The 60,948-nt window shown below is 42.1% G+C and overlaps 3 protein-coding genes across 5 annotated transcripts in view; 2 read left to right on the top strand and 1 right to left on the bottom strand.

Annotated features, from left to right (window-relative positions):
* The first annotated feature begins 4,113 nt into the window (after positions 1-4,113).
* yeats2 (YEATS domain containing 2) lies at positions 4,114-29,461 on the top strand. 2 transcript variants are annotated; one of them, XM_034104614.1, is made up of 30 exons: positions 4,114-4,325; positions 4,840-4,945; positions 5,046-5,143; positions 5,307-5,399; positions 5,489-5,722; positions 5,850-5,968; positions 6,845-7,006; positions 8,431-8,542; positions 8,909-8,953; positions 9,038-9,206; positions 11,509-11,751; positions 12,271-12,438; positions 13,317-13,408; positions 14,084-14,263; positions 14,370-14,598; positions 15,161-15,319; positions 16,715-16,845; positions 17,720-17,866; positions 18,295-18,480; positions 19,697-20,081; positions 20,602-20,736; positions 21,634-21,753; positions 22,399-22,534; positions 23,574-23,650; positions 23,764-23,843; positions 25,063-25,267; positions 26,452-26,687; positions 26,822-26,896; positions 27,352-27,425; positions 28,044-29,461. In XM_034104614.1, exons 2-30 carry the CDS (start codon positions 4,846-4,848, stop codon positions 28,150-28,152), a joined length of 4,299 nt encoding a protein of 1,432 aa, XP_033960505.1. In that variant the 5' UTR covers positions 4,114-4,325; positions 4,840-4,845; the 3' UTR covers positions 28,153-29,461. The 2 variants fall into 2 exon arrangements, with proteins under 2 accessions (XP_033960505.1, XP_033960506.1); XM_034104615.1 differs by lacking the exon at positions 21,634-21,753.
* A 43-nt stretch (positions 29,462-29,504) lies between these two features.
* map6d1 (MAP6 domain containing 1) lies at positions 29,505-36,422 on the bottom strand. Its single transcript, XM_034104616.1, has 3 exons — positions 35,484-36,422; positions 34,369-34,657; positions 29,505-30,426 (listed from the first exon to the last, which is right to left on the bottom strand). Exons 1-3 carry the CDS (start codon positions 36,011-36,013, stop codon positions 30,349-30,351), a joined length of 897 nt encoding a protein of 298 aa, XP_033960507.1. The 5' UTR covers positions 36,014-36,422; the 3' UTR covers positions 29,505-30,348.
* Positions 36,423-40,071: 3,649 nt separating this feature from the next.
* ece2a (endothelin converting enzyme 2a) overlaps positions 40,072-60,948 on the top strand; it is a 76,333-nt gene continuing 55,456 nt past the window's right edge. The window contains exons 1-3 of one of the 2 annotated variants that reach the window (XM_034103720.2): positions 40,111-40,150; positions 41,328-41,411; positions 41,495-41,659. In XM_034103720.2, coding sequence (XP_033959611.1) covers positions 41,500-41,659 — 160 coding nt within the window. In that variant the 5' untranslated portion in view covers positions 40,111-40,150; positions 41,328-41,411; positions 41,495-41,499. Of the gene's footprint in view, positions 40,151-41,327; positions 41,412-41,494; positions 41,660-60,948 lie in introns of both variants that reach the window. The other variant, XM_034103719.2, reaches the window with a different exon arrangement.

Raw genomic sequence — 60,948 nt, 5'->3', positions numbered from 1 at the left:
CTTGAAAGGATATGGCGTTCCACTAAACTTGAAGAATCTCGTTTAATTTGGCATATTACTCTCAATGAATATAAGAAAGCACTGCGTAAAGCGAGAGCAGCCTACTACTCTTCATTAATAGATGAGAATAAGAATAATGCAAGATTTCTTTTCAGCACTGTAGCCAGGCTGACAGAGAGCCACAGCTCCATTGAGCCTTCTATTCCCTTAGCACTCAGTAGTAATGATTTTATGTGCTTTTTTAATGATAAAATTGTTACTCTTAGAAACAAAATTAATGACCTCTTGCCTTCGACCAGTATAGTGTTATCAACAGCTCCCGGAATCGTAAGTTCTAATATTACACTAGATAGTAAACTAGAATGCTTTTCAGCCATTAACCTTGAACAATTACATTCAATGATTCTCTCTTCTAAACCATCAACGTGCATGTTAGACCCAATTCCAACTAAGCTGTTGAAGGAAGTTTTTCCATTAATTAGCACTTCTTTATTAAATATTATGAATATGTCTTTATTATCAGGCTATGTTCCACAATCATTCAAAGTAGCAGTGATAAAACCGCTTCTTAAAAAGCACAACCTCGATCCAGAGGTTTTAGCCAACTATAGACCTATTTCTAATCTTCCGTTCCTCTCAAAAATTCTTGAGAAAGCGGTCGCAAAACAGTTGTGTGATTACTTAAAAAACAATGATTTATTTGAAGATTTTCAGTCTGGCTTTAGAACACATCATAGCACAGAGACAGCTCTGGTTAAAGTCACAAATGATATTCTAATAGCCTCAGACAAGGGACTTGTCTCTATTCTTGTTTTGCTCGATCTTAGTGCTGCATTTGATACTATCGACCATGATATCCTATTGCAAAGACTAGAGCACTTAGTTGGCATACAGGGAACTGCTTTAGGCTGGTTTAGGTCCTATCTATCTGAACGCTCTCAGTTTGTACGTGTTAACGATGAATCTTCCACGCAAACCAAAGTTAGCCATGGAGTGCCACAGGGCTCAGTGCTCGGACCTATTTTGTTCACATTATATATGCTTCCGTTAGGCAATATTATAAGGAATCATTCTGTAAACTTTCATTGTTATGCGGATGATACTCAACTATATTTATCAATCAAGCCTGATGAAATTAATCATCTAAATAAAATTCAAGACTGCCTTAAGGACTTAAAAACGTGGATGACCTTAAACTTTTTGATGTTAAACACGACCAAAACTGAAGTTATTGTACTTGGCCCGAAGAATCTACGAAACAAATTATCTAAAGACATACTAACTATGGATGGCATTAATTTGGCCTCCAGTGAGACTGTAAGGAATCTTGGTGTTATATTTGATCAGGATTTATCCTTTAACGCCCACATAAAATCAATTTCAAGGACCGCCTACTTCCATCTACGTAACATTGCAAAAATCAGGCATATCTTGCCTCAAAACGATGCAGAGAAACTAGTCCATGCATTTGTTACTTCTAGGCTGGATTATTGTAACTCTTTATTATCAGGGAGTACTAAGAAGTCAATCAAGTCGCTTCAGCTGATTCAAAATGCTGCGGCTTGTGTACTAACCAGAGTTAGGAAAAGGGACCACATTACTCCTGTTCTGGCTGCCTTACACTGGCTCCCTATCGAACACAGGATAGAATTTAAAATTCTTCTTCTCGCCTACAAAGCCCTTAATGGGCAGGCGCCATCTTACCTTAAAGAACTCATTATACCCTACTGTCCTACTAGGGCATTGCGTTCCAAGAATGCAGGGTTGTTGGTTGTTCCTAGAATCTTTAAAAGTACAATGGGAGCCAGAGCCTTTTCTTATCAAGCTCCACATTTGTGGAATCAGCTTCCAGTTTGTGTTCGGGCGGCAGACACCCTATCCGTTTTTAAGAGTGCGCTTAAGACCTTCCTTTTTGATAAAGCTTATAGTTAGGGCTGATTAGATTCAGCCCCTAGTTTTGCTGATATAGGCTTAGTTTGTCGGGGGACATCTTACTTCTTCCTTCTCTCTGTCTATACCCGTGTACACTCATGTTCCGATTAACCCAGCTTCCCCAAATGTCTTTCTTTTTGGTGTCTATATACGCTGGGATCCGGAGTCATGGATGATCCTGCGGTCCTGTGTCCTGGATCGCGAGCGCTGGATCTTGAGTCGTGGCTGTGGTCCTGGATCATAGGTCCTCGATGGATATCCTCGTGGATTCATCTTCCTATTATACACACATGCATTTCCAAACATTTGGACTACCTATGTTGCAAATGTATTATCTTTTCAATTTACACACGGCATCTATTGCACGTCTGTCCGTCCTGGGAGAGGGATCCCTCCTCTGTTGCTCTCCCTGAGGTTTCTCCCATTTTTCCCTTTAAACTGGGTTTTCTTTGGAAGTTTTTCCTTGTACGATGTGAGGGTCTAAGGACAGAGGGTGTCGTATTGTCATACTGATATTCTGTACACACTGTGAAGACCACTGAGACAAATGTAACATTTGTGATATTGGGCTATATAAATAAACATTGATTGATTGATTGATTGACATATAGGGTCAATAGTCATTACCTACTCTCCTGGCGTAAAAGCAAGTATATGTTTGTAGACATATGCAGTGGCGTTTCTATATGTACAAAAGTGGTGGGGCACAAACAACTCAGATGTCTATATATAAGCTTCTGCAGAGAGGTTCATGGCTGGTGAGGCACTGGCACTGACTCTTCAGGTTTACAAATATATTAAATCAAAATATAATATTATTTTCAAAAGCTTTTTTTGTCTGATGCTTCAATTACTTTTAAACAGACAGTTCAACAGAAGGATACCCAAAAAAATGTAATTTTATCATTTAAATATTGAATTGTTCTCTCTTAGTAAGATCCCATTTTCAATAAAATTGCAGTCTTACCTTGACTTGAAGATGAAGTCCATTTGCCTATCCTTCTGGACAAACATCTCTATTACTTTTTTGTAAAAGTCCTCCTTATCTTCTTGTAGTTTCAAAAGTCTATCATAAATCTAATCTAATCAATAGATTTTTGATTCGAAAATGATAAAAGTAGGGTAGACATGTGGATATTATCCGGCTGAACAAAACGTACATTTATCTAACAGCTACGTTTCCCACAGATCTTATTTTGAGCTATTTTCTAAAATCCTATGGAGAAATCTCGTTGCTTTTTTGTGGCGGGAAGCCATGCGCAGCTTACTTCCTGGTTTTAGGACGCCTCACTGCAGCTCTCTCTCCTCCTCTTCACACACCACACTTTTCGCGGCACACGTACTTACAGCCAATCAGCTCTGAATTATGTGAGATGACGTATGGTGGGAATGGCAGCACTTTGCCCCTATGGTCATTATTTTTTGCCACACACATTAAATAGGAAAATACTCTGAGCATGCGCAGTGTAGTTTTTGCAGTCACCGTTCACTTAGACAGTCAGAGGGAGGGGCAGGATCAGGTTTTGTCCCACATGGCTCTAAACAGCTCAATAGGCACACACTGTAGACACTAATTAGAAGAACACATACTAAAACAGCAATATTCAGATGAATCAGATGATTAAACATGATCTTAAAATATATTTTATATATTTTTTAATTTATTTTTGCATTTTGTTGTAATCATTATTTTAATACTTTCTGCTGACACTAGGTGGGGCTGTGCCCCACCTGCCCCTAATGACCAGTCGCCACTGGACATATGTTGGCCATAGTCATGTGATTCCTTTTTGTATTTTCCATTGAATCAATCATGAAATAAAAAGATTACGATAGAGAAGTTCAATAATTATAGAGTTTATTGTGTATTGTTACATCTTGTAAAAAATTAAATTGAACAATTCTTTTCAACTAAATAACACAACCACCTAATAAATAGGGAGTTATGCATAGTTAAAAGAATCATGCAAACTATCAGATAAAAGCTTTAAAATATTCATGGGGGTGTAAGACTACTACCACTAGTGCAAATATAAGAGTGAATTAAGACTTCAATCCAGAAGTGCTAGGATTATTTAATAAATGTTTTAATATATAATAATATAGTGAAAAAACTAAAGAGAGATTACAATGCATAATGTTTACATTGAGTGTGTTCCGACGTTCCGACCTTAGTGTCATCTGTTCTGTAGAATACTGGTCCCTGGTGGCTGTTTTGATGAAGTGCAAAGCTAACTGTCCACCACTTAGTTAGCTTACTTGTCCACCTCGAGATTTAGCAATTTACTAAACACAAGTGTGGAAATTGATATAGAATAACAAAGGATATGTTCCCACTGAATTAAAACACACGCCTCACACAGAGACGTTGCTCTGCAACACAGGGTGCTCCAGTAAGTTTGCATTTCAAATTGATTCAATCGGTGTCTACAAATGTGTGCTAACGTTAGCTAAATTAGCAAACAAAGATAGCGTTTGTTTAACGTAACGGGGCTACCGGCTACACGAAAGACAAGCACGGATTTATGCAAATACACAGTTTGTTAGACAGACTGGTGGCCTGACGTTTAATGTGTTCGTTAAGATAACTTGGTTCATTGAAGGCTATGGTTGCGCTGCTAATGTTAGCTGTGTGCATTAGCCTCACTGCTAGCCGGCTAATTTGATGCTAACTACCATCACAAATCCAAATCTTAAAGATTGTATTGTCATATACACAGCTACAGTGTAGTTATGCAATGGAAGTCTTGGGTCACTGGTTCCTCAAACAATGCACTTTACATATATACAAGAGTAACAAGACAAAAAACAAAGTACCATCACAACTGGCTGTGATATAATATTGATGTGACTAGCTTGCATTAGCTGTTTATATATGCATGTTTGCTAATATATTCTTCTTTGCAGGCAGCAATGTCGGGGATTAAAAGGAAAATAGAAGACAATGACCCCGATTATGATGACATTTCGCTGTTCCAAAACAGTAAGAGAAACAAAGCAGTTGAACATAATGGTAAGTTCATGATCTGAACCCTATCACAGTACATGTTGTGACAGCTTACAAGTTACTGTACTTATTGATCCCGGCTCTTTAATTTGTGTTACTCCTTCAGCCCGAGAAGCAGCGGTACAGAAGATTGAAACCATCATCAGAGAGCAGTTTTCTTTAGAGATGAAGAACAAAGAGCATGAGATAGATGTGATAAGCCAGGTATCTGAATGACTGGAAAAGTATCTTTTATTATTTTCATTATACTATAATGTACTTGTTTGTATCAGTGATGAGGACATACAGATGGTCACTTACATTTTGAGTTGTATGCTCACAGTTTAAAGAAGAGCATTTTGGTTATTTGCTTTTCACTATGTTGCAGCGACTCAATGAAGCCAGGAGGATGATGGACAAGCTAAGGGCATGCATAGTGGCCAATTACTATGCCAGCGCTGGAATAATAAAGCACCCAGAGGTAAGTTAAGATATGTTCATATATTGACAGCTGCTCTAAGCCAGTGGTATAGAACAGTGGCAGCAACCACCATTTCTTCTCTGTCCTAGCATGCTTCTAAGAGTGACCCTGCCATGCTGAACCATCCAGCCATCCGCCGGTTCCTAGAGTCCCCATCCCGGTCCTCTTCCCCTCTCAATCAGGGCTCTGAGACTCAGTCTCTGGCCCAGTCAGAGTCCGAGTCCCTCTCACAACAAGGAGAGGGAGCTGAGAGGGAAGGAGAGGGAGCATGGAGAGAGGACGGCAGCAGGCAGGACCGCAGACCAGGGCGCAATACCGGCAAGGTGAGTTCAACCGATCAAGCAGACCGCGTTATTGGTTATGTGATAAAGAGAAAAAATGGTAACAGCATTAATCTTGCATTTGTATTATCCTTCATAAATCCTTAATGTTCTCCATTTGTTGTTGTAGGACACATTTGGTGTGCCATTGTCTTCAGGTGCTGAGCAGAGGGTTACATACCACCCTACCGGAAATGAAGCCTCAAGACTGTATGCAAAAAAGACAATTGTTGTGGGGAATGTTTCCAGGTATGTAACTAAACTATAAGCACATATTTGACTCACTTAGTTTCTCAGGAAGTTGTCAAACTGTTTATATGATGAAAAGACACATTGGTAAATCCTTAAACTCTAACCTTTGTTTCTTTAATAAGGTAATAGTTTTCAGATCATAAAAAACTGTTCTGGATGCTCACATTTGTAAACTAGTCAATTCCAGGTGAATGCAAGATCCTCTCGGAGTCAAATGGGTCAACCATAAAAAAAAGAAAGCCGAGTCAAAGATAAAGCTAAAATGGCTTTTGTTTCTGTAGTCAGCAAAGTGGCTTGTCTTAGCCTTTTTGGAGGGATGTGTAAAGTAAAACCTATACATAATTTAAAAGGCATACATTGACTTAAGATTTTAGCAGGTATCTTTGACAACAACAAATGTACAACCTATAACTGTTTTTGTAAATGGGTGATGCAACTGCCATATATTTTAAAATCACATAAAAAAAGAAATGGAAAAACAGGCATCACAGGAAGCAACTCTGCATGGTGGTAGGAACCAATTTTTACATCAAATTGACCAGACTACAGGTGAACTGTGCACTAGAGGGGTTGTTATTTCAAATGAGTAATTTAAACGTGAGTCTTTAAACGTGAGTCTTTAAACGTGCATGTATCTCCATCACAAGCACGTTTAAAGACTATTTGTTGAATTTGAATCTGTTACAGTGAATAGTTAAGTTAGAAAAATGTAACCTGTTAAAGACAGTTAATAACAAATAAATGCGATTACATTTGTTTGAATGTACCTCTAATGTCAACTTATTAACCATTTAATGTATTTCATTCCCTGGCAGGTTCTATTTGGATCCGCTTCGATTCCACAATTCATTGATTGTTGTCTTTCATTCTCAGGTACATTCCACCAGATAAGCGGGAAGAAAATGACCAGTCGACCCACAAGTGGATGGTGTACGTCAGAGGCTCCAGGAGGGAACCCAGCATCGACCACTTTGTAAAGAAAGTCTGGTTCTTCTTGCATCCCAGCTACAAACCCAACGACCTAGTGGAAGTCAGGTTTGTGTGTGTTTGTTTTTCTACATATTTGAGACAAAGTGAGTAAGCACTCCTCAGTCATGTGCACATTTTCTGATAAAGGCAGGGCTCCTCTGTTGTTACACAAATTAGCACTTGGGTGCTGTTTCATGTGGACAAAAGACAATTTAAGTCAGAGAGATTTAAATAAGATTCACATGTTTTGTTGCCCACAGAGACAGTGTTTACTTCTAAATGCATATTAATATTTTAGGTTTGTAGTTTTCCTCATCTCTTTTGCCGAACGAAGAAATGAAACTCTTCTGAATAATAGCACCTTGATGCAACATTCAATTAAATACAGGAGTGCATAAACAGTCAACTGTTGTTCATTCACAGTGTGTGACTCTGACTCAGTAGTAAACAGACTGTTGTTTGAATCCTTTGATAAACAGCGTCCCCTTGTGGAAATGTAATGAAGCAGCCAGGTTAGTCCCTGTCAATCCTAGCTGAAGTGAAACATAATGTTTGTGTATTTTAGTGATATTTATTGCTAAATATTGCCAGCGGTTAGTATTTATGCAAACTCAGAAAAGAAATAATCATGCAGATTATACACACATCATTAGGTGGTGTCGATTACGTTATTTAGCACACCATGAGTCAGACTAGAAGTCAACACTGAGATGACTCAGAATGGTCACACCTACACAATTTAGTAAGAACAACATGCGTGTTAAGGTGTATACTTTAGCCCAAAGCACTTTGGTGTGTAGATTATTATGGCACGCACAGTTCATTTAGGAGTCATGTAGAAAAACGGATTTCCCCTCAGGGATTAATAAAGGTGTTCTGAGTCTTCATCTTAAAGGAACAGAAGAACAGCTTTCTTTTTGGTTAAGCTGTCTCATTTCAGTATTCATCCTCTAAAAGTGGCAAATGATTTAAGTTTGCCTGTGGCTTTTGAAAAAATGGTCTCTTTCATCAGTCAGCAATCCTCACCCTGAGCCGTAGCCTCCTGGCTGTTTCAGCTGACAAGGCAATCACGTTGCCGTGGCAGCCGCTCATAAACCCCCCCTGACTGACTCAAGTCTTCATTTACATTGAATCCCACACGGGCCCTGTGCCTTCTGCTGACTCTATACTGTGAACATGAAGGGATGAATCAAAGTAAAAAAAAAATCATTCCCCATAGTGTATTCTTGAATAGACACAACAATATACATGCACATACACATGCCCTTGTTAATGCAGGCAGTCTGTTCGGGGATGAAAACCTCAAGCTTCAAAGGAGAGAAGATGAGAGACCTTCAAGGCATTGATTTTAAGAGATATTAAGAGTCAGAAACCATGATGGGAGCTTGTTTTTAGTTTTTGTTCTCATCGGGCTGAATCCTTCACATTTCTTTTCCCCAAAGCTGATTTTCACAACTTTACATGAGCCTTTTTTGAAACTGTGTTCTCAGTGAGGCTCCCTTTCATTTAACACGTCGCGGCTGGGGGGAGTTTCCTGTGAGGATCCAGATCCACTTCAATGACCCGCGCAACAAACGTATCGACATCATCCACCAGCTAAAGGTCAGACCACATCACGAACCACATCGCTTTTTCAGGCTGAGACACCGTATTAATACACATGCCGTTTCAACTGAGATACTTCCCTGGTTGATTATTAGTGATCAATGTTTAGTCAAGGTGGCCTTCTTGACCTGTTTTATTAGTGCTGACTCAGAACTTGGCATGCACTTGTATGATATATGGGACGTACAACTTTGGGATTCTTAGTCTTTGATTGACGTCATTATAATCAGAAAGCTTCTTCATTGTATTGTACTTTACAGCTAAAAATAAAGATTAACTCCATTACTCAAGTATCTACCTCTACTTTACACTTTAACTCCATAAAAGTTTGTACTTCCAACAATCTTTTTCTATTTCCTGCAGCTGGACAGAACATACACTGGGCTGCAGACACTCGGAGCAGAGACTGTAAGTTATTCATATTTACTCTGTTCCCTGCAGTGACTTCTTTTCTCTGAGCTTCCCTCTGACAGTGAGCTATATTTATTGCAGGTGGTTGATGTGGAGCTCCATAGGAACTCTCTTGGGGAGGACTTCATCCCTCAGCCCTCTTCCTCCAAGGTGACTCACAGAGCAGCCAGCCCCCCAATGGGCGCCTCCCTGCCCCAGAGTTATGGACGCTCCAGTTCTCCAGTCCCACACGATGCCAGTGTGGATAAAGGTACGCACACAGAAACATTGAAGAAAAGTGAAGGGGCCCTTTTGACTTCTTGACCCCTAGTAACACTGGGGAGCAATATTTCACAAGTGTGTCCCATTTTGTTTTTGTCTCGCATGAAAACCCACATAGACAAGCAGTCCTGATGCTGCTTTGAAGCGGCTTTGTTGTGGTACAAAAAGAAACATACCTTTGCAAAAGTAAAGGCATTAAGAACATGACTGCTGGCTAGCAGTTCTAGATTCAAGCAATGCTGGATTTTAAATCGGCTTTGCGAATGTTTTACGAGCAATATCTTTAATGCATTATTGAACATGTTTGTTCAAGGTAAGTTTGAGAAACCGGCTCGAGATACACTTTTTGTTATATTCCATGGAATGCTCTTAACATCCGATAGCAATGAATATCTGAAGTGCTTTGACAAAAAACCATACAAAAATGTCCTCTGTGGAAGCCGTAGTACTATAAAAAGCACGACCAATCATCTGAGCCGGCCCGGCTAAAATGATTGGATGGCCTACCTGCCTGTCAGCCTTCCATCTGTGCACAAACTTATCTCGTGCCCTCATTGGTCATGTGCGCGTTCGTGTGTGTTGGAGGAGGGGCTCTGTGAGGAAGTGGCAGATTTTTTCCGGTTGTGTATTTTCAAATTCTAGCGCACTCGAGCTGATTTCTCCAAAATGACCTACCCCACCTTTAAGCCTCAAGGATACACATACATCGATTTGGTGAGAAACTGAATGTGAACATAACAAATGTTATCTACAAACTCCACAGACTAACTTTATCATCTCCATCTGCCTGTTGGTGGGTATTGGACTCCACACCCACTCTCTATAGCAGGGGTGCCCAACCTTTTTTGAACCGAGAGCTACTTTTAAAGTTGCCAGTCTGCCGAGATCTACCAGTCCAAATAGAGAGGCGTAACCATTACTGACAGCCTACTACCAGGTAAATACACACTTCTACTTGTATAAAACTGACCTTCGTACGATTAATACTTCATAAAATACTGCAGATCCTTTATCTTTCCTCTTTCTAATCTACACACATACAAGTATTTAACTGAAGTTACACAACAGTGTTGTTGATACAGAGTTGGAGTTTATGCACACGTCACTACAGTGGGTAATGTTTTCAAGAAACATTGAACAGTGCTGCCACATATGACACAGGAAAAAAGAAAAGACTCTGAACCCTTTCTTTGCCATTATATAAAAATAGTGTTGCTACAAAAGTATAAATTAGGCTTACTAATAAGACAACTCAGATCTGAAGCTACACAGGAATCTGCTGCCAAAATGCAATAAAAGAGACAACATTAATAGAATCAAACCCTTTTTTTGTATACAAATAAATGCCTTTAAAATAGGATGCAAGCAACACTAGTTTCTTAACCTGAATTGATGATAGACTATAATCAATTTAAGTTTGCATTCTTATACTATTTTGTACAATAATTATAATGAATAAGTTCAAACAAACTAAAACTTACTGCTGATTAATAACGGTATCTAACTTGAGTTTTTATTTTATCAAAAACCTGTTAAAATGCTACTGTTATTTTTACTGTCCCCCAAAAGTGCGTCGCAGCCTCCAGGAAAGCTTCTTTCACAACTTCGCCGTCTTTGAAAGACTTCATGTGTTTCGCAAGAACGTGACGGACACGATAAGATGCTCTGGTAGCAGCCTTGCTCTTGTTGTTGGGCCTGGTGGAAATGGACTGCTGTACATTTAGCTGTCCTTTCAGGCCCCTCCCCTTTTGGGAGCGTAGGGCGGAATTAGGAGGAAATTCCGTCTCGTAGCGTTTGTGCACTGTTTTGAAATGCCGCTCCTAAATGACCCTTCTTCGATAAAGCCACGCTCGCATTGCAGATGAGACAGATGGACTTTGAATTGGAATAGATACAAAAATAATCATCCTCCCACTCGGAGTAAAAATTATATAGTTTGGGCTTTTTTGCTTCTGCCATAATTGCGGTCTTGTGTGTGTGCGGACTGTCACTCCTGTTGACACGGACAACATCAGCAAAATAGTGCCCACTGCCCACCAGCCACGCCCCGACACATGGGGTCACGCTGGCCAAACTACAAAGCTTTGATGCGTTCAAGTGCATTATTCTGGCACAGGAAGATTATGTTACAGGACATTAACGATAAAACAGAATATTGTTGTTCTATTTTTAGACACATCTCGCGATCAACTGCGATCGACTGGTTGGGCACCCCTGCTCTATAGGTTGCATATCTTAACTCCAGTTGGGATTGGAATGGACTATAAATAAAAAAAAAACCTCTCTTCTAGGTTTCATCAAAGCGGAGATGGGCAGGTCTGCAGGCGGCCATAGCTCCGGCCTCACCGCTGGTGAACGCACCCCAACCCGACCCAAAGTTGCAGACAGGATCACACTGGGTACCCATGGCAACTCTGCCTTCCAGCCCATCACTGCCAGCTGTAAGATTGTCCCTCAAGGACAGACGCCAAGCCCTGCTGAGTCTCCGGGGAAATCGTTCCAACCAATCACCATGAGCTGTAAAATAGTTTCAGGTAAATGTCTCCACCCAGTGGCCATATGACAAAGTTAATTAAGATATTTGTCCAGCCTAACATGTCGCATAACAACCTAATTTCAGTTTTTATGCTAGGAAAGTACCAATACCATCAGGAGACACTGACAGCAAACACTTCACTGTCTTGATATTAGGCTTGTTAGAGTAACCATATTCACACGACTGATCCGTCTCATGTATTTCGCACAATTTGCTCCTGGCATTGATGCTTATTCTTCACTCGGTGGATTTATTTCAAATGAAACTCTTGAGAGATCAAGACTTCTCATGAGTTCCACTAGTTCCAAATTTGCTGTTCAATCTGTATCCTTAAATCAAAACCAGTTTAACTTTAACAAAATGAATTGGGTCACCGTCCAGCAGTGACGCAAGGATCCTCACCAGTGGCACACATGTCACCAAGAGGAAATTAATAGGCATCATTTCCATGTTCATTTGATTTGTTACTAACATCCCAAATATTCATCTCATAGCCTGTGAACTCTCTCTCCCACAGGTTCTCCCATCTCCACCCCGAGCCACTCCCCACTGCCTCGCACCCCCATCACCTCCACCCCTGTCCACAGCAAGCAGGGCTCTTCATCAGTCCTCAATAACCCTTACATCATTGTTGACAAGCCCGGCCAGGTGATCGGCATGGCTTCCTCATCTGCCGCCTCCACAGGTACACACCTCCCACTCGCTGCCGCTTGAAATTGGAAGTGGATCTGCAGCGAAATAGTGGAGCGGTGTCTGAGCGGCACACAGGATATCAAGATGTACTTTAGAGCAGAACACATGAAGAACCCTCATGGCTCTCCCTTACTCTGTGTGTTTCTCTCTTTATTTCTTGCTTGTCCTCTTTCCTTTTATGTCTTTCTCTTTTTCTGTGTCTCTCTCTCTTGTTCTCGTTTTGCACTCAAACTATGACGTGTGGTGAGCCAGCAGGAGGGTTGCTGGATGAGAGGTTACCATGGCGACTGGGCTGATGGGTTTCATGGCCAGATTTTAAGGATGAGACCCATCGCTCACGTCAAGTTCAGTATGTGTTTGTGTATCTGTATTTCCGCATAAACAAGATGATGCAAAGTGCAATTTGTCCGATGAGTGCCATTGTGCTCTCTATTCGTGTTTCACCCCATTACGGAGTTACATCCTCAAGGCTTTTGCATTTCCTGCACTTCCTCTCATCAGAAACTCCGTTCATATGCTACTTAGAAGCTCTTTACCCCAGATTGCTCACTCTTTCTCGCCCACTCAGCCAATCCCACTCCTTATCCACAAATGCACAGTGCCAATAAGAAATGTTTTATCAAGCTGGATGATGTGGGTGTTGTGGCTGATTCACCAATCCTGGGAGAAAACAGATTTAATGCAGTAGGCATGAGACACAACTTGGCTGGTCGGTTTCAACACCCCCGCTGAGTAACCCTGACAGGGAACTGTCACCTCGCCACACGAGGGCCGTGATATCTGTGGAAAGGATGGCAGGAACTGCAGTGAACCATCACCTGTGCACTCATCTCCTCCATGACTTATTCTGTGTGTTAATGTGTTCTGCAGGAAGCCCCTCAGCCAAACAGTCTGTGGCCCAAGGCGCTCGCTCTCCAGCCCCCAAACTTCACTCCGGCACCTTCCTCTCATCAGGGGTGAAGGTGAGTTGGTCAATGGTGTCACGCTTTAACAAAGCTAAAACGTCTCTGTTCCAAAAAATGTGCCGGTCTGTCCCTGTGGTATCTCTTTCTTTAAGGGAGGTATTAATAGTAGGACAGAGCTATCTTCGGCAGATGCGAGTGCCTTGGCAAGCTATTTAAATGGGACATCACTCTAAAGATAGGAGGGGGTGTGGGGAGCTTTGCAGGGAGAATTGCCTGGTTCTGTTTCGCTCGCTGTCAATACCCCGCTGTAAAATCCTCCCACTCCCACATGCTCATTATCCCGTCACAACCTTTAAAGAATTAAATATAATTTCCCTTAAAAATTCATTTTGATCACAGAGATTGCTCAGAAATGACATTCCTCTCTGTCATAGGCTCCTGCTGTGGTACTAAAGGCCAGGGCAGATGGGAACAGATGGAGAATACAACAATTTTTTCTTGATGAATAAATGATGATGCTGATTTTCAAAAATATGTTTTAGGAAACATATCTCCACACTGCTCTGCGTCTGTTGCCTTTAGGAAAAGAATAAGGGGTCGTGATTTTACAAATGGTTTCATGAATCACTAAATGATCCTTTTTGGTTAGATAACAGCTACTACATCTATAACTGGTTTTGGTTTTAGGGCTGTTTTATTCCTTTGCTTCATGTTCACTCACTGTTTTTGCAGGTTATTATTAAGCAGGAGCCAGGGGAAGTTTCGACGCAGCAGATGGTTTCCACAGTAACCAGCCAGCAGCAGCCTGCCGCTACAGCAGCACACCAGTTTGTCGCAGTGAAGGGAGGTCACATGATCTCCATGTCGGCCCAGAAACAAACAGGAGGGGCCACGGGGACCACAACTGGCAAGGTCGGACCCTTGCATATACGCACACACGATCACATGTCAATCATTTCTATATTAATAGTGATATGCAACAGTAACATTGTCTTCAAAACTTTTCTTTTGTTTCTAGATGTTAGGCATCCCAGTTAGCTCTACGCTCCAGTCTGCAGTCAAACAGGTAGCTATCAGCAGTGGACAAATTCTGGTCGCCAAGGGCAACCCTTCTGTATCCAAGGTGATGGGTGGGAAGCAGGTTTTGGCTCAGGGTCTCGCTAAAGCCATCGTCAGCGGAGCCAGTGGCCTCTCTGGACAGCAGGCGGCTGCCAAGGCGACCGGGGGGTCAAGTGGCAAGAGTGGAGGTCAGAGTTCACACACACACAGAGCAGGTCTATGTGACACTAAATCCTTGAAACAGTTCGATTTAAAGTCCCTGGATATCGAATGAACTGCTTGAAATAGTAATTAATAATAAGTAATACATCTCTATCTGACTGAATAGATTGCTCTTTAGATAAAGAAATAAAACAAGTCTGATTATGGCTTTTGCTTTTCAGACAACGTTGGTCTTAAGAAGCACAATTAATGTACAATTATCATAACAATAAAAAGAAAATGGCATATACACATTTAATTGAGTTTGAAATGAAGTCACTATTGCGCAGCGAATTATAATTACAATTTTTGGGGGCATACACAACTAAATAATAAAAAAAATATGATGAAATAACAAACAAAAAGTCAAATTTGAAAAACTAAAAAAAGAAAGAATTATGAGGTGAAATAATTTTTGTCTCAATGGTACTGCGTCTGTAGTGAACATACACTTTTCTTGGACAGAAGTCACATTTATGTTTAGCCAAAGACATTTTATTCATATTTTTACATGTGCAATATTGTTTTCTTTTTCTCTGCTGTCCTTAGTGATGGCTACTCTTCAGCTGCCAGCCAACAACCTGGCTAATCTGGCCAACCTGCCTCCAGGCACCAAGCTCTACCTGACCACCAACAGTAAGAACCCGTCGGGGAAGGGGAAGCTGCTCCTCATCCCACAGGGAGCCATCCTGCGAGCCTCCAGCGCAGGTGAGACACGCTATAATGACCCTTGAAATGCAGACATTTGGCTAAAGAACTCTGTTAATAGTTATTTACCAACGCCCTCTGCTGCTGCTGCTCGATTCTAGTTTTCAGTCACTTACTTATTAACACACTCCTGTCCAGCTCTTGGGAGCTGTTCAGGACCAGGGAAATATTCTCTTTCACTTTTAGTAGAATGTCTTTTTGAAGTTGCCACCTTCTAAAATACAAATCTGTGACACGCAGCAAAATGCATAACATAACCAAGCAGATATTGTGTTATTTAGAAATAATACCACCTCCACTTTAAAAAGTTGGGGCTTAGGTTATATAGTAAGGAATTTCCTAAGGAGTTAAGAAAGCCTGAACATAGTTGCTATTTCAGCTGTTGTTTTGCACAACTCATTACTTCTTATAATATATTGCTCTCCTTCTGTGTCTTTTACATGGAAGTTTGAAATTGGTAGCTTTGGGAATTTTCTGGATTGAATTAGTATCTGGGGTTAACATCCGGACTAAATGACTTAAGCCCTGACTTTTCCTCTGTGCCTTCATTTGTAGAAAGCTGTCATAAAAAGGTTACTGGTGTCAGTTATTATCAGGGTTCATACGGTCATTAAAAACCTGGAAAAGTCATGGAAAGTCAAAATGCTAATTCCAGGCCCTGGAAAAGTTATGGAAAACAATATTTTTGGAAAAGTCATGAAAATGTAACTAAACTTGCATCAAATATAATTTATATTTTATCTAATTGCCGAAATAGTAATACTATAATGATAATAAATAGTGTAAGTTATTTGTTTTACAACATGTTTCATATGCAGACTTTATTTTCCTGTTCCATGTTATAATAAACCATTTTCAGTGGTACCGCTAGGAAAGAGTCCTTTTTTTTGGTCATGGAAAATTAAGTAAAGGTCATGGAAAAGTCATTGAAAATCTTTGGTGAAAAAGTGTATGAACCCTGTATTATACATTTTGGGAAAAGTAAGAAACCCACTTCTCTAAGATGTGAAGCATGCTGGTGGCAGTTACAGAGTGTGGCTGCGACACTTCCTTCTGGACAGTGAGTCAGCCCTAGTCATCTTTTTCTCTCTGCTGTTTATTGAATGCATTCTGCGAGCCACAATCCCTCACACGGCACACTTTCTGTCAAATCGCAATGAGATTAAAGAGATTAAGCAGCGCCCTGTATGCCATTAAAAAAAAGAAAAAAGAATGTCACAGTACACCAACGTTACTCTGTACAGCTCTGCTCAGAATCATCTGTCCCAGTACAATAATACTTTTTGTAAATAACACAAATGATCGAATAGAGGATGAGCTGTAGTTATGGATGAAGAATAACGGGATTGTTCATCAGATGTTGGGCTGATGTGTATGTGGCTGAATGTAATTTAGGTCAGCAGTCCCAGAGCAGCTCATCGACAGGCGCTGGGGGCTCTCAGACCTCCTCCTCCTCCTCTTCATCATCCAGCAGTCTGCCTTCCAACCTCTCCTACACGTCCTACATCCTCAAACAGACCCCACAGGTGGGTGGAAATGCTCTAAAACAAACCTTAGAGAGATGCTTACTGTGGCATAAACAACATCTATTTTGATGTCTTTTCTTTTGTTGTGGATTCTTAATTATCTTTTTTTGTATTTATGTTCTGGCATATTTTGAGCAGAGTTTGAACTGCTTCATTAAAATCTGAAGGAAACTGAAGTTGATTTGCACATTCAGTATTCATCACCACAGATCTTATATTTGATGTCTTTATGGCACGGCAGGACTTGCATGCACAGTCTGCAGAGAGCTTTCTTTCCCTCGGTGAATCCTGATTTTTGTATTCTAGTATGGAATAGGTTGAGTCTGATGTGTTCCTAATGAGAGACATTCATTATAGCAGCATTGATCCTGCAGTCCGCTTTAGAACACTTAGCCAGCAGAATAAAATGAAGTTGCCAGAAAAGGTTTCCACTTACATTTAAAGTAACAAATCTGGATTATGTTTCCTAATAATGATCAATCTTCAGGGTTAAAAGTGTTTTCTAGGTGTGATATCTACAAGTGTTCAGATACACACAAACACACACACACTCCAGTTAAGAGCTAAAAGGATAATGCATTGATTTTTAGGAAGGCTAATTTAATTTTCTGTAAGCTTTTAGGGTAGTTGATGTCATAGATGCATTTTAGATGCTAGGAATCGTCATCCCCTGCACATTATGAAAATGTACCCTTATTGACTGCACAGTATAAATGGGGTTACATGTTTATCTTAGCTTTAAGACTGGTTCATAAAAGACTAAAAGTGTGTTAGTGCCGAGTGGGTCACATGAACACCATGAAAATGCCTTGACTTTGAATGCAAAGTGATATGATGTTGGATTTCTACCCATTCCCTAACTGCGTATCCACAGGGCACGTTTCTGGTGGGCCAGCCAGCACAGGGTTCAGGGAAGCAGGGGGGTTCCAGTTCAGCAGGCCATGCAGCATCATCTCCAGCAAATGTTACCCAGCAGGCCATCCGGGTGACAGCGGGACAGAAGGCTGCTATCCTGGCTCAGGTCAGTAAGGTTAATGAAACTGAGCGCAGCACTGATCCTCCACAATGTCTGATCCTAAGGGAAGCTGCTGTACTCACTACTTATTCACAATTCTTATAATAAGACCATTATAATTTGATTACTTTTAAAAAAACATTTTATTCTGTATGATTTGAGTTTTTTTATGAATTGTCTTAAACGTGCATTAACCCTATCACACACTGTAGGATATTAACATGCACATTTTATCTGACCCTTTTATGGATGACTTTACATTATTAAATTATGCCACGGCTGGTTCCAGAATTGGTATTAGAAGTAGCACTCCCACTGTGCTAATTCATCTTTTGCCACTTTACTTGCTTCCTCTCCATTTAATTATGTTCACTGTTGTGCATTGTAATTGAATGGCAGCTCCTGTTCAACATTGTGATTGTAATGATTGACAGGTGGTGGGCGGCTCCCAGGGTGCCCAGGTGAAGTTGTCCGACGGCTCTGTTAAGACGGTCACCGCGGCAGCAGCAGGCCACTTGTCCAAGCCCGGGACGACCACACTGAGGATGACAGGCGGAGTCATCACTGCCGCCTCCTCCACCCCCGGCCCCGTCAGCGCCGCAGCAGCCGGTCAACAACAGGCTAGTTCCCCAGTCGTCATATTCTTCCATTTTATTCTGTCTGACAGTTGCTTCTTTTTCAAAGTCATTGCAAACCAAAGGGCTGTTACCTTCAAAATGTTAGACTTTTTTTTGTTTATGCTGGCAAACTGGTTGTTTATGTTTCCAATAACTTAGATATTGGTACATTTCCACCAAATCCAGTTTGATTTAAAACATTTGATTTCATATTTCCCACAAAAATAATCGAACAGGGAATTTATTTCATTGTGATGAAGGATGCTATTGCAGATGAATAGTCTGAGTTCATACAATGTACTTTTTATGCTTTTACACAAGTGAGAGATACATGTTCTAGTGGTTTTCCACTGCAATTGAAATAGATGGATAACAGGAGGGACACAGTGTGAGTGCAGTAGCAAGGTGAGTGTTGTATTTGTCAGTTAGTTGAGATGTGTGAAGAGCCCTGCACGGTACATCAGCATTGGTGTGTTTGGGTGATTATGACTTCAGAGTCTGTGGCCAGGCCTCATTAACTCGGGGAATGGAAAGACACAAATACTTCTTAGAGGCTCCAACAAGCAAAATAAAATATGTAACAGTATGATACAGAGAAAAACACTAAATGTCCAGAAGATGTTGACGCAAATACAAAAGAGGGATACATCACTGCTGTTCCTGTTTTGGAAAAACTGCCCTTTCAGGACCGTTAATTGAATCATGAGGATTCTTCGTCAGAGAAATTGACTCTTTTGTCTCTGCGAATACCATAAAACCAGTGACCTGATCGGCACATCTCACTCCGAGAGCTGCACTGTAGCCAAAGTCCTGCCACAGTCAAATACGTTTCCCAGCACGTCTCATCTGCCCTTCTAAAAACCAATGTGTATTTTCAAACTGCTCACACAATAACAACTATCATACATATCTACACATTCTCTGTGATGTAACTGCAGAAGCGATGAGACGTGTCACCCCATAAAGTGTTTATTCAATGCCTAAAGCAAGTGTTTTGAAATGAAATGTGTCTCCAAAGAAACGTTTTTATTTTATTTTGTATAATAAATCATTTAAATGTACCTCTGTATCATTAAGTTAAAACTCCTTAACTGTCTTTTCAAACGTAGCTTCCCTCAGGGTTAGCTTAACTCACACACACATCGATAGAGGTCAAAATGACAGAAAACAAGTGTTTGTGTTTACTTCCGGGCTGACAGCTGTGTTTCTGTGTGTGCAGGCTGCCGATGGCGGGAAACCTGCCTCTCAGCATCACTCGCTCCTGGTGGCAGCCAATCAAGCGGCAGTGATCAATGCAGCTAAGAGCGCCAGTGCTGCAGCAGCTGCGGCCGCTGGAGGCAGCCTGTCCAAGGCGGCCGTGGCCTCGCTGGTCAAGGGAGCCGGAAACTCTGCCGCCATGACGAAAAGTGCTGCAGGCTCAACTGGAGCTTTAGTTACTGTGGCCAAAGGCATTACCAACATGCCTGTGGTCAGCATGTCCAAGGGTGCAGGGGCGGGGACTGTGGGGGGTGTGCCCAAGAGCAGCGGCAAGTCATTGGTCAATGCCGCCTCGCTGGTCACCGGAATGGCAGCAGCAGGAGGAAAGACGGGTGCTACTCTCTCAGGTATGCATTTAGAGATGAACTTTGCAGTGTCTTTTAGGTCACGATCAGATTCTTTACTTACATTTACTGAAACTAATTATTTATTTTTTTAATTAGTGTAGTTCAGCACAACTTTTATTAATTGGAATTTTGGCCGAACAGACGTTATAAATTGCTGTCCTTTCTTTCTAAAAAAAAGTCTGTTTGAGTTAGCCAACTGTTACTAGCTCACTTAGTTGCAGAATATTGCATTTACAATTACAATTGATTTTAAAGTTTAAACCCCGCTTGTAAATCTAACTCTGGGAGACAAAAAGAGATGAGGCCTACATGATAGTTAGTAAAACCACTTTATTACAAATTAATCAAAACATTTTGGCCATGGATAAATCTGGATTGGTACCTGGAATTCCAATATAGGATCAGATCTGTCCCAACTTTATATAAATACTGTTTTTCTCATCTGTTAAATTATTTAAATAAACGTATTTTGGGTCCTGCCGCATTGCTCCTCCTGTTGAATGTACTGTGCTCTGTCCAGGCATGCTGAAGATCCACTCTGGAGGCTCCAGCTCTCAGCAGACAGTCTTATCCATCCCTGCCAACCAGCTGAAGCAGCTGGGGGGAGGCGGTGGCTCTGGAGGAGTGCAGCCCATACTCATGCCTGTTCGGAAAGGTACGCCTGACACAGCCGTTTAAAACATTTGTTTAGCCAGCACAACACAACAGTCTGCCTCATCACTACTGTAGCTTAGGCCGACATTTTCTTATTACCAAAGATTGCATTGAAGGGTAGAACTCTGTTTACTCTGAATCTGTTCTTCAAGGGGATAAAAGGCAGTAGCGATGGCATTTGAATAAAACATGAAGCAGCGTTGACATTGAAGTGTCTGAAAAGCAAATACTGAAATAAAGCAAAGGATTCTGAGAGTGTAAGAGTATAAGTAGCCAGCAGAAGATTCATTCAGTTTCCATTCTATATGGTATACATCTATAATGTGTCATTCATCTTAGACTGAGGGTGTTTCTCAATGTCGAGTAAAGCTGCTCCAGAGCCACTACTTCAAGCATACTACGTCATCGAGTGCCGCCGAAGGACTGTTCCAATGTCAAGCATACTTGGAATTCTACCGAGCCCGGCGTACTTCGTTTGGAGAAATTTCGAGGCTGCACATGTGTAGACCCCGCGGTCTTAAAATCCCCACAATGCTTTGCGCATGGACCAATTTCCCCAAATCTGTGGAGGAAAATGTAAGGCGGGGCCTCATATGACGCACACCTGCACACTTGCTAGCCTTTTCCACTATTCGGTTTCCTAATGCCAGGAAGTATTCTTGCCTCGCTTCTGAAGCAAGTGACTCGGAAGACATGTGCTACCAAGCAAGCGTACTCGACATTGAGAAACACCCAGAGGCTCATACATCCACTGCAGATTCTCCTCTCTCTCTCTCTGCGGTAAACCATCTTCCTCTCCTCTCATTTTTCATCCAACTCTTCAAGCCCATTTACCTGATGGGCCATTGATCCATCCTGTGTGTGTGTGTGTGTGTGTGTGTGTTTCTTCTGTGTATAGTAATGTCTAAAGGCCCAGTCTCCACTACTCCCTCCTCCTCCTCCACCCCTGGAGCAGCTGGAGCCTCCCCAAGTCCTGGCAGACAGGCGTCCCCCTCCCTTGCCCTGCCTCTGGCACAAGGTGAGAGGGGTCCATCCCCATCCCCACTCCCCTCCCTCACTCCTTTATTCCCACCTCCATTTTCTACCATTCTATCGAAACATTGGAAAGAAAAGACAATACAGTACCAAGTTTTGGTACAATTTTAAGCTAGTGCCTCGTTTTTTTTTTATCAATACAACTCATTGATAGAGGTCAGACATTGCTGGACTAACTCCCAGCAACTGTATTGATCACACACCTAATCTCCCACATACCCTTTACGTCAGCTGCTATAAAACAAGTTCACTCACACACAAGTGCATCTACAAAACTACAATCTAAAGGAGCCCATTAGAAAACATCAACAGGCTTTCTACAAAAATGACTACCCAACTCACATAATGAGTGAACACAGAACATTTAAGGAATGCTGATATTCTCTTAATGGCTTCATACATTTCTAAAATATAGTCCTTTTAGTTGGTTCCAATGTTCAGGATTCAGGGAGATACCTTCCTCCCCCGGCTTCATCTCCCCACCCGAGTTCATCCAGTACTCTACAACAACAACAACAACAACAACAACAACAAATATATGTCTCTCGTCAAACATACAAGTGTGCAATTGTTTAATTCAATCTCTGTCTCACACTTGCTTTTCCGCTGTGTCTCTCTTCCTCCACAGTGAAGACTGAGCCCGGCGCCGGCACAGCTGTCACAGCTGCTCCGTCTCCCCCAGCGACCGCTCCTGTCCCCACCTCTGCAGCTACGATAGTCAAACAGGAGCAAGGGGCGGATACCTCTGCTCACGAACTCATCAAGTGAGTGCACGAGGAGTCACGATGCATCTCTGACTTACAGCGCCTGAACTGATTCTCAGAGGCGTTGATCATGTATGCTCTGTTAACAGGAAAGGTGTGAGTGAAGAAACACGTTTATTTAAGCACCCAAACTCACACTGAGTCATCCAGAGGGCACCTGTGCTCGGATATATAAATGTATTTCATCACTTAAAGCAACATCAACGTAAGATTCTGAATGTTTGTGACTTAGCGCTGATACAGATTCAGAGTGCAATTCACTTGCACTGCTGTCGTAAATATGGATGGGTATAGCATTACACTTGCATTTGGTATCATTAAACTACTTACTAATACTAGTGAGTTGACAACTTTGAAAATAATGCAGAACATCAAGCAAGTGCAACAACATCAGATAAGCCAGTTAACTTTTCTCACAATTCCTTAGAGCAGGGATTTCCAAACTTCTTTTCACTGAGGGCCAAATATATGAAGGGCTGGGTCCCTCACTCGAGGTGTATTGGCTCATAAGGTAAGTTATAAGTCAGCTAAATCAATCAAATATAGGTCAATTATGCTTCATACTTGAACATGCTTTAAGAAACACATCACAGCTCTCCAGAGGGTTTACTTTAGTGTGTTGACAGCTCATTCCTTCAAACTGAAGCCTCATATTGCTTATAAAAAGAGGAAATATGAAGGGTAGACTTCAAGCTTGTAATGTAATGAAGTTATTGGGCTTTTTTTGTATCAACTTAGATTTGTTGAACTTACTTGAATTGACTACATTTATTTGAAAAGTGGGCCTTTTAACACATGCAGACTGTGTAATATGTTTTCATTTTGTGAGCCATATTTCATTATGCTTTTGGAATTAGCTGAGGGCCGTTTCAAAATGGACAATTTGGACACCCCTGAACCCCGCTCCAGTTTCCACTCACCTGATTCCTTTTCTGGCGAAATTGACACAATGTTGCTTTAAGTGTTTTTTTGTGTAACAATTTCTCCATTGCACTGAATACCTTCTGGTTGTATCTGACTCTTGTGCTCTCTCTCTCAGCACTGAGCACATAGAGACCCTGATGCAGCTGCTGACAGCCGTGGTGAAGAAGTTCCCTCTTATAGTGCCCGATAAGAGTAAGTGAGCCTGCTTTCTGTTTGGTCTGCTTAAAAACCAGCTCCATATATTAAATCAGACTGAAAGCCTGTGGGTTTTTTCAAGCTTTGTAATGCTTTGTTTGTTTGTTTAGCTGAAGACTCCCATCCATTCTGTGCCTCCTCAACAGAACAGTATTATTCCTGGACTATTGGCAAGCGCAGAGCATCAGAGGTGACTTTCTCTTGTTGTTTTTGAATGATTGATGCTGTAGGTTTTCCGTGACTTTGAGTTAAAATAACGCCTCAGTGGAGTCAAACTGAAAAACCATGCAAACCACAGCTGCGATTATTAGTCAATAGAACATTTGTTGTCATGTTGGGGTTACCTTTTTCCCTTTCACTATTTTCTGGCATTTTATAGACTGTATTTCCTAGACTCATTCATATCTCAGAGCACCGACTTAATAGCAGTTGCTCTCCAGTGTCCATGGTGGGGGTGTCTATAATGCCAGGCTTAATTTGCATTCTTTGCAGTTTTGTTCTCTGTGTAATCTGTCTTGGTGCTCGGTGCTGGGACCCTGACTCAGCAATCTTTGTGCTTACCTCATGGCTTCCTATCTACCCAGTCAGATGTGTATCCCTGCCTGTTGTGTCCCTTCATCTCTTTCTAATGGGTTCATCAATAGCTCATGCAGGCCAGTCCATGTGTTAGCTGTCTGTTCTCTTTCTCTACAACTATAAAAGGCTCAGACTGGATATTTATATCTACGGGGCGCTAATTTACTAAAGGGCCAGGGGACTTGAAGCAAATCATAAGACAAGGCCAGGGGAGGATCTGTCACAGAGAGTTAAATAATGTAAAACTGTGAATTGTGTCAGCTTTTTGCCTTATGTACAGTAGAGAGGCTAAGCCAACGCTTCAAGCCTCTGAGGATCCGCTAACTTGACGTTATTGACGCACACATAGCTTGCCAGGTGAACAAAAGTCCGATACAAAGGTTTCAGTGAAATACAGTCCATTTATTTCCTTTTACTGGTGTCCGCAGCAGAATGAGTAATTAGGACACGCTTTTCATGATGAGACACCTTTTCTTGCACTCATTGAACACCCCCCCCCCCCCCCAGTGAGAGGTTGCGCACATGAGAGAAGGAACGTCTGTTAAACCTGAATCTCGGCTGTCCCACTTGTCACGCTGTGTTTTCGGAATCTGTTATACAAGGCAAACAGATTTGCAAGGATGGGCTTTTTAATCGTGTGTGTGTGTGTGTGTGTGTGTGTGTGTGTGTGTGTGTGTGTGTGTGTGTGTGTGTGTGTGTGTGTGTGTGTGTGTGTGTGTGTGTGTGTGTGTGTGTGTGTGTGTGTGTGTGTGTGTGTGTGTGTGTGTGTGTGTGTGTGTGTGTGTGTGTGTGTGTGTGTGTGTGTGTGTGTGTGTGTGTGTGTGTGTGTGTAGCTTCAGCGGGCGGTGGCAGTAAAGCGGCTGGTCCAGGATGTGTTGGACCGCTCGCCCCGCCTGCAGGCCCTCACCCCCCCAAAGACCAGAGAGGTGGTGCAGTGGTGCCGGCAGAGGGGCTACACGCCGCCTGACCTCGAGCCCCAACGCAAGAACGACGACGAGTCCATCGAGGACATCCTCACGCAGATAGACAACGAGCCCGGTGAGTTTGTGTGTGTTTTGGGGGAATAGATTTCACGGTTTTCCATCAGCTCAGAGTGGATCAATATTCTCCCTTCAGTGTTGCATGTGTGGGCGTAGTGCTTCTGCAGATACCACTCGGTCCAGTAATGTGTTGGCAGTCCAGTAGTGTGTGAGGGCGGGCGGTGTGCAGCCTCACTGTTTTTGTTCAGGCGTCTTTTATTCAGAAAGAATTCTCATTAATTCTGTCTTTTGTCTGTAAAGGGTGAGAGACAAACTGCTTAGCTCAGTGAGTCACACACCGCCTGAGCCAGACAATATGATAATCTGTGTTTGTGTTTTCCTCGTCCTCCTTCATGCACAAATGTTTTGATTTTTAATTATTGCATTGTTTGACCGGTTTAACGAGCCACAATTACACAAAATGTCTCTTAAAGGTCTCCTATCATGCAAAATGCACTTTTTGATGTCTTTTGTACATGAATATGTGTCCCAGGTGTGTCACAAAGTGTCCAAAAATACAACCCTCTCTCTTTTCCTCCGTACCGAAATCTCTAAAAACGGGGGTACAACGGAGCCGATCCAGATTCGCTGCTACTATCAGAAATGTCGCGATCAGAAACGATGCGTGACGCGTTTTGGAAGTAATTTAGTCTTTGTTCACATTAGCAAGCATCGCTAACACTCAGAGCTAACCTGTACTGGAGAGAGTATGTATAAAAAAGCAGGATATAAAAGGAACTCACCTTGTGCTGAACCCGTGAGAGAAAAAGCCGTTGAGCTCCACACTGTTTCAGAAATAATCCTTGATGTGGTTTGGAACATAATATGGCGTTTAATCAAGGCAACGTTTAGCTGAGTATCTGGGTAGAATTCTCCTGCATGAGCTCTCGTCTCGGCTCTCTCTTTTTTTTTTCCCCTTTTTTTTTAAAGCTGCAAACCCAGAATAAGCACTCCTCTAGCGCGGCTGAAATAGAGAGGTATGAGGCAATGACTAGAATGGGTGATCTGTTAGGTATTTTGAGCAAAACACTTCATAGACATGTTTTTTATATTTCTAAGACCTATAATATATGCCTAAAGATATTATAATAGGACACCTTTAATATGTATCTTTTAAACACACAGCAAGCCACTAAGTGAATCACCAATGCTGTTACAGTTTGTGAACCGGTGTGTTAAATGTGAATGTGACTCGCTCTGCAGAGTGCCCGACGACCCTGAGCAGCTGTGAGGAGCTGGTGCTGCGGCTGGAGCAGATGCAGGCTCTGCTGAAGACTGAGCCGGAGGAGGCAGACGACAGGATCGTGGACATCGTCACTGTGACCCCCCCATGCCAGAAACTAAAGGTCAAAGAAGAGGAGCAAGAGGCTGATGCTGAGCCCAAGTTCTTCCTGGGGCCATGCATGTCTGCTCAGTTTGTGGGTGACACAGCACAGCAGGTCAGAAAGGGAAAATGCTTTGATGGTTTAACCAATACAATCCTGTTGTTGTGTTGCTTCTATTCTGATGTTACAGTTAGAAGAAGCTGCACAACTGTCCATTTGATATAATGTCTCCTCACTCTCTCTCTCAGATCGGGGTGAACTTCCAGCCAGTCGAGGTGGAGAAGAATGTGTATGCTCCAGTTGTTGAAGCCATGATTCTGAAGGTCAGTCACTATACAGGCCAGAACAGAGAAACAAAGTTTCCATTTCCAGCAGCATAACGTTACCTTCACATACCCTTGAGTAGAATAATGCATACTCTATATCGGAGATGTTCCCCTGCACATTATTGCTTGTTTGATCTTGTACTGTACGAGAGAGTGGGTCGCTTTGGGACTAATGGTGTGTGTGTGTGTGTGTGTGTGTGTGTGTGTGTGTGTGTGTGTGTGTGTGTGTGTGTGTGTGTGTGTGTGTGTGTGTGTGTGTGTGTGTGTGTGGTGTGTGTGTGTGTGTGTGTGTGTGTGTGTGTGTGTGTGTGTGTGTGTGTGTGTGTGTGTGTGTGTGTGTGTGTGTGTGTGTGTGTGTGTGTGTGTGTGTGTGTGTGTGTGTGTGTGTGTGTGTGTGTGTGTGTGTGTGTGTGTGTGTGTGTGTGTGTGTGTGTGTGTGTGTGTGTGTGTAGGCTACTGAACAGTTTGCCAGTGACATCCTGAGAGAAGCTCTGGCTGGGGCGTTCGCCAAATCCCCTCAGAACAGGTCAGCCGGTTTTTTTTCTCTCTCGGCCTCTATAATGCAACCTGCCTAATGCTCCGTTTTTCACATTTATTCGTTTTATCCAGGGCTTGCCCAAGCAACCAGTTTGCTACTACTTATTCCAAACGTATCCATACCAGGAAATATCTATAAATAGCATTGCATGAATAGATATTTTATCATAACTGTTTAAAACAGAATATACAGAAACCTAAATTAAGTAATGTAAACTGAAGTAAAAAATATTGAGTAGCTGTTTTGGCCTGAATGAGATCACCTACTGAAGAGATCTGAAATTATATTGACTATTCAGTTATGCTAGGGATATTCTAGGTACTAAAAAGCAACAAACGGCTCAAGGTTAAATACATTTCTAGCATTTTCCAAACAGCAGATTGTGTTTAATGCTCTGTAGTAAACCTGGAAACATCTGCCACTTTCATGACCAGCTCACCTGCGGGAACCAGGGAAATGTGCATGATGTCAGATAACAGGGCACTTTACTAATAAAAGACCTGAAAATGCATTGATTCATATCTTATTATATAACAGTCATAAAGCAGTGATAACACATGTCTCCTGTGTGTTGCGCCATGTTTAAATGACCTTGGTGTTTTGCAGGGCTCCGAGAGAGATCACAGCCATGAACATCCACCAGGCGGTCAGTAGCGTCCCCACCTGTGACTTCCTCACCAACACACACATGGGTTACCTGTCCAAGGACAATTGAGGCATAACAAGAAGACATTGACTGGTAACCGACCCCTACAGGGATGTGAGGACTGTTCGACCTCCTGCTTATGACAGAGAGACTCTTTGAAGTGCGAGAACATTCACATCTGGATGTAGTCCTGTTGCCTCAGGTTGCGCAGTAATAACTAATGTACTGTATTCATTAACTTAATTACAGAAGGACCCAGCTTGCTCCTCACAGCAGCCGAATAACAATTTCTAACACTCTTGTATCATTTTAGTCCTAATGTACCCAGAAACAGCGTCGTGGGACCGGCGTCATTTGATTTTGAGAGGCTGTTGTGCGCTAGCTTACCTCATAACAAGATTATTTTAATGATGAAGTGTTTCCTACTAGACAGCCACCTAGTCAGCAGGGGAAATGAAGCCTGAGTGACTTACAAAAAAAACAAAACCTCATCAGACAGCTGTCCCCCCCCTTGATTCTTCACCCTGCTCACAGGTTCAGTTAACAGCCGAGGTGAAGCACAGATTCACAGCGGGTTGTAAACACTAATGAACATCTGGGTATTAGAGTTTCTATCAATCAAGTTGATAGTAATGTCTGCTGGGCAAAACAAGGATTTTATTCCAAAAGTGTCGTTGCTACAGCAACTGTCTGCGAACATCCTTTGTTGTGTTTCAGTGTCACCTGCCAGCTGAATTCTGGCTCTTACAATACCGCTGTTTTTAAGGGTCCACGAGAAGAGGTAACTGATTCATGTTTCTTATATTTAAGTTGCAGTGTTTTATGAAGGGTTATAAAAAAAAAAACAAGACAAAGTCTACTGAACAAAACATGTCATACATATCTTAATATGTATCTACTCCCACTTAAAAATAGGTTCAGTTGAAAGTGATTTTAAGTGTTCTGGTTGGCAACCATAATCATGTGATGTACACAGTATATATGACCAATTTGAAATAGATGGTGTTTTCAAATCCTGTTTTATTTTTTTATCCAATAACAATAACTGCGAACAGTAATGCCCTAACAGTAGTGAGTGTGTGTATGAATATGTGCGTATAGTGGATGTTGTCGTCACAAAAGTGAATGCATTTGATGGTAAGTGAGTGCGCTGTGTGTGTTTTGTGGGCTGATGTAGTGTTGGTAAATCTGTTTGATGTGGAGCTTTGCATTATGTTAATGTGAGGATGATTGGATGAGTGGAAGTGTTTGGCCTGAGTGGTTGTGATGCCTGTTCAACCAAATTAGTGTAGAAGGTTACCAAACGTTGTATTCTCATGTTTCAGTGCAAAACCAAAAATATAATCAATATTCTTGTAATAAAAAAGGAAAAACTCGACTTGTGTTGAACATTTTTGTTTGCTTTGGATCAGGATAGTTTGCTTTTTCCTTACATTTTACAGAACATTTCATTTTTTATTCAAGTATGACACACGAAAACCCTTTCTCTCCCGCATTACCTGACCTTTGGTATAACAGTGGTTAACTGCAATCAGAACTCTATTCATACTTTTCGTTTAATAAGGGGTCCATGGTGTTTTTCAGGCCAAAGACCCCCTCACCTGAAAGAGAGACAGAGCAGGGACCCCTACTACTTATTTAAACTGGGCCTAAAAAAGAGCCGAGTGACATCTCATAGAAAGTGCTAATATCCTTATATTCTTTTATTGTAATTTCACTTACATGATTTTTTTTCTTTAACAATAGATTTACAAAATAATAGACTGAACAATACTTTCTCAAAATGGTAAACTAACTAGGGAAATAAATAACTTGTTTTCTAGCAGAACACCAAAAGGGCAAGAAAGTACTCGTAAGCATACACACTTAGTGACCTTAGTGATGTCATTCGTTACCGTAGCAGACCCGACATTATGTACAACTAAAGGACAAATCAGCAGGTGCACACACACACACACACACACACACACACACACACACACACACACACACACACACACACACGGAGCAGCCAGTTTCTTGTGCATCTATAACCGCAACAAAAAAACTATTTCTAACATGCATTTCTTTTTTCATAGCAACAGGGGTCGTAGGAGTGTAAAAGGGTCTGTCTGTCTCCACTCGGGTCGTGGCGCTGCAGCTCCACAGGATTTACAACATTATACATTCCCTTGCATAGATTCTTGTGTTGTGGAATGGACTCAAATCATTCCCCTTGATTTCTTAAAACGATCAAAGAGGAACGGTTGGAAATCGGAGCAGCTGTCAGATGTTGAAGACCCTCGGCCCGCTTTGAAAGAGAGCTGAAGAGTTTGGAGGGAACTTGGTCCTCACCAGATGATCCTGAGACATGGGCGAGAGACAGAGAGAGAGATGCAGGTATTACAGCAGCTATTAAGGTTATCAGAGACATTAAAGCAGAGAGGGCAGCAGCTGTGGTGCCTTCACTGGACCCATGAAATTAGAGGAGACTGCTTTTGACTGTGCTGTCGAGATGAATCAGGTCTGCTGTCAGAGTGCTAGCAGTCCGGACTGTTGCTGTTTCCTGCTTAGTGCTGCTCAGTTCTGCTGATGGCAGCTCTTTTAAAACCCTGGCCCAAAAGTTGCCTTTAAATATGTTCTTTATTTTTCTCTTCTTCTGCTGTCCCGGCAGCACTTTGAATGTGACTTCACAGCTCAGTGGGTGGCAGGAAAGGCAGCTCATGTTGTTCGGCAAGTCGCTTTGGTGTGTGAGTGTATTCACCTCGTACCCACACACACACACACACACACACACACACACACACACACACACACACACACACACACACACACACACACACACACACACACACACACACACACACACACACACACACACACACACACACACACACTCTCCAGCTTTTCTGCTCTGTGTAGCAGCCAGGTCTGCCTCTCTCCTAAATTAGATTTGTGCCAAAGAAGACTGCATCCCTGTGCAACATTGCACTTTAACAGATAATCCATCAAATTGTGCTCTCCAGCTACACCCCCCCTCCCCCCACTTCCCTCCCTTTCCCATTCTCTCATCACCTATCTTTCACATGCTGCATTTCGTTCTTCTGTCGTCATCCTTTTCCCCCATAGCTTTATCTCTTTTCCCTCAACCTTCTCTTGCCTTTCCTCTGCTCTTTAACACAATTCTCTGCTCGCTCCCTGCCAGCTGGGAACAGACTCTCCCTCTGTAGTCCCAGGCAGCATGGGAAAAGGGAAGAGGTCCAAGTGAAAGACAAGGGGAGAGAAAACAGCGAAAAAGCCCGGATTGGGGGATAGCTCGAGGTTTAAAGCTATTGTGAGCAGCCTTTCCATCTCATCTGTGCACTGTGTTACTGCCTCACAAAAACACAGCACTGCCATGCATTGTGTTCAGAAGTTAAGCAGGGCAGCCAGTGAGCTTTAAGAGTACAAACTCAAATCCAGGGGGCTGCTGCCATAAGCTGACTATGCAACAACCAAGAATGTAATAACAAGAGTTTCTTCTCTGCATGCTAAATGTGTTCACCATCCAGCGGTTTTGTGTTGCTCATCCCTGACACACACACACACACACACACACACACACACACACACACACACACACACACACACACACACACACACACACACACACACACACACACACACACACACACACACACACACACACACACACACACACACACACACACACACACACACACACACACACACACACACACCGGATTAATTGGGCCCGTCCTTGCAAATCTGTTTGCCTTGTATAGCAGATTCCGAAAACACACTTCTGTGCAGCGTGACAAGTGGGACAGCCGAGATTCAGGTTGAACAGACGTTCCTTCTCTCATGTGAGCAACCTCTCACTGGGGGGGGGGGGGTGTTCAATGAGTGCAAGAAAAGGTGTCTCATCATGAAAAGCGTGTCCTAATCACTCATTTGTCTGCTGCGTGTCATGAAATTAGAGATGGCTCTTATCCGTGGAGATGGATTTGAATGTGTTTTAGGTGGGGGAGCAAACAATTTGACAGATTGATTTGAGCAATAATGAGAATGTCATGGCTGCCCAACTCCTTTATCATTAAGAGCAGATTTATTCTGATTTCAGCAGCTTATTTGGTACTTAACCATTACATCTTTTAATGAATAGATACAGTCTGCTCCACGCTAAATGGGGAAGCGTCGCCTGCTGGTGAAAACACAGTTGGGTTTAGTGTATCTTACAGAATGGCATCACAAAGGGAGAATGCCCTCAGAGACAAATACCATGACCCAGCGTAATGCATACTGGAGTGGGATGTGTAATGCTTGGTCAGACACCTCTGCGGGGGGCTGCTGAGTCAATAATGAGTCGGCAGTGTGTGGGCCTGTGGTGACCGGGGTGGATTATCTAAGTTCAACTTGATTTGCTGCCAGGCTGGTGTACTGGCAGATTGTGGTACAGCTGATGAAAAGGCACTGAAACTGCACATGTTTCAAAGCCATATCTGTATGTGTGTGCTTGGGGTTTAGTGTGTGTAATATTAAGTGCAGGTTGCACAGCTGATCACACTGCCAGCAGCACATCCCTTCTTAATGTGCCATGAACTCTCTCTCCAACTGGGCCGGTGTTATTAATAGAGCCTGTGTCCTACAATTGACATCTCTCAGTTCGAACTCTTCACCATCACACAGCATAATGAGGGACAAAAACGCTCAGTAGTAGTCATTATTTCAAAAAGAAATATGCAAATAACCACTTAAGTTTCTCTCTTCTGCATCATTATTGTCTAACCTCAGGAAGTTGCAGAAGTCCAATTCCCCCTTGATAAAACTCCAATGTGTAAAATTGTTATTTTAATTTCTTGTATTAATTTAAATTCAGTTATATCATCAGTCAAATGAATGTCTCTGACCTAATAAAACGGTTTCCAAAATGTCAGTTGCGAAGAAAAACAGCCATTTTTAAAGTTTTGAAACAATGCATTTTTTTAAGATAATGCAATTGTTTTTTTATGTTGTTTATGTAGCCTGTCTATGAAGGAACACACATTCTGAGATTGATTACTTTCACAGGTTTGTATTCTGCACATTGCTAAAATAAAAATGTGTTTATCACATTTGTATTATTTCTTAGCTAAATGTTAATTGAGGCTTCAAAATGTTGGAGCATGCCTTCAAACCATCCTCTAAAGTAGCCTGTAAACTTCCCCAGGTTCCTATAACTCCCAAATATCAAGGACATCATGACCTTAGTGTAGCTAGGACCCGCCAAACATAGATTTGTCCCACAAACACATGTTCTAACCCTTCAGTGTGAGATGTATTGCTACACAGTGTGCAGCAGAGAGACCAGACAGACCCGACCTAGACCAGATCCCCACTGGCAGATGGCGCCGTGATGTGTGGGCGGGAAGAGGGATGGCACTAAACCTCTGGAGATTCCTAAAATCTGTCTCACTTACTGTCACGCAAAACAGCTGACCTGAGCAACATCACAGGGAGGGGACGGAGGAAAGGGTGTCGTGTCCCCTCAGACAGTTTATCCTACGATAATCTGAAACAATCTGACTGAACTGATGAATATTCAGCATCCTGAGCAAATCCTCTTGCCCTGTTGAGTTATGCTTCTGTCCGACATCTGCTTCTTTCTGTCCCAGACCTCCTGCCTTTGCTGAGAGCAAAAGAACTGGGGCGAAATGTCAAATCGTGTGAATATTTGGTCGATTCTTTAACCTTTGTCATTCTGCCCCTGGCCATATTACGGACACTTTTTCAAAATAACTCAGTTACATTTCTTCAACATTATGTGTATTTTTACTATATTTTAGTATCGCTGCAGGTCCAAAAAAACATTGCCCGTTCATGATTTAGACTCCCATTTAGACCAATGTCTACACTTGTCTACAGGTTTTCTTTGTTTTCTGACCAAAGTGCAACAAAATTAGAACTATTAGCTATTCACTTTTTGTTCTAATCAAGCCTTTTCTTTTCAGGTCAAAGTAATATGTGTAGCACCAGCAGTCTGTTGCCTAACAGAGCACATGGTCTGTTTAAACTGCTGGGTCACTTTGAGCTGCTTTAGGACAGGATGCTGTATCACTTTTCTGAAGCGCCCCATCAGCAACAGGCCACCAGGGAGACGGGAGAAGCTGAATTTAGGGAGGATGCTGCATGCTGCAATTCAAACCTGTAGCTCCTCCAATGAGCCCTTTGTACATTGCATGGCTCCTCCACACAAACTGGCGGCAGCATTTGCTTTAATATATCGTGTAAACACACAATTTTACTAACATTTCTGTCTTTGCTTACCTCTGCCTCGCTCAGGTGGAGGCTGGAGGGGGTGGGTGAACCACCAGCTGGCAGGGCAGTGGGGATGTGCTGGGGGCCACCAGCAGGGTGTACGTTGGGGGCAGCAGATGTGATATTTTGCTCCTTATGATGCAGCCCTATAGACGGGACGTCCCCACTGTAGGCAGCCTGGTAGCTAGTCTCACGTGGGACGTTAGTGGCCTCTGTCCCCGGGCTGGAGTACTGAGTTGAAGGATTTTTCCTCGCACTTTTGGCTGGTCTCACCCCGGTCCACTGCCTGTACTCTTGCCTGGAGGAAGAGGCAAAAGTTTGTCTGAGAGTAACTTAAAGGGGGATCATACCAGCTTCATACCTAAAGATATGTTTATTTGTCATGGGGAGTGCATATCATGTGAAAGAAGTTGTCTTGTAAAGTCTCCTAAAGCTTGGTGCAAAAGCTTCCTAAAGTCTAGGTTTAACTGACATCAACCAGGCAGTGAGATATGCTATCAATTTGCATTGTTTGAAGTGACTCAATGTAGTTAATGCTTGAAAGCAGTGAAATACCACTGCTCCTATACTACTTGGGTTAAAGGCAGAGGTCAAATTTCACAAATTGTAATATGTGACAATTAAAGAGGGTTTCATCCCTCCCATTCGATCTATTCTATTGCATTTTTAAATGTGTTTCTATAACACATGGTCATATTGAAAATGTTGGTAGGCCTACTATGGGTTATTTATATAACTTTATAGGGGTCTGGACCAACCAAGGGATTGTACAAAAACTGAGTGATTGCAAGATGATCAACAAAACAATAATCCAATCTTTTCAAATATATTTTTTTATTGTGAAGTATACTGCACAGTTTAACTTTTTTTTTTAATCTAAAAAGGCTAAAACCCTTAGTAAACATAAAGCTAACATTCTTTGATTAAACTAGTTGTAATTGATTGGAAAGGAGATGTCTACATAACCTGAAATAAAATGCAACATCCAACCAAAGAGAATAATTGATGACCATGGAAGTCAATGAATTTTAAAACACACAAATCTAATTAGGCATCAAAGCAAGCACCAGCATTCACACAGAGGACAGCGACAGGTGCTGCAACCAGAGGCGGACATGTCCTACCTGTAGGAGCTGGTTTTGCTCTCCTCCACCCCCTGGGGGTCTGTCCCCCTCTGCCCCCTGCCCCGCTCCTCGCCCTCCCCCGGGTGTGCCTGGCTGTGGTACCCGTTCTCCGGGCTGTCCGGAGCACTGTCTGCCCTGCTGCCCCCGTTACTAATCCAAGGGAAATTCTCCTTTTTGGGAATGGGCCAAGGTTTGAAATCCTGCTTGTACTGGGTCACACTGTTGAAAGGCACTCCGGGTGGGTGATACTCCTCCCGGGGCTTGTAACTTTGCTCCGTTCGTGCCTTGAGGGATCCTCGGGTCCCCGGGCCATCTCTGGGCGCATGAGAGGGGCCACGCGGGTCCGGGGTAGCGTACTTATTCCCGGGTGCGCGCTCCGAGGCGGAGACCTGTTTGGTGATGGAGCGCACCTCATGATCCGGGATGTCCGAGTAGTTCTGGATGGTGAGCGGGACGGAGAGGTCCGATTTGTCGAACTGGTTCCAGAAGCGAGCCAGGCAGCACACTCTGCTGATGCACGGCCAAGCCATCCCCTCCCCTAACTGTGCGACTTGTAGAAGAAATCAAAGAAAAAATAACAGAAAAAGAAGAGGAAAAACGACAGATTACATTCAGAAAGAGTATCGCCCTCCCTCCGCGTCCGTTAGTGGGGAGCTGAGAGAATACAGTGTCCAGCAGTCCATGTCAGCAGCAGAGGAGTGCCAGGAGATGAACCGGTCTACCGGGGACCGTCATTGAATATTCCTCTCACGTGGTCTGCGATAGTGCCTCCACTATGCAGAGGAATTTGTGGCAAATGATTCCCTGTATCTCCAATCAGGTCCAAAGTGTAGCCCAAACATCGGATTGAAATTATTATTATGTTTTGCTTTTTCCCCCATCCAGGCTATTGTGCAATTAAAATGGTTCAGGGATATGTTTTATTGCTGCTCCATTTTAAATCACTGGTATTACTCTGACTTGTGCCAGCATGAGGGTTACATAACATAATTATGATGCAGCGGCAAACCTACAGTTTACAGTATGGGTTTGTAGACTTCAATTCAACACACTCAGCAAACCTGACGAACCCAGCAGGAGAGTGTGTGGAGAATATTTTTTGAAATGCTTCAAACATTTCTCAAGTCACTCTTTGCCATTTGTTGCATCAACCTGCTACACATGCAGGTCATTGGCTTCAGTCTGATGGTATTTAGAAGGTTTTTTTGGTATTTTTTCAAATATGTATGTATTAAACTGTGAATCAGACTGCAGTGCACTATGTACACATGACAGCCATACTGCAATTTAGAACAGTAGAGTATCTTGAAAAAGAACAACAATGGCAAATAGAATACATTTTGAGACTCGACAGTAAAAGTCGAGATGTAATAATGAAATAAATGAAGGTTGAATTCCATAAACTACCTCAGTTTTATTTTTCATTCAGGCTCACGGTCTCACTGTCATGGCTAACTGGATCACTTGGCTAGAACAGATACAGTACATTGTTAATGTTGTTAGTTACACCGGCTGTGCTACACAAAATGCTTGAATTGCCCATCATGACATTACCCAATAATCCATTGCAGGTTACAGCTCATGTAGGGCTCAGAGCACTATTGCCTTTTGGACATGTAGGTTCCTGGGATTTACATTTTCTTTATGCCGTGACGACAACAAAAGTTACAAAAAGCACATCAGATATGGAAAAACAACAATCTAGAAACACTTAACAAACCATTTAAAGATAATTCCAACTTGTGTGTAGAGAGGACTGTAACTTTATTGCAACACCATTTCTTGTTAGAAGAAATGATTTTTCGCTTATTTGCCTGAAAGTAAATAATAATAATAATGATAATAATACATTAAATGTATATAACGCTTTTCCTGGTGCTCAAAGTGCTTTACAAGCAAGTAAAGAAGAAAAAGACAATGACAACAAAAGTAAAAAAAAGTGCTAAACTAGGTTGAATGCGAGGGGTACCGTTAGAGGATTAGGAGTTGAAGGCAAGAGTTACGTTTTGAGGGATTGTTTGAATGTTATGAGATGTGATGAAATGAGATGTGAGACATAGAACCGTAGCCGTGTTCAGTCGCTCGTGTGGATTGTTTTCGAAGGCATGGGGAATGACCTACAGTATTTTACTGTTTAGGTAAAAGCATTTTTAGAACATAACAAAGAAATGTGGACTCTAAAGCTTGACACTATTAGCATATTTAGTTTCATTGAGCCACCAAATGATCCTCAACATTATGCCTATTTTTTTTAATAAACAAGTGTAGTCTGCCTTTTCATATGGTATTAGAAAAGGATGAAGGAAATGTGAAGTGCTTTGATTCTACCGAGATAACTGACACTCCTCCTTAATAGTGGATTAGCAATAAACGACTGCACACCTATATACATTTAGAGTATTACGGTTTATTACAGTTCAGTGAGGGTGACATGGAGGGATATGCATAACGTTTTTCAGTTTGGCGCTTGATGCACTGCAGGCAGAATGACTTCCCTCTGTGAGCTGTTAGAAGGATGCAGGATTAGCCTCTCTCAGGGGAGGCAGCGCAGCCATTTATGAGCCATTTAGGTTGCTTTGACACAGAAAAAGCAACTGTCATTGATGAAGATGCATTGCATTTTATCTCCACACCACTGTACTTTCTAGTAATAGATGGAACAGGTGTTCTAGTGTGATTGCCAATGTGAGCCAATAACTTTAGCTGCAGACAACTTTTTAATGTCAGATAATAAAATAGAATGAACATTGTTGAGTTATCAGGGAATTTCTTACAGCACTAATGAACAATATGCAAAAAATGTGATCCCTTAAAAACAGATACTACCATCTATACAGGGGGATTCATGACATTACTTTCCTGCAAAATAAACCTTTGTTTATTTCATATAAAAAAACCTGTGGCTTTTTGTGTCTTTTTCTTTCTTTTTTCTTTTCTTGATATGGTTGGTGGAAGAGAGAAAGAAAGTTCCAACATGAAGCTGTTCACAACAAGGTGCCTGTCTCTTCTTGAGTAGCTGGGTCATTATTTCTGGAAAGATACATTGTTGTTGAGTTTTTTTTGGCTTTTAGAGCACCAGAAGACGAGTGCCTTTAAATGATCATGACCATTATATTCAAAGAAGGCAGACAGCTCTATTTCAGATTATTCTTATACTGCAAGCTTTAAAGCTTCTTTTTTTTTTACAATATATTGCCAATATTTGTTTATTGCTGACATTTATGTTCCCCCAATATTCAATAGAGTTGCAGTCTCATCTTTACAACGTAAAGTGTGTTATTTTCTTGTAGTCATGTAAAATGTTTTCAAAGTTGTTGATGTAACTTTCAAATTACACTTCTTCCTTCCTGTCTAATCGTGTAAGTGTCGAATGTTGTTTTTGTCATAAGCGATTCCATATTTGTTAAAAATAACAACTAAAACCATGGTTTTATGAAAATAGCACGATGCCCCACATTGCTAAAGCGCACAAAATACGACATCCTTCAGATGCCTTTGCAGTAAAGCATAGTTATCATCATGATAAATGATCATTGTGTTAAAGTTAAGCGCAGCAGATAGAGTCTGAAAGCTGTATTTGATGTGACAGACGTTTTTTTCAAAGAAGAGGGCATTCGAGGATCAGGGCCTCAGTTACTTGGCCATCATAGGAGAGGAGAGAAGAGCTATTGAGAGGAACACAACTTTAAAGTCTTGTTTGAAACAAGATTTAGGTATTTCTTCTCTGGTGCAGTTGGTTGGGGATTTCTCTGTATGCCACTCTCCAGGCTAAATTCCACCAGTGTTAGTAACCCTGTGGACACACTCCCTGGTCTTTTCTGCCATCTACAGTCACAAGGAGGAAACTACAATAATATCTTGACTGGAGGGTTTGACCAAGGGGGATCACCTTTCACCGTTTGGCCTTGTGGGTCTCTGGGAGTCCCAATACCAATACAGAACCAAATTGTAAGGCATCTCCATGTTGCAGATGTAAAAGCTGTGGAGGATGGGAGGATGGGGTACAGGTTTGTGATTGCCAATGTGAGCCAATACATTTAGCTGCGTCCACTCTTTAATATCAGATAAAATAGAAAGACCATTGTTTGGTTATTGTTATGAAATACCACATGGTTTGGAAGCTATTGGAAAAATAAACATATAAAATATAAGGTGGACTAAAATGTTAGACAATGCTGCATTGATTAGGATTCATTTAGAAAATTATATGGAAGCAATTGGAAACACTCAAGAAGTTTTCCACCAAAAACATCAATACAGTTTTGCATTGATTTGTTAGACTCAATTCATTGACATGGATTTTACAACAATTCTATCTCACCAAATTAGGTAGATCTGTTTGATTTTACATGGAGTAGGCTATTATTTGAAGCATCTTACATGTGGAATGAGTTGTAAATTACAATGCCCCTCCTTCTCTGAACCATAGATGATTTAACATGTTCTTACTTCAGTTCAAACTAATAATTCCTCTAAAGACTGTGAACTTGAACTCCCTTTAATTTCTCACCATGTTTCCTTCTGTTGCTGATGCTTAGTAAATGCGCACCCTCACTGTCTGCAGCGCTGTAGCTTTAAGGTTGGGAAACTACAACACGTGGATTTCGGCATAGTTACGCCCCGGCGTTTTTACTGATTCAAGAGTCACTGGTGGAAACGAGGAACTCGTAAGTAGCCACATAATACTATGTAATACAAAACAAATTATTTATAGGATGTGTTACAGTTTTAAATCAACTTTATTGAGAAACCATTTGAATTGAACTGCCTGCCATATAAAGTACGCATGCGCAGTGCCATGCACCGGGGCAGGACCATTTCAAAGATAGTGTACAGCGAGGGAGTTCAAAACGACAACACAACCCCAAAGTTTCGGTTTATTATGTTAACGCATGCTTAAATTGCTAACGTTTGTGCTCGTTTCACTATCTTATCTCACTACACTTACTTTAGCACCGCGGCATAAAGACCCATGTCATTTCAGACCTCACTAGATAAAGTTGAAACTAGTTGAATGGTGAAAAAACTTTACGAAGCAACCGGAGAGAGGTTTAACTCCCAGTGAACCTTACAGAGAAACAATTATGTGTTTGTGTCTGGTAAAATATGATTTACTGCTACCACTATGAATACAAGGTGGTTGGAGGAAAGGTTAGCTGCATTTGTAGCGTGTGCGAGCAAGCAATGCAGCTTCGATCCTACAGTCAAGCGAGTAATAATAGTCAAAACATATCACAAACTGAAGTATTTAGGAAAAGGATAGCCATAACTTTTGCAGGCAGCTAAAAACAAACAACTATCACAGACGTTACGATACATAAACCATTCACATAGAATACAACGTAAACTACTGTGAGTAAGCACTGTCAATAGTAATTCTCAATCACTATAACGCCTTGCTTAAAAAAACCTGCAGATAAGAAAGTGGTCAGAACAGTGAAGCCTATAAGGGAGCATCAGATTAAAGTTATGAAATGAACACAACATAAATCGACCTATCCAAATTACACACAACCAAATAATAGAGGATAGATCATTATTATGGTCTAAATATTTACAGCTTACATTTTGGACTAATATTATCTTCTTATATCATTGTCAATGGTACACTCTGTACAGCTCCTTTAAAAAAAGAAATGTTATAATATATGTTTTTGTTTGTTTATTATGTTACTGTACTACTCTGCTTCTGGCTTCAATGTTCATCTTGCATAGATCAGTAGTTCTTTGAATAATGGGATATACCATGTAGGCTACAGACATATGTCTTATCTAGCCTCTAAGAATAAAGTGTTTGGAATTGAGTTGAATCACAAACTGAATTGTTATTTGGTTATGTTATAGTCCTCTTGGCATTTGGGCGGTATCTTCACATTTGACCTGATATAAACTAAGCAAAGGAAAATTGACAGCCTGGCATTGAAACAGGTAGATGTACACAGTAAAAGCAGTTCTTCCTTTTCTGAAATTGATTCTATTCTGATGTCTTTGTTTTCATTGTTACATCACAGAGAATATGGACTACCTGCCGGATGACAACTCCAGGTACAACGACGTTGACTACTGGGATGAAAGATACAAGACGGAGCAGAGTTTTGACTGGTTGGGCTGCTTTTCCAAATTCAAGCACCTTCTGGAAAAACACGTCAAGCAAGAAGACTCTATACTAATACTTGGTGAGTGGCTTTGTTATTCTGATTGAATGAGGTACAAAGTGTATACATCACTCTAAATCCTTCTGGACTACTGTCACCACTTTGGGGTTTCCCTGTTAGAGTCAAGCTAATAACTGTTGTTGCTCTGAGCCCTCTTCCTGTCTTCTCTCTTGGTTCTGGTGTCAAAGGAAAAAGTGTCCGTGACCGTCTGTCATGAGAGTTGAATTAATTTAGTATGGCTGTCAATGCTGTCATTAGCATCACTATATTTAAAAAAAAACTCCTAGGCAGCCATTGTTATAGACTCTTCCTTCTGGTTGGTGTAGTAGAAAAGGCCGTAGTACTTTTATTTCTATAAAGTATTTACTGATTTGACACCTGTACTGTATGTGGTATTATCTAAAAATACGAATTTCTGTTGGCAATGCATCACCAGATTTATTATGAGCCATAATCGGAATAATTGTTTGTTAGATATGTTGCCTGACATGAAAACTTGTTTGTGTTAAACACATTTCGTGCCAATGTAATCTTACTATCTTTACATTTTTGGGAAATGGACAGAAGTTTGTAGTCTTTAAAAAAGACACAGTTCAGTCGATACCGAAGAAAATGGTAAACATCAATACTCGTCCCTACTCTTTATCTTTTGAGACATATTACACTAGATTCTGGTTGCTTAACTGATGTACAAGATGCATTGAAAGAAAATCCTATTAGCTTTGTGTTATATAATCATACAACATATTCTGTATTCTCTCTGTGAAGGGAAGATGAGCTTAGTTTGCCATAATCTTTTAGCAAAGCGACAATTTATTGCTCAAGAAAGTTGGGCTTTGGAGTGAAATTTCCCAACTTGTCCACAAGGTGTCATCAATCCCTTACAAATAGAATCAGTTCTGGAGCACCAAGCATTACCTGCAGTACCTGATTCTAAAAGACCCTGCTGCTCAGTAATACATGTGAAGCAGGAACACGGTGTTGTGACTGCTAAACAGAGTAGACCTGTATGTGAATTGAGCTAAATCTAAAGCAATGGGTTTAAGAGCTAAAAGCTGGTGGATTGATTTAGATATTTATTCAAAGCCAGAGTACAAATGTATCTCTTCATCATTTCTATATTAAATATTTATTTGCCCAGTGATGATTCTAAAGAGTGTGCTGCTTTAGAGCTTTTCATTACAGTGATTTGTGTTATTTATTATTTTGTGATCAAGCTTTCAATATGAAATACAGATTTTGGATGTTTCAAATAAATCTTTTTCAGTAACATGTTTTTTTGTTCATCATCAGGATGAGTTATACACAGATGTATTTACTCTTACAGCTTTCAAAGCTTTTGTTGTAACTGTAATACCTGAACAGAAATATAGAGGGATTTGGTGGTCTATTTTGTTCTCCCAATGTGAGCCATGTTTATGGCACGTGAGTTTGTGTGTGTCAGAAATGTGTGTGTTTTGAGATCTTTACTCATCAAAACCTCCGTGTTTTGCTATGTAATTCCTGTTTAAAACTACAGTATACAGACAACTTAATTATAGCCGGAGATCTTTTTTTTTTATTTAGCCACGCTTGTCAAAACAATGTGAGGAGCATGACATACAGACCCTAACGGACAGAGCCTCACTTTTTCAGTGTGCGTCATAGACACACCTACAGCACAGGCGTGAGTGGGCTAAGACACTCTGGAGTCTGATATATAAAATATCTTCTCTTGCCTCTCTCCTGCGTTGCACTGCAGCAGGCAACACCAGTGCACACCGCTTTCTGCACACTGATATAAACCAATTAGAAGCCAATATATCGCACCCCTCCTGGAGGACTTGGAGGACATATGCACAGATAGGCAGTTACATCAGGGAGCCCACTGTGAAGATGTGTAAATCCTCACGTGTTAGCAAAGGCATGAGGAGCTCTTAAAAGCACTTAGATATCACCACGCTTGATTAAAGGCTTGCCACGGTTGTGCACGTTTCCCTGCTACCCTCACTTGTCAAATCGGTAAATCCAGAGGGACTATTTTCTCGTTAAAATGATACAATAAATTACCATCACTATAGCAGGACCGAGGCATAATTTGGCAGAGAGGAGGGAAAACGTAAAGGAAGAATTGAGGCGCCACAGTGCCTAGAAAGGAGAGATGGAAGTGAGGTAAATAACTAATCAGGTTTGGGCCACTCAACTGTCTCAGATGGAGGTCACTTCCATTAAGACAATCTGTACAGCACTGATGGGAAGATATAAGGGAGGGAGGAGGGCTTGGATGAGGACAGCTGGAGCCCTGCATGATGATGACCATTTTGACGTCTTTCTCCTTCCTCGGTTTACACCTGTATTTGTCATAAATGTTTTTCATTTTCATGCATGTATATTGTCAAAAACCTGCTTTTACCTGTTCTGTCCCCCGCCTTATTTACACCTGCTTTTTCTCAAGACAGTCAGCATTCGGTGACCCTCTTCTGCCTCTCTGTAAGCCTCTGTCCTTGTCATGAACTCTCAGGATTATCTGGTTATAGTCTTGAAGTTAGGATTGATCCTGCTGTCTCTGTATGGAGTTGTGATAATCTGAAATAAACCTAAATAAAGTGACTTTCATTATCCGAGCATGCATGATTAAACATTAGTGGGATCTCTTCGGTTTTATGTTTGGATCAATAGAGATTGTGGCACTACTGAATCAACTTTGGTCACTGACCAACTTGATGCGGGCATTAGGATCATAATAATTCTACAAGACTATGATTGATAATTGTTCTTGGTTTATTCAAAGCCTGATATAGATATATTACTTGTTGTCCAAAATCCGGTAATTGAGCCCCCCGATAGTACGTGATCTCATGTTTCTTCATGATCATACATTTGGGCATCATAAGTATCTATTTAGGATCTGTTTTGTATTTACAGATACAGTTCTGATGTTCACTCTATCTTGTCCTCATGTGTTCGACAGTGAACTTGTTAGAATAATGTTTTTTTTATATACCTGCTTTTCCAAAAGCACTGGAAAAAACGCTAACTGTGTTTTTTGAGTACATGCCGTATTGATCTGCTCGTCCCTTATGACTAAGAGGTGGTCAAATCATTCATAATAGCACATCCAGTTTCGAAGCTGCACTGCCCACTGTTACGTCCCCAGCTCGCGTAGGGTAAAAGGGAAGCAACACGAAACCAGGTGTTCTTGGTAAGAGGTTGATTTTAATAATAAATTCAAAATAAAGATGTAACCAAAAATACAGGCTCTTAAAACCAGCTATCTGTTCACAATAACGCTACACAAAACAAAGGCCACAGATTATCACAGGCATAGCACACTATGGGCACTTAAGGCTAAAATAGTGAGGAGTCTCGCACAAGTTCGACGCCCTCACAAATCACAGAATACACACAAAACACACACCCTAACTAACCACTGTAGCAGAACTAGCGCAGAGCTACACAGAACGTAAGGAGAGCACCGAGAGACGTCTGACACAGATTCAAACCTCTCCTGTCTAACTGAGATGTACACACTCTTGTAAGAGTCCTCGGAAGGTGTGGGCAGGGATTGGTGAGTCGGGCCCGACCTGCTCCAATCCAGATCTTCGGTCACGCCTACCGGAGGAGGGACAGGAAACTGGCATCCAATGGCGTCCGGGCAACGGCACATCTCATATACATATAACATACACAGCTGAAAACAATCCCAGACAGGTTAACGAGCAGACAGCAGCAGCAGCAGCAGCAGCCGTGACACCCCCTCCCTTAAGACACAAACTCACAGTTTTGTTAACCATGTCTACTACTAAACCTACCTAATAATTCTGAAGGACTCTAAAAGACTCAAAGGAAATCTCTATACACAATACACATAACAACCAGGGTCGTAACACCCCCCCCCCCCCCAACTAAAAATCAAACATTTCCCCCTAAAGAAAATGTTTGACCTCTCAAGGACTTACGGACTCTGAAGGACTAACAAACTCATAAGGACTCTGAAGGACTAACGGACTCTGAAGGACTAACGGACTCTGAAGGACTAACAAACTCATAAGGACTCTGAAGGACTAACGGACTCTGAAGGACTAACGGACTCTGAAGGACTAACAAACTCATAAGGACTCAGAAGGACTCTGAAGGACTAACGGACTCATAAGGACTCTGAAGGACTCTGAAGGACTAACGGACTCTGAAGGACTACCGGACTCTGAAGGACTCATAAGGACTCTGAAGGACTACCGGACTCATAAGGACTCAAAATGTGCCTGACTGCGGCTGCTCTTTGTGTTTCAGCGACAAACAGTTGGCGATGACATGCCCAGGTTCGCGACAGTAAAACACTCTACACCACAACACGATCTGGCAAACATTTCTTAAATTCTTCTAACAGAAGCAATTCTCGCAGAGAAGCAAAATCATTCGCTTTACATGTTGTGACCCATTTATCGGACATGCTTCCCTTTTCCCTGCCGAACTCCACATATGTTTGTCAGTCTCACGGAATACCGGAACCAAAGAAATATGTATGCTAATATCAAAGCCAACAGAATTCAAGTTAGTGGAACTCGGTGTCATACCTGCGGGTGGGGCTGGTGCGCGTGTCTGCGCATCCAGCTCCAGCTTCCTTATTTCCAGCTGACACTGTAGCTGTGCCTGCCCGGCCCGCTCCTTAGCCTATATCTCGAGACGTGCTGTGCGGACTTTAATCCTCACCACATCTTGAGAGCCATCACTTGCCGTGGATAGTGCATCGAATCGAGGAAGTGTACCCGGCGTCTCCCGCTGTGTACCTTCCTCATCCTGCCCTCCCGACGCGCCAGCAGACAGGGATTCCCCGTCAAGCTCCTGTGTGAACTCTATATGGGCCATGGTACCATCAGACACAGCCAGCTTTGATTCGCCGGACAACTTAAGGACACCCCGTTCCACCAACTGATCTATGACCTGAGCCTTAAGCTCATCTTTTACCACATTTTTCTTTACCGTGAGACTAAAATGATCTGCGATCTGAAATAAATGGTCTTTGACACTTGTCTATTCCTTCAAGCGAAGGACATAATTCAACTGACTCGCAGCCAAATAACGCTATTTAACCTAAGCTTACAAATGTACCATCTGATTCGAATTTATCAAATTACCAACCCGATTAGAAATGACGAGCCCCCAAATATGTTACGTCCCCAGCTCGCTTAGGGTAAAAGGGAAGCAACACGAAACCAGGTGTTCTTGGTAAGAGGTTGATTTTTAATAATAAATTCAAAATAAAGATATAACCACAAATACAGGCTCTTAAAACCAGCTATCTGTTCACAATAACGCTACACAAAACAAAGGCCACAGATTATCACAGTCATAGCACACTATGGGCACTTAAGGCTAAAATAGTGAGGCGTCTCGCACAAGTTCGACGCCCTCACAAATCACAGAATACACACTTAAGCACACACCCTAACTAACCACTGTAGCAGAACTAGCGCAGAGCTACACAGAACGTAAGGAGAGCACCGAGAGACGTCTGACACAGATTCAAACCTCTCCTGTCTAACTGAGATGTACACACTCTTGTAAGAGTCCTCGGAAGGTGTGGGCAGGGATTGGTGAGTCGGGCCCGACCTGCTCCAATCCAGATCTTCGGTCACGCCTACCGGAGGAGGGACAGGAAACTGGCATCCAATGGCGTCCGGGCAACGGCACATCTCATATACATATAACATACACAGCTGAAAACAATCCCAGACAGGTTAACAAGCAGACAGCAGCAGCAGCAGTGACACCACTCAGACTCCCACTTTTCCACAATGGCATGAGGTCAGTGTTGTCTCTGCCTTTAAAATGATTTAGAGTTGCTTATTTAGAGGGCAGTATCATTTATTGGCATAGTAATATGAAGAACCAAGGGTAAAAGTGCATGCAAATGTACAGAAATATGGAAGTAGGAGGGGTTATCAATAGGCCCACAGTTATAAAACACATATATATATACAACACCTGCACATTCCAGTTTTGAGTTGGAATGTAAACTCCAGTATTGATGATAATGGAATGTTATTATAAAATCACTTTGTGTGTCACATATGGCATTATAATGTGACATAACAATGCTCGGTACGGAGTAAAGGCCCGGGGGGGATGTGTGTCACTGCATTGCGTCAAGCTTTGCCTGACCCTCCACGTAACCTGTGGGCAACATTACGGAGCATTAGCGATGATCACCTCACACACCGTCTAGTTCCCACCTGACACACAGCCACCGCTCTTTCTTCCTCGTTATTTTATGGCTTGCTTCAGGCTGCTGCCAGTGATGTAATGACCCCACATCTCTCAGTGGTCAGCGCTCATGCCTCGCTCCCTAAGGCGAGGGGTGATGATGTAATTGCTCTGTTCTTCTGCACTGAGTGGAGCTGAGGTGTGTGAGTGTGTGTAAGTATGTGTGTGTGTGTGCTGGTTTCCTGGGAGTACCGTACGGCATACCATGTTCCTTCCATGTTTACATCAGTGCACCAGGTTTAGAGGGCATGTTGCAAAATCTCCACAGGCACACCAAGAACATGTGTTTTCTGTGGACCAAAGCACTTCTAAAACGTGTTTTGGTGTGTCTTGCCATCAGTGCACACATTTCAGAATCTGATTTTTTTTTCCCTAAGTGCTTGGTCATGTCAAATAAGTAATTCAGAAGGATAGCAAATGAAGCTTTCTCAGAACAAAACGCATACAGATACATGCACAAAATGTTCTGTACAGTCTGTATTTAAAAAAATGTATTTAATATTTAACCACTGATGGCTTCATCTGTATGTTTTCTTAATGTAAGGTGAAGTCATTGGTTTGTTGCATAGGAGAGGCTTATAGCTGGGTATTATTCGGTTGTTTTGGTAGCGATTTTCTAACTGCGTGCATGAATTGATCCATATTTTGTTCTTGACATCTTTTAATTTACATAGTCCACTATTCTTTTTATATTTAAGACAAATGATTAACAGAGAGTATAAATTGATAATGAAAATCCTTTTGAGTGCCGCCCCACTGTGCATGTAATAGACTTATAGGGTGTGTTTTACCCTCCCTAAATATCCTGCACTGCTGCTTCTATTTAGCTCACCCACTCACATCAGTGCCCAGTCCCTTTGGGCTCCTCCAGCTCCTGAGGGTGATGTTAACGGTGTTTATTGGCAGAGGAATAGTGAAACACCATGAGTGTGACTGGTCAGTCCGCTGTTGTGTAACTATGTATGGCCCAGTGCCTTGACAACAATGACATTGTGCCTTTTTATAAGGAACATTACCGCATGCTAGCAACAATTTAAAGTCTCTCCTCCGTCACTGACCCGCTCTGCCTCTTGCACGCACCGTCTTGCTCATTCATTCCTCACACCCTGCCCTTCTCCCCCCCTGCCCCTCCCTCACGGCCTTCCATCACCTCCTGATGCTCTCTCACGTCCTCTATTTCATCCTCGATGTCTCCCCTCTCTTTTTCCTCGACCATTGCCTCACTTATGCCTCCACTGCCCTCCCCTCTAACTTCTTGTCAGTATTTGGTATCAAAGATGTCCACCGGTGTGTCAGGAATCAGTCCATCTATATATAGATGGAGCGGAGGTGTTTACTGTGTGGAGATCTGTGGGAGCTACACTTTTCACAGGAGTCCAACTAACTCTCTCTATTATGTTGAGCTACGGCTCATTCAGAAATTGGCAGGAGAGACTTGCACATCTATTGAGTATCTATCAGCCACTGCTGCTGTTATATATCGTTTCCCCCAGTATTTAATGTGTTTAATACGTAATAAACAGTATCAATATTGAGAGTTGCGCTCTTGAGTAAATCTCCAATGATTTGACATGTCTTACATATGTTTGTGTACTTGTGTGCCCGTATCACTACGTGCACTGTGAAGACACTATGCTGCGCATGTAAGAGTTTACTGTTTGTAAACCTGCAGCACACATGGCACAGGAGGAACATAAAGGCGGTGCAGGAGGATTTTATTGCAGCGTTAATAGGGAGATCTTAGGTGACAGTCCTCACACACACACACACCAAATGCTGATGGGATGGAAAGTCACTGGCAACACAGAGAGCATGGGGGTAGAGTGAGAACGATTTGAAGTCAGGAGTTATGTCTCAACAGCTGATATCAGATATGCTGTTGCATACGGGAAGTTAATCCCTCATTTCTCCATCTGAGTTCCTACATGTTTCCATGTGACCTTTCCCACTTTTTCTCCCCTCACTGGTATCACTCACGTTTTCTTTCCCTCACCCCTCACCTGTATTCTGTCCTTTTCCTCCATCCATTTTCACTCTTCCTCCCCTCTACTTCCATATGGTGCTTCATCCATGTCTTACTGTCTGCACAGGCTGCCATGCACACACCTTCTCCTAACACTTGGAATAAAAGCAGCAGCGAGGCTGGGAAGAGCGGGCAGCTTTCAGGGGAATAATAGAACCAGCAGACATCGGACATTTCCCGCTGGCTGGTGGTGGCGCACGTCTGATCAGATAGTCTTGTATCACCCTGCCCCCCCCTGTCACTGCCCCAGTTTGTGCCGGCAGTCTCCATCCAGCTTATTCACAGCGGTGTTCAACGAATATATCAGCTTTATATAATTAACAATGAACTAATTGTGAATTGATTGCGAGGTCTGAGAGGCTCTGACAGTCTGACACATTTACACGATGATCAGACTGATCACGTGGTCTTGCTTAATGGAACAGGAGAATTGGCATGTCTGCTTGAGTAATCAAGAACAGCAATGAGGTTGTATTAGTTTTGGATGAAACAGTAAGCAAGCAAATGCAACTGAATATACAAGGGAGTAGAGGTTGTTAAATCTGCAGTGTCCTCTGGCTTCAACCAGAGGTAAGTTACACGCATGCACACGCACCATATATATGGTCTACGACACAACATCTGTATCACCCGCACTGTCTGTATTTACCTAGGTGTAACATCTGCAGCAGATACAGAACTGCAGCAGATGAGGTGTTTTGTGTGAATGGAGGATTGGATAAATGAATGAGTAAATAAATGAATGAATGAAAGACGAGGAAGAAGAGAGGGTCATTTGAAGCAGAGGGATTTTTACCCCCCCATCCCCTCCTCTCTCTCTTTCTCCTATCCCCCCTCCCCTCTTCTCAGCATCATGATTGGCTGTTTTCAGGGAGCCCTCAGTATGCAGCAGTCAGTAAGTCAGTAGGGGCAACCCTGCCTCCATTCCGCCCCCCCCCCCTCCCCTCCTTTCTACTTTTTGCCGCTGTAAGGAGTGGTGCTGTGTATGAATGAGCCTGAGAGCCGCATAATGTGAATGAAAAATAAGAGGGGGAGCTAGCAGATAGCGGTGATAGCTGAATGAAATGCAGCAAAGCAGGGAATACAAAAAATGGCGGAAGAATGTTGAATGAAAATCACAAGTGTGGGATGTGAGCGGAAGAGGCGGTGTGGGTGATAGGCATGAGAAGAATGTGAAATGTTAATAGAGCGATAGCAATGCTCCAATTGGTGTGTGTGTGTGTTTGTGTGTGTCCACCCTCACAGGTATGCAGAACAGGGAGGATGCCTGGATCAGTGGCTGCTTTGCCTATTATCCAACGGGAACCTCCACACACACACACACACACACACACACACACACACACACACACACACACACACACACACACACACACACACACACACACACACACACACACACACACACACACACACACACACACACACACACACACACACATTTCTCTGCAAGCTGTTGCTCCGTGTGTTGAATAATAACGGGGTTACCCGGGCAACCAGGCTAAGATGATCGATGGGCCTGTCCCTGATAAACAGAGCACAGAGGGAGTGCGCTTGTGTGTGTGTGCATGTGAGTGTGTATTTGTGGTGTCGCAGTGGGAGTTTCTTTGTTCTGGGACAATTACAAGGTAGCTTATTATCAAATATATTACAATCTTAGTGTGTGTGTGTGTGCGTGTCATAGACTGCACACAGAGAAACATGCTCACAGGTTCCATGCGTGTGTGTAACTGTTAGCGTCAGAAGAGGTTGCTTTGTGTGTGTGTGTGTGTGTGTGTGTGTGTGTGTGTGTGTGTGTGTGTGTGTGTGTGTGGATCTGAAGGATTTTTTTATTTTTCAGAGAATGGCTCTGTTCTCAGTGACACTGAACGCCCTTGGTGAGAGGGCTTGTGTGCAGGCGCACTGTGTGAGTGACCACACACACACACACACACACACACACACACACACACACACACACACACACACACACACACACACACACACACACACACACACACACACACACACACACACACACACACACACACACACACACACACACACACACACACACACACACACACACACACACACACACTCTCTCCTGACTGTTTAAGTGCTGTAGTCATGAGGGTTAGCTTGCATGTTGAAAGAGCGTTTGGATGAGGATGACGGACAGAGAAGTAAAAGAGATAACGCTTAACAGAGATATAAGTAAGACTGGGATCCATACTGTAACATATAACTTCACATATTGGAGATAATGGTTAAATAAGTGGAGACACTTACTGTACGGACAAAGTATTATTTTAATTAGAGATAATTGTTTACAGTATGTTCTTTTTGTACATGAGGATGAGTTGATTACCACATTATCTGATGACTTAAAAAGGACTCTATTAAAGGTGGGGTAGGTAAGTTTGAGAAACCGGCTTGAGATACACTTTTTGTTATATTCCATGGAATGCTCTTAACATCCCGATAGCAATGAATATCTTCAGTGCTTTGACAAAAAATCCATAAAAAAATGTCATCTGTGGAAGCCGTAGAACTGTAAAAAGCAAGAGCGGTTATTTTAGCCGGGCCGGCTAAAGTAACTGGATGGCCTACCAGCCTGTCAGCCTTCCATCTGTGCACAAACTTATCTCGCGCCCTCATTGGTCATGTGCGCGTTCGTGTGTGTTGGAGGAGGGGCTCTGTAAGGAAGTGGCAGATTTTTTCCGGCTGTGTATTTTCAAATTCTAGCGCACTCGAGCTGGTTTCTCCAAAATTACCTACCCCACCTTTAAGGGGCAGGTTACCCAAATTCCCCAAAAACAACAACCATGCAATTCTTTTTAATGTGCACAGGGGTTTGAGACGTGTATCTCCGAGATATCTGCCTCCACCCTAATAATACTAAGGCGGTGATTGGAATTGAGATTGTGTTGCTTGCAGTGTTGAAGCATCACATTTCAAATTTCATCAGCAACATCTTTCTCTGGAAACAATGTCCCCAAGAAGCTGGATGATCCACCAGAGGCACTGTCAGGAGTGTTCATTGGGACATTTTGAACAGTGAAAAGTAATTCCAATGAAATCTGGTCACCTCAAGGTGAACCCAATTTGGGTGGAGGTAGAAATCTCAGAGATGGATGATTTCATGGCAACACACCACAAGAGGTTAGTGTGAAATTATTGTTTATTTGTACTTTGACTAAACTGGAGGTTTTTAAATGGTCTTTATTCTAAGACCCCAGTACACAGTACAGTTCACAGCATCTTTCTGCGTAACCAGTCCACATAAAACAGTCCCATTTTATTAATACCGTATTTCTCAGTGAATTATTTCAGTGTAAGCTTTCATGGCACTCTGAGGAAGTAGTCTGCCGGAAAATCATTGGTTTTATGTTACGAGCACCATGTTCTTACAAAACTGTGCGAGTGTCTGTTGAGGCTGGGGAATAAATTGGTTATTGGCATTCACACAGCTCCTCTGTCTGCACTGCACACTGCTGCATCACATTACCCTTACTGCCTCCCTCCCCTCTCTCTCACCTCTCTCTTCCCTTCCTCCCTGTCCCCTATCTACTCCCCCTCCCGGCCAGAGAGGAGGAGTTGTAAGGAAGAGTAGGAAGGAAGAGAGGCTGCTAAGAGGTGCATCTGCAGCCAAAGTCTCCTCTCAGGAGCTGAAGTGTCATCCTGGAGCTCGCTGTGCATTTCTCACCCTCAAAGAGCGGTCATCTCTGTATTCAGAGTCGCTCTGCCCTTTTGTCATGAATACCAAGAGACAAGCTTCCGTTTTAGTGACGATCACCATATGTCGCAGCACAAAAAGTCACTTCTTTGTGACCTTGTACACCTGATGTTGTTTTACCCCATGTAAGAAAACATCTAGCATAAAGACTTATAAAGCTTCTAGAGAAATACCTGATGTCATTGTGCTCATCATATACTGCATATGGCTAAACATATGACAACATAAACAATACAGATGTGTTTGATAAAGGGACAATGGAGCACATGCTGTCGTGCTTAAGCCTTACTAAGTTCTGTAGACAACACACACACACACACACACACACACACACACACACACACACACACACACACACACACACACACACACACACACACACACACACACACACACACACACACACACACACACACACACACACACACACACACACACACACACACCATGTGTACACACGTGACTGTGTAAACAGATTTAGGTCCCCACAAGTATAGTAATGCTAGGACACACACACACACACACACACACACACACACACACACACACACACACACACACACACACACACACACACACACACACACACACACACACACACACACACACACACACACACACACACACACACACACACACACACACACACACACACACAATACTGTTTGTTGAAAGAGAGTAAAACTGTAGAGATACTGCACCATTACCTAAAGGTCTTTGTGCTTGTTTGTCAAAGAAAAATATATTAGGAGCGCTTGATGCAGTTGTTCGTCATAGAGACAGCTATGCACTGTGTTCAGAGTCTGAATGGCGTCATTAGCCTATCATCACATAGCTGTGAGCAGGGAAAGCCCTGTCAGCCTGGTAATAGCTCTGTGAGTGCGTCATTGTTCTCCCGATTGCATTTAGCACTCTGCAGTGACGCACTGTTGCTGCAAGCCAGCCGTGGCAACGGAGAGAACTGTACAGTGCAGTCACCTGTGTGTACGTGTGTTTCCTTTACCAGATAATCATTTTTTGTATGTCTTTTTTAAAATGAAATCTTTAATAGAGTGAGGATATACAGAAGCAAACTCAGGGTTGCTTATGTTTGTTGCTGTAGGGACTGCTTTCAGTCCACTGTCTGAGAAACATAAGAACAGATGCAGGCTGTTGTTTTCAGAAAAGGTCTTAAACCCCTATGCTACCTTCCCTACACTAACAGACACAATTAGCACTTTGGGGAGCATAAAGCGTCTAAAAAAGGCAGATATTTTAATGGGGGTATGGCGGAGAACAAAATGTGGCTTAATAGTGAGGGAATACAGGTCTCACGTTCACCAAGTGTCACTTAGCATCTGCTTTATGTGTAAATAAGCCACTGTTTGCTAGCAACCGTTCATTATATCTTTTAAACGGTGTTGTGAGTGATTCCAGCTTGATTCCTCAGCCAAAAGAATCACTTGCTGCATGTTTAATATGTCATCTAGTATTGTCATTCATAGCATGTTGACATCACATAGCAGGGAATACAGATGTTGTTCATGTTATACCAGAGTGAAGCCAAGTGCATGGTCAACCCCCATCAGAATTAGTACATTACGTCACATTGGAGATGGATTTGAAGAGTAAACTAGAACAATCATTGTACATGATAATACTCCTTTGCCATCTGTCTCCTTCCTCCCACCTCAGTCAGTTATCTTTTACCAGAACCTTGTATTGCAATATCTTCCACATATGTCTCCAAATCCCCTCGTCATCCTCTCCTGTAAGACCATTACTGCAGCTAAATACACCAGGGTCTTTTTCCTTTTTCTGTGTGTGTGTCCAATCGGCTTTTTGGTAGAGCGCCGTCTTTGTGAGGCGGTCCCCAGCACTCTTACATAATGCTGCATGTAATGCTGCAGGCACTGACTAACAGACTTGCACATCCACCTCTGCATTGTCATGTCGGCCTTTACAGTACGTCTGTCTGTTTGTTTGTCACTACCTCCTATGTGCTTGGCTATCTACCTACTAACTACTGTGTTGCCACGTTTTTCTTTTGGTCTTAACTGCGAGATTTACTGCCTGAGCCTCTCTTTGTCTGTTTCAAATTCTCTGTCTGTCTTCATCTTTACTTTATTTTCTGTCTGCCTCTCCATCGTCCCTCTATATCAGTGTTTCTCAAACGTTTTCATACCGAGGACCACTTAACCAATAAAAAAACACTCGCAGACCACCTAACTCCACAAATATCCCAAAACACATCGTTTTTCTAGAACAGATTATAAATCGCCTGAAAATGGTACAACATGGCAACATGTGGGACGAAGGTGTTGCCCTGGGCTATATCATGCAATAGAAAGTGAAACTTAAGCTCACTCCATTGCGGAGATATTCCCGTGAGAGTGCGGACAACTTAAATGTATGTATTTATTTCAAATGTGAAATGTTACCAATATACTCACGGACCACTAGGGGGCGCTCACGGGCCACCAGTGGTCCGCGGACCACACTTTGAGAAGCACTGCATCTTTCACTTCTGCATACCAGAGTTAGTTGGTCTCGTGGTGATATTCTTATGTAACGCTTGCCTTTTGCACTCTCCCTTGTTTGCAAGACATACAGACACAAGGGATAGACGATTCTAGATCAAAAGAGAAGGTTCCTCCACTTAGAAATAAGATTACTGATTCCTTTTAGCATTTTGAGGGAAAGAAGTTTCGAATAAACTTCCTTAACTCTTCTTGGAGGATTTGTCGGATGTTGTGATTCACTTTTAAAGGTTCCAATTTCTCCAATGTTTGTGTGGGTTGACAGCTGCTATTTCCTGGCATTTATTTGTGATCTTCACAGCTCTTCATATTGTACAATTTGTTCATTCTGCAGGTGGTTGTTTACTAAAAAAGTCTGAGGCTGTACAGTATTGCAACACTTTCTCATCTTTTAATAGCTGTGTGTTCTTCTGCTCGTCTCATTTTGTTCCTGACTTTGTTGATCCTCTGAGGCGTCCCTCACTGTGTTTCTCCACTGTTTTTTTAGATGTGTCGTGTTTTCATGTCTGCCACCTCTGCACTGTTGTAATTTGATGATAGGAAGTTTGATTACTCGAAACAGATGTCCCCTGCTAATTCAGATAAGGCTGGATGATATTGCATTAAGCTAGAAATCATAATTGCCTTGCTGCGAGATAACGTATACAAAAGTAAATACACTATAAACACATCTGAACATTCACACTACCATCTCCATAGTGATATGGAGAGTCAGAGAGGACCTGCTGAATCAAAAGCGTCCGGTCCTTGACCAACTTTTATATGAATGGCTCGGCTATGATTGCTGCTATAGTGATGCAAGCCTGGCACCGTCTGATGAGCTGACCTGATCTAATGGACATATTTGATTTCACAAACCAGTGTCACGCATCGCAAAGGTTACACTATATACTGTATACATTATAAACCAGACCTGGTTGTAATGACTGAGGTCATGTTTTAATTTCCCTGACACTTGATTGATGATGATGATGATGATGATGATAATTGTGCTCTGTCAGGTACTTGGCATTGTTTTTGATATCCTGCTGTTTTAGACTCATAACTTGTTGATCAGTTAGCATGGTAAAAGTTCAACCAAAAGCAAGGTAATGAGAAGTAGGGTGGCATGATAGGAGGATAATATATGAAAACATTGTTGAATATCAAGATATAACTTGTTTGCGACAGATATTGAACTCTACTCAGTTTTGCCTCAAAAGATGCTATCTACATTTTATAGGGCAGTTTTTCTAACTAAAATGATCTTTAATATATATATTGAATATATTATTAAACAATATATAAAAGAATGAATTCTCGTCAAAATGACCCAGGTTATAGTTTTACGTCAGTCCTTATGTAATAATTGAGCCCTTCTTATTAGCAGAATAGAAAGCGCTATGCAGCAGTCCATGCTTGACAAGGATTCATGAACAAGTACAAATGAAACTAATACAGATCCCTCTGATGCTTTTCTGTCGAGGACAATTGCTGTCAGTGCTCCTTCTATGCATTGTCCGTATATATTACTGTGGGTATCAGTGGTTGGATGAACTGACCAGAAAGAAAATGAAGCCTTTCAGTGAGACACGTTAGAGAGTACAGGAGGCGTAGATGAGGTATATGTGTGAGAGAGATTGAATTGATTAATAGTGGAAACCACTCAGTGCTGACTCTGGCTCGCTGAGAGCCACCTGTCGCTTCAGTTTCATCAGCGCACATCACTGACTCTGACGAACTGGACCTCCTCTCTGTACTGCCGGGGGCACGGTGCCAGGACCAGACCATTATTATTATTATTATTATTATTATCTGAAAATGTAAAATATGAACTATTTTATTTCACGTTATATTGAGGTGTTAGGACCCACAAATATAGTAACATTTAAAATTGTACAATAATCATAATTGCTCATTCCTATTTGGTATATGTGTCTAATGAATAAACGGTGTTCTAATGGGTTTCCAGAACAAAGACTTGGATAATTAACCAATTTCCAGAACATTTAATAATCTTTTTAGGTCATTTTTCCAGCACCAAAAACTCACCAGTTCTTGTCTCTTCAATGTGAATATTTGCTAGTTTCCTTTGTCCCATATGATTATAAGCTCGTCGGGTAAGACTGTTAGTTGAACAAAGTTGTTTAAATATATCCGTTCAGCTTTGGGAATCATGTGTCTGTTTTGTTACTATACAATGATTAATCTCACTCCAATGTAATATGTTTCTTTATGACTCACGTGTGTAACAGGATACCAGAGAGAGACAGGCGACACATCAACAACAGTTAGGAACTGGAGCTAGATGTATTGACATTTCCCTTTTTAGAGCGGACATAATAATCGAAGAAGTCAGGGAATGATGCCCACAGGCTCCACTGCTTGGCATGATCCCATTTCATTGGACCCTCTCTTCTATTTCCTCTTTCATCACAGCTGTCTCTCAAAAGAAACTGGTGTGCTCTCTGCTGACATCTTTTAAAGAGTTTGTGTGGCCGAATTGAAGGAAGATGATAATTAGGATTAGTGATGCATGGTTGAGTGAAAAGGTATTTTAAGGGGAAGTTTTACATTTGGACGGAGGATTATCTCATCCAGTGGTGCTAGGATTAGCTAGCGCCATTAGAGCATAGCAAACAACTGTGTTTGCTTGGCCCATATTAGCCTGTACAGGGAATCGGAGAGCAGATGGTCTGCCATGGTTTGTAATGCTTTGTTCATTTCACCTGAGAACAGGGGCCTTGCGTACCCCCTGCCATCCTTCAACACACCAATGAAGAAAGAAAAAGAGATGGATTGTACGAAAGCTCTGGTTAGTCAAGTGAGACGAACCCACCAGGTTTAAATCCAGTTTTCAGTTTAATGCAACACTTAATAAACACAATCCCTTTGATCCCTACAGTATCAACTAAAGAGTCTATGAGAGTAACTCAGAGACAAACCCAAAGCACCATTGCAGAGTCAGTTTCTCTGCCTGTTGCCATGGCTACCTACTCCCCAAGACGATATTTACTTGAAAACACATAGTTATACATTAACTGGACTGTGGGGTTGTAATAAGGAGGTGGGGCTGTTGTTTCTCAGTGTGAGGCTAATGAGTGGGAGAGCCTCCGTTCACCAGGGCTGTATCATATGCTGTGTGCTGTGTGAGCATCTTGCTGATCCCACTGAGAGATGAAGGACTTTGTAAAGCATCGGCATGCAAGTGACCACTCGTTAAGCTCCATCCGCCTTAGTTACTGTTGCTATGACTGTCAGCCCACCCCTCTGGCATTGCACGTATGCGGTTTACAATGAAAATAGTGGCAGTAGTTAGTAACTGTTTACTTTCTCCCCTGAACGTTGTTGCTAGCAGATTTGATCCACTATAGCTAGTTTATTAAGCAAGTGGTGTTGCTGTGACTATTTGCACTTCCAATGTTTCCTGCCAACCCATTTTAAAACAAGAATCTCATGTTAAACATTATCTTTCCTGTGGTATTACTGACTTAGGGTTGATTTGACCAAACACAATAAAGTCCAGGACACAGATCGCTAATGTTCCCCTTAACCCTGGTGGCTTTTTAGTGAACAGTCATTGAACCTAATTGTGTTTTATGAAAAAACAAGTGAAAATATGACAGGAGGGAAGGAAGAAAGATAAAGAGAGAGTTGAGCTGCAGATTTGCCCAAATCCCACTACTGGGAGTCTTTCCAGACCCGTGTTCTCATGCAGATTAAATCACTCGCACTTGCACACGCACGCGCACGCACGCGCGCGCACGCACGCACACACACACACACACACACACACACACACACACACACACACACACACACACACACACATTTAAATGAACTTGCTGTCCACATAAACCCAGAGCAGGCTGTGCCTGCTGTGTTACGACGCATGATGTCTCACTCTCTTTCAGCACTGTGTCCACACCACCGACTCTCTAGATGTCCACATTTGTTTCCCAGCTGGAGAGCTTTCCACAATCCCTGTAACAAAACATGGCTCTTAGTTCAGAGAGCCCAGGTCCCATTTTACTGCGGTGCTGTGCAGTAAATGTGGTTCCCTCCACAGTAGGCAATGCCTCTTATAAAGCTGTGTGAAAGTGCTCAGCCCTCGACTGTTCGATGATTCTCTCTGGTTTGATACTGTGCACATTTACATTTGAAATGCATTAACGCATCCACCATGTCATCTATATGTTGTAATGTTTCATATTCCTCTCATTATCCTTGCCCTCCTCATTATTTCTCCTATCCTGAGGGTTTACTTTGAATTATTGTATTCACCAAGTGTTCGTAAAATATTTCCCGACACCTCTGCTCCCTCCCAGGTCTTCTCCTTAAACTGCTGTTTCACTCAGTCCTTCAACTCTGCCTGTTTCTCCTTTTCGTCCTCTGCTGCTGTTTTAAGATGCTCCTCACGACTCATGGTAACTGATCTCATACCTCACCTCTCTGTCTCTCTCTGTGCATGCCCTGTGTTCTGCTCCGTTTCTACGCCTGACTACATGTATCTGTCTTTCTGGCTCACAGCTTTTTGCTTTGTATCCCTTGCAACCTCTTCTCCTCCGGGATCTGCAGCTCAGGTTACATAATAAGAGGTGGAAGGAGGATTGGTGGAAGTAAGGTGCCCTGGTGACAATTTTCGACCCATCTCTAAACTTCCTTTTATGTCCAAAATCTTAGAAAAATTGGTACTGAAGCAGTTGCAGTCTTTCTTAAATGTGCATGGCATTCTTGAGGTATATTCCAGTCTGGGTTTAAACCCCTCCACAGCACTGAATCTGCTCTTTTAAAAGTTTTTAAGGACCTGTTTTTAGCTACTGACTCT

Source organism: Pseudochaenichthys georgianus, chromosome 17 (assembly GCF_902827115.2).
Source record: "Pseudochaenichthys georgianus chromosome 17, fPseGeo1.2, whole genome shotgun sequence".
NCBI classification, from domain to species: Eukaryota; Metazoa; Chordata; class Actinopteri; order Perciformes; family Channichthyidae; genus Pseudochaenichthys; species Pseudochaenichthys georgianus.
This window is presented reverse-complemented; position numbering and strand designations above follow the sequence as displayed.

Excerpts from the sequence above, each read along its gene's own strand:
- yeats2 (XM_034104614.1), top strand. The coding sequence starts at position 4,846 with ATGTCGGGGATTAAAAGGAAAATAGAAGACAATGACCCCGATTATGAT. Across the intron at positions 16,846-17,719 it reads TCCTCAAACAGACCCCACAG|GGCACGTTTCTGGTGGGCCA; the intron begins GTGGGTGGAAAT and ends GCGTATCCACAG. Across the intron at positions 26,897-27,351 it reads TTGAAGCCATGATTCTGAAG|GCTACTGAACAGTTTGCCAG; the intron begins GTCAGTCACTAT and ends GTGTGTGTGTAG.
- map6d1 (XM_034104616.1), bottom strand. The coding sequence starts at position 36,013 with ATGGCTTGGCCGTGCATCAGCAGAGTGTGCTGCCTGGCTCGCTTCTGG. Across the intron at positions 34,658-35,483 it reads AGCAAAACCAGCTCCTACAG|GCAAGAGTACAGGCAGTGGA; the intron begins GTAGGACATGTC and ends CTCTTCCTCCAG. Across the intron at positions 30,427-34,368 it reads TCCACCTGAGCGAGGCAGAG|GATCATCTGGTGAGGACCAA; the intron begins GTAAGCAAAGAC and ends CCCATGTCTCAG.